This window comes from Anabrus simplex, chromosome 1 (assembly GCF_040414725.1).
Source record: "Anabrus simplex isolate iqAnaSimp1 chromosome 1, ASM4041472v1, whole genome shotgun sequence".
In the NCBI taxonomy this organism is placed as follows: domain Eukaryota; kingdom Metazoa; phylum Arthropoda; class Insecta; order Orthoptera; family Tettigoniidae; genus Anabrus; species Anabrus simplex.
This window is the reverse complement of record NC_090265.1, coordinates 725,657,552-725,729,640: the sequence shown is the minus strand read 5'-3', so window position 1 is coordinate 725,729,640 and position 72,089 is coordinate 725,657,552.

Sequence of the window (72,089 nt, the reverse complement as noted above, 5' to 3'; positions counted from 1 at the left end):
GACTATATCTCTTAACTTTTTCATCATGTTCAGATACCTAGAATTTCAGTACAGTCTTCAACCTGTTATTTTGTAAAGTAGTAGCGATGATGTGACCATTACGTTGGTCAGTAAATACAGCGTAGAGCCGAGTCATGGCCTGCTAAACAGAGGTGTGGCGGGAGCAGCAGCTGCTGCAGGCAGGCTTTGTCTTCTGGGTATGGGCTTGACAATGGGGGCAGATAATGTCGTGGAGGTTGTGTGGAGCGACTGCCTATCTCACAGGGCGATGTCGTTATTGGAACATCTCAAAGTATATAAATATATCAGTAATGTTGGCAGACATTCCTGCAGGTAAGTACACATCTCTCCCTGAGCGACCATGTTCACAGTAACTGTAATATTTTGCAGTTGTTGTCGATTTATTCCAACGGCTACGTAGGTGCAGAGTTCCAGGGGCAAAGACGGCCGGACGTAACCACTCTACCCCAACAAGTGCCGAGGTTAATAATGCCTTTCTGTACAAGGCACCGCTTAGGCTGTGCAGCCTTCTATTTTACCAAACCATATAATTATACACCCGAATAAGCAGAATATATTGGACACTGTAACTAATTAAAATTAAACATAAATTTAATGTAACTTGAGACCCGCGCTGCTCCCCGCCATTCGTCATCATTAGGTCAGATAAATTATCTTTGTTTGAAATTGTCTCTTGAGCTCTTCAGGTACTTTTTGAATGTCTATTTTTAGAATTTGTGTCACCAGTTAATATTTGAATTTTTGTACATTTCTTTATTGTGGTGTTGATTGATATTTTATGAATTAATTTGTAGTATTAGATTTATTGTTGAATATTTAATTAACATTTTTAGTCTTAGCTTGTACTTTTTCTCGTGAAGCTTTGTTCTTTTTGCAGCCCAGATTACCTGGGAAGTAGCTGATCCCTTCAAGACTATAAATATAAAATAGAGTTTTGTCAGTACATTGCTGAGAATTCAAAAAATAAACGCATTTCTGTATCGGTCGTGCCCAGAGTAACAAGGAAATGCCCTTTTAATTTTCCGTTATTTCTGTCTGTCAGTCTCCGGTATGTATGCATGCATGCACGTGCATCACGAGAAAATGCATGAAGATTGGCTATAAATAATTTTATTCACGCTGTGTAAAATGGTAGTTTCATTTCGAAATACGTGGTCGGATCTAAAAGTACTACACGACAGAAGTTATAGATAATATATTTTCCGATCATTTATGTCTTACAATACCGACTATGATAATATAATTAATCAATTTAGACTTTTGATGCTTAATCTATACCGAGCTCGATAGCTGCAGTCGCTTAAGTGCGGCCAGTATCCAGTAATCGGGAGATAGTGGGTTCGAGCCCCACTGTCGGCAGCCCTGAAGATGGTTTTCCGTGGTTTCCCATTTTCACACCAGGCAAATGCCGGGGCTGTACCTTAATTAAGGCCTCGGCCACTTCCTTACAATTCCTAGGCCTTTCCTATCCCATCCTCGCCGTAAGACATATCTGTCGATGCGACGCAAAGCAAATAGCTTAATCTATATCAACGCCGAGCATTGGAAATATTATTCAAGCGTGTTAATTGGCGACGGTCTTTGTCATGATTATCTGAAATGCAAAATCGCATGGTCATCGGTCCACATCGACAAGGAAAATTGTCTAGATGTTTATAAAAGAAAACAAATTCGTAAAGTAACGATCGCTTGAAGAATGGGAAAAGAGGGTGACTTGAAAGAAGGAAGGATTTCCTTTATATTAGATTCCCTAACATCACAGAGTCGGAAGAAAACGAAATGTGGAGGACTAAAATATCGGAAGCTCATATAGTATTACATTGACCATTGTTGTAATGTTTTTGTCTCTTCTGCTGCCATTCACCCTCGGTAGATAGGATTACTGCTGCTTCCCGAGTAAAGCAGTCTGCCTGAACATTGGTGGAAAGTAGCTGGGGAGTTAGGTATCTGTACATGCTGTATTATTGTCCCGTCGACGACGGCTACTACAGATAATAAATAATAAAGATAAGTGATAACTGCGTGTATTTACGCGTCGCCTATAAATCTAGGTCGTATTTAAATAGTTGTAGGGCATAATTTGTACTTCTTTTGGTCATAAACTTCCGAACTCTCATGGAGACTGTCAACAATCAGCCTAGGGAACACAAAAAGTGGGGGAGGGGGTTTCAACTGTAATCTCGACCATTTTTGGACATTTCCTTTTTCATCCCTTCTCACTCTCTCTGCCGATGGTGCCTGAACTTGGACTTAAATGTCACCCAGATTGTCACCAATCATCTCAACGACCCCGAAAAAAATATGGATTAAACACTAATATAGGTAGTTTTCGATAATTTGTAAATGTCACCCCCACCCTACTCCACCCCCAGGGGAGCTAAGCGTGTCTTACACCCACATATGTATATCCAGATAGTATTAAGTCATATGTGTACAAAGTTTGCTTGAAACTGCAACCTTGTATATAGTCGCCGTCATTTATTATTTTTTAACTAAACATATTGCTCCTTACCCGTATGCAACCGCTAAGTACAGAGTGTATTGCGGGCTAGTGTATGCCTGCACCTATTTAAATTTATGAATTTCATTTTTAAGTCCGTATTGAACCGAGAATAATAGATAAGTAAAGTTAAAAATCCACTTTTCAATACTAATATTAAACTAAATAAGTTATAACATTTACTTGAAACTAGCTTCGACGCTTGTGAGCGTCATCTTCAGCCAAATATGAGAACAGTCAATCGTAAATATCATCATTAAATCAATGCACATATAAACACTCTTAATATGGACTTATGATGCCCCTAAAAGTATCTGGAGAATAAAACTTCAAATAATCACAATTTCACAATCTTGAAGTCGCGATTAGAACGACACTTAACATAATATAATTCTTTTCACTCAAGTTAGAACTTTGAAAGTATTGAGTTCGACTTAGAACTATAAGATTCTCAAATAAATAAAAAGTCTTGTCATAAATGGAATGTTATACAAAGGCGGAACCACATATAGAGTTTCTCTGTAAATATGACAGTCACAATTAGAATGACACTTAATTATTTTACTCAAGATGGAATCTTGAAAGTACCGAGTTCTACTTAGAGTAGGAATATTCTCAATTTAAATAAAAGGTCTTGTCACAATTGATCAGAAGCAGTAATGATGAAACATGTATAAAGTTTCTTTATAAACATGGAAATTATTCTACGAATTGGAGTCGCCACTTAGTGACTTGATTTTTTGATTATTCAAGGATGACCAAACTTAAAAACCAATCAATGTCTCATGATTCACCGCAAGATAATTACGGAGAGAATAAAACACAAAAGAAGCAAACCGGTCCAGTAGAATGGACTGAACATAGCTGCTTTTAGTAAAACTTTGCAATAAATAGGTATAAAATTAACTTAAAATGCAATTTAATCGAAATGATTGTATGCATGTAAAATTTTACTATGCCTAGAAAAACAAATCTTGAAAAAATAAACTTTAATATTAATAATCGAACTTTTGAATTGTGGTGGTACAGAAGAATGCTGGAGGTGAGAGGGATAGATCAAATTACGAATGAAGAGATACTCAGTCGATTCGGCGAAAGGATATAGATTTGGCTAAATTTGACGAGAAGAAGAGAGAGAATGAGAGAACACATCTTAAAACACTCAGGACTTGTTCAGTTCATTTTTGAGGAAAGTTTAGGTGGTAAGAACGGTAGTAGTAAACTTCTTTTGCAAGTTGCTTTACGTCGCACCGACACAGATAGGTCTTATGGCGACAATGTGACAGGAAAGGGCTAGAAGTGAGAAGAAAGTGACCATGGCCTTATTAAGGTACAGCCCTAGCATTTGCCTGGTGTGGAAATGAGAAACCACGGAAAACCTTCTTCAGGGCTGCCGACAGTGGGGCTCGAACCCACTATCTTATAAATACTGGATACTGATATCAAGCCAGGCAAAACACCAGGTGTGGATGGTATTCACCCAGAATTTATCACTCATTGTGGCGATAGAGCTGGAGTATGGTTGTCCACCTTCTTCGCGAACATCCTACAGAGTGGGCAATTGCCAAGGCTATTAAAACAAAGATCATAGCCATCTTGATGAAAGGCAAAGCCAGCGATAAACCAGAGAGCTATAGACCTATTGCTCTGCTTAATATGAGATATAAATTACTAGAAAGGCTCCTTTTCAATAGAATTGGCCCAGAAATACTCGAGAAAATCCCAGTGGAGCAGGCAGGATTCAGACCGAACAGAAGCACTACAGACCAAATAATGTCTCTCATAACTTACATAGAAGCAGGCTATCAGAGAAAGCTTAAGACATCAGTGGCTTATATTGATCTGACAGCAGCCTATGATACAGTCTGGAAGGATGGCCTACTCTTCAAGTTTCTGAAGGTGATACCATGTAAGACGACTGCCCGGCTCTGGAATAATATGCTAAGCCAAAGACATTTCCAAGTACATATGGGAAATACTGTGAGCACCAAAAGATTACTAAATAATGGACTTCCTCAGGGTTCTATTCTTGCTCCAATCTTATCTAGTCTATATATCTCAGACATGCCTGCCACATTTTCAAGAAAATTTGGACATGCCGATGATTGGGCTGTTGCTACCAGAGATACAACATTCGAGAAATCCGAGATGACCTTAAAGGACGACATAAAAGTGTTGGTACAGTACTTTAAATTGTGGAGACTTACACTTAATGCCAATAAAACAGAAGTATGCTGCTTCCATCTAAACAGCAAGATGGCTAACAAACAATTGGAGGTGTACATTGGAAATCAGTTATTGAGACACAATAGATTCCCTAAATACCTAGGAGTTACCTTAGATAGAACACCCTCCTTTAGACAACACCTTCGTATCATCCAATCCAAAGTAAGAACTCGTAACAACATAATCCAAAAATTATGTGGTACAACTTTGGGTTCAACAGCAACTTTACTCCGACGCACCGCTTTGGGACTTGTGTTCTCGGCTGCTGAGTACTGCGCTCCTGTTTGGCTGGATAGTCCTCACACCAACCTCATAGATACGCAGCTCAACAACACGATGCACTGGCACAATAAGGTCTACACCCACATATTGTCTACCTATTCTCAGCCATATCTCCCCAGCAGATCTTCGACGTAAAAACGCTCTTCTCAGGGAATTTAGAAATTAATAAATAATCGCCAATTACCAATACATGACGACATCGCCGATATTCATCTGAATCGTCTAAGGTCCCGAAATCCACCAATAAGAACTACAGTAGAACTGAAGAATATCAACTTCAATATCACTAAAGAATGGCAGACAAGATACTAGGCTTGAGTCAACTTTGCCACATATAGGATCGTCACTGCCACCTGGATTTGAGCTTCCTCGGAAAACCTGGTATACTCTTAACATGATACGATCGGGCCATGGTAACTGCGCAGATTTCCACTACAAGTGGAAAAGAATTCCTACGCCTAACTGCGACTGTGGTGCCTCTAAGCAGACCATCCTGAACATTATCAGCGAATGTCCAAAAATAAAGTCCAGTGGCGATATCAGTGACGCGCTTCCAGAGACAGTTAGCTATATAAATAACCTGGATATAAATGTATAGTTTTGTTCTTCAAAATCATTGTGTGTTGTATCTTTAAAGCCATACGCTAAATAAAGAAATAAATAAATAAACTGGCCGCACTTAAGCGATTGCAGCTATCGAGCTCGGTTAGGAGTAGATCAAGGCATGAATATGACAAGCAGATTACGACAGATGTCGGAAGTAGTAGTTATGTAGAAATTAAAAGGTTAGTACAGGATAGGGTGGCATGGAGAGCTGCATTAATCCAGTCTATCGACTGCTGACCCAAACAACAACAAAGACGCAATATGCGTTGTGACGTCATTCCCGGGAATGATGAGAATTATATGCTGTTACCAACTGCCACAAAATAAGATGTGTAAAGGAAACAGTCAGGAATTCAATGTCAAGAGCGTAAGTCTCATTCACCTTCTAGCCCACATAGAATGCGCTGCTATCGCCCTAGGGGCCACTCACTCTCCCTTCTCCCTTCGAGGGCCTTTTATATATGACCGTGGAGCACACGGCGAGAAAGAAAAGGGCACCTTCTCACCTCTAGCTCACATACAATGAGCTGCTATCTTCCTAAGTTCGTTTTGATGACCTAAAGGGTACTGTACCCTAGAGGGGGGGGGGTTACTGCCTATTTGCAGTATTTTATGAAGGAAAACAACATGAGGTTACTGATAACGGTGGTGGTGATTATTGTTTTACGAGGAAGTACAACTGGGTAACCATCTTCTATTAACACTAATCAGAAGAAAAACAGAAGGGGTCCAACACCTCTTAAAGTGAGGTTATCGGGCAAAAGAGGCTTGAAAATAAAAGACTTCCTAGGCGTAGCAAATATAATACAGTCAGAGTGAAAAAAGAACAAGTTTTGACCAAGGGAGGTCGGATAGGATAGATGAAAGTGATGAGTCTGACACAACTACGTAGAAGCCATGCCAGGACTCAGCTATGGGCCATGTGGTCACCTAATTAAAAGGCTTTGGGGCTCCGTTTGGTCGCCTTTTACGACAGACAGGCGATACCATAGGTGTTCTTCTACCAGCCCCACCCACAGAACGATGACTACTCTTACTTTCTCTTAAAATAATAACTACCAACATCTTCTTTTCACCAAAATGAATAATACATGTGCAGTACGTGATTATATTTTAACCGTTCCATGTCTTACACATATTCCTATTTCCTTTAAACTCATCGTTGCGTAGCATGTTTACAGTAGAAAGCATTGTATTAATGTTTTATCACTGAGTGAATACTATAAACCACTGATATATTTGTTAGATTTTACCTTTTTCTTACTTGTAAATCGTAGCACACAGTTGAATCAATTACTGCACAATAGTTATGAGTTGCTAATGAGCTGCAACTTTACTGTGCTCGGTACACGGACTGTCTGCTAAATGTGCATGCATGTGTCTTTGATGACCTTTAGAATTGATTCAATGAGTAATGTGGCATTAATCTGCCACCGATTTGGAAATTGGTAATCAAAAGGCTACTAGCTAGCACTCAGATCGTGTGCTAATTCGTCCACCTGGCGGTACAGGGTACAGGACTCGGACCCGTAAATTTTAAGGGTCGTTCTGGAACTCAGTAATATTCCCTTGAATCTGACTATTCTTATTTCGACGCATGGGATATGGACGACGAACTTGGCCTTTTTCAATGTGTTAACACTGATTGCGCGTTCAGAAGTGTAAGCTAGATAATGATAAGGTAGGGGTCCCATATTTCGTACCCTTAGCAGGTTTGGACTTGTAGAAATTCAGGAATATAATGGACAAGGCTAGAAATTTATGTATATATATATATATATATATACCAGGTGGCTCACGGACGCCGTACTTTCTACTTATGAATGTCCCGCATGCACAAGTGATGTGCGGGGTGTCTACCAACTGATTTTAACAGGGGAACTACTGCCAGCGGGCAGGTTACGTCAGAATATGAAGAGATAAGAAACAGAGTCACACTCGCAGCATGTTACTTAGCGTTGCCGGTCGAATGCACCCCTTGCATTAGTAAACATCGTTTTCGACCGCATAGCTCTAGGCTGGTGTATGCTACAGCTGCACTGTATTTGCTGTCTGCATATCGGCAGTAGCTAGTGTGATCAGCAGCGGTGAACACACAGACATTATTTTAATCTGGACAATCTGGTCGGAATGCAACAGAAGCTCCACACAGACGTATGCCTTCTACATACGTACTTCACCGAACAGTATTTGTTTCATACATGCAACTCTTCCATCGAGTGGAATGTCTACACCTGTATAAATAAATAAGCTATTAGATTTCCTTTCTTACACCTTTGGCGTGTCTACAAACAGTAGCGGCGATTAGGAGGTGCGGCGAGGAGGGACAGTCGCCCTCTCCCACCCCCCCCCTCCACTTTGTGGAGTACACATTACATTTTCATTCCACTTTAGCCAGCTGGAACTGGGAATTATTTTAAAAAGCTGTTTGTACAAATTTTGTTATCTTATCTGCTAATTCCTTCGTTTATTTTCTTTAAGTATTAACATAATTATTGACGGAAAAAAGGACAAAATGCTGTTCGTGGCCGCTAACCAATTTGTATAGGACTACGGCAAGTATGATTAGCTGCCACCCACGGAGGTCCGGGTTCGATTCCCGGCTCTGCCACGAAATTTGAAAAGTGGTACGAGGGCTGGAACGGGGTCCACTCAGCCTCGGGAGATCAACTGAGTAGAGGTGGTTTCGATTCCCACCTCAGCCATCCTGGAAGTGGTTTCCCACTTCTCCTCCAGGCGAATGCCGCGATGGTACCTAACGTAAGGCCAAGGCCGATTCCTTCCCCTCTTCCTTGCCTATCCCTTCCAATCTTCCCATCCCTCCACAAGGCCCCTGTTCAGCATAGCATGTGAGGCCGCCTGGACGAGGTACTGGTCATTCTCCCCAGTTGTATCCCCCGATCAAGAGTCTCAAGCTCCGGGACACTGCCCTTGAGGCGGTAGAGGTGGGATCCCTCGCGGAGTCCGAGGGAAAAGCCGAACCTGGAGGGAAAACAGATGATGATGATGATGATGATGATGACTACGGCAAGTAATGGAGACTTTGCCTGTGCTGTGAGGAAGGGTAGTAGGGGTATATATTGTTTGCCGAGGTCGTGGCCACTGAGTTATAATTCACCCACTTGTCGCGCTCATTGATCAGTCTGGCAGTCTCTAGTGTCTGTTATTTTCTTAGTGAGTATTCAACATACATACATACATTATCATTATAGACTGTTATGCCTTTCAGCGTTCAGTCTGCAAGCCTCTGAGAATTTACTAAACGTCGCCACAATCCTCGATTTCCAACTAGTGTTGTGGCCTCATTTAGTTCTATACCTCTTATCTTTAAATCGTTAGAAACAGAGTCTAACCATCGTCGTCTTGGTCTCCCTCTACTTCTCTTACCCTCTATAACAGAGTCCATTATTCTCCTAGGTAACCTATCCTCCTCCATTCGCCTCACATGACCCCACCACCGAAGCCGGTTTATGCGTACAGCTTCATCCATCGAGTTCATTCCTAAATTAGCCTTTATCTCCTCATTCCGAGTTCCCTCCTACCATTGTTCCCACCTGTTTGTACCAGCAATCATTCTTGCTACTTTCATGTCTGTTACTTCTAACTTATGAATAAGATATCCCGAGTCCACCCAGCTTTCGCTCCCATAAAGCAAAGTTGGTCTGAAAACAGACCGATGTAAAGATAGTTTCGTCTGGGAGCTGACTTCCTTCTTACAGAATACTGCTGATCGCAACTGCGAGCTCACTGCATTAGCTTTACTACACCTTGATTCAATCTCACTTACTATATTACCGTCCTGGGAAAACACACAACCTAAATACTTGAAATTATCGACCTGTTCTAGCTTTGTATCACCAATCTGACATTCAATTCTATTGGATTTCTTACCTACTGACATCAATTTAGTCTTCGAGAGGCTCATTTTCATACCATACTCATTGCACCTATTTTCAAGTTCCAAGATGTTAGACTGCAGGCTTTCGGCACAGTCTGCCATTAAGACCAAATCGTCAGCATAGGCCAGGCTGCTTACTACATTTCCACCTAACTGAATCCCTCCCTGCCATTTTATACCTTTCAGCATATGATCCATGTAAACTACAAACAGCAAAGGTGAAAGATTACAGCCTTGTCTAACTCCTGTAAGTACCCTGAACCAAGAACTCATTCTACCATCAATTCTCACTGAAGCCCAATTGTCAACATAAATGCCTTTGATTGATTTTAATAATCTACCTTTAATTCCATAGTCCTCCAGTATGGCGAACATCTTTTCCCTCGGTACCCTGTCATATGCTTTCTCTAGATCTACGAAACATAAACACAACTGCCTATTCCTCTCGTAGCATTTTTCAATTACCTGGCGCATACTGAAAATCTGATCCTGACAGCCTCTCTGTGGTCTGAAACCACACTGGTTTTCATCCAACTTCCTCTCAACGACTGAACGCACCCTCCCTTCCAAGATGCCTGTGAATACTTTGCCTGGTATACTAATCAATGAGATACCTCGATAGTTGTTGCAATCCTTCCTGTTCCCTTGCTTATAGATAGGTGCAATTACTGCTTTTGTCCAATCTGAAGGTACCTTACCAACACTCCACGCTAATTTGACTAGTCTATGAAGCCATTTCATCCCTGCCTTCCCACTATACTTCACCATTTCAGGTCTAATTTCATCTATTCCTGCTGCCTTATGACAATGGAGTTTATTTACTATCCTTTCCACTTCCTCAAGCATAATTTCACCAACATCATTTTCCTCCTCCCCATGAGCTTGACTGTTTGCAACACCACCATGATGATTCCCTTTTACATTGAGAAGATGTTAAAAATATTCCCTCCACCTCTCCAGTGATTCCCTGGGATCTGTTATGAGTTCACCTGAATTACTCAAAACACTGTTCATTTCCTTTTTCGCTCCCTTCCTAAGATTCTTTATTACTGTCCAGAAAGGTTTCCCTGCTGCTTGACCTAGCCTTTCCAGGTTATTACCAAAATCTTCCCATGACTTCTTTTTGGATTCAACAACTATTTGTTTCGCTCTGTTTCTTTCATCCACGTACAAATCCCTGTCTGCCTCGGCCCTTGTTTGGAGCCATTTCTGATAAGCCTTCTTTTTACGTTTACAGGCTGCTCTCACTTCATCATTCCACCAAGATGTTCGCCTTTTCCCATCTTTACACACAGTTGTTCCTAGGCATTCCCTTGCTGTTTCTACTACAGCATTCCTGTATGCCACCCATTCACTTTCTATATCCTGAACCTGCTTACCGTCTACTGTTCGAAACTTCTCACTAATCATATCCATGTACTTCTGTCTAATTTCCTCGTCCTGGAGATTTTCTACCCTTATTCGTTTGCAGACAGATTTCACTTTCTCTACCCTAGGCCTAGAGATACTTAGTTCACTACAGATCAGATAATGGTCTGTATCATCGAAAAATCCCCGAAAAACTCGTACATTCCTAAAAGATTTCCTGAATTCAAAGTCTGTTAAGATATAGTCTATTATGGATCTGGTACCCCTAGCCTCCCATGTGTAGCGGTGAATAGCCTTATGCTTGAAGAATGTACTCGTAACAGCTGAACCCATACTAGCACAGAAGTCCAGCAAACGCTTCCCATTCCCATTAGCTTCCATATCTTCCCCACATTTACCAATCACCCTTTCGTATCCTTCAGTTCTATTCCCAACTCTCGCATTGAAATCGCCCATTAGCACTATTCTATCCTTGCTGTTGACCCTGACCACGATGTCACTCAATGCTTCATAAAACTTGTCAACTTCATCCTCATCTGCACCCTCGCATGGTGAATACACGGACACAATTCTTGTCCTAATTCCTCCCACTGACAAATCTACCCACATCATTCGCTCATTTACGTGCCTAACAGAAACTATGTTGCGTGCAATGGTATTCCTGATAAAGAGCCCTACCCCAGACTCTGCCCTTCCCTTTCTAACACCCGTCAAGTACACTTTATAATCTCCTATCTCTTCCTCCTTATCTCCCCTTACCCGAATATCACTTACTCCTAGCACATCCAGATGCATCCTCTTTGCTGACTCAGCAAGTTCTACCTTCTTTCTTCCATAAGCCCCATTAATATTGATAGCTCCCCATCGAATTCCATTTCGTTCGCCAAGTTGTTTCCAAGGAGTCCCTCGCCTGTCAAATGAGAGTGGGACTCCATTACTCCCATAGGTCCGAGGCTTGCTTAAAGTGTTCTGAGCTCGGTAAATTCATGAAGCAGGATGCTGCCCTACTTGCACATAGTCCAAGTGAGGATCTCTCCTCTAACGGGTTATGGACCACCGGTGAATTGTGTAGTCCTAGCCGCCTGAGCACAAGGAGGGCCACGACTCAGAATATGTCTGAGATGCCCACTCCCATTCCATAGCAACTGGTATCCCGACTCTCAGGACCACTTACTAGGCCACTCAGCCGTTGCCCATGGTTCACGAACTAGGACGTGACTACAGTAACCCACAAACCTGAACCAAGTATTCAAATACTAAATTATTTTTAATTGCATGATCATGCCGTACTTCTATGTAATTATACCGGGCGAGGTGACGGTGGGGTTACGGGCATGCAGCTCTGAGTTTGCACTCGGGAGATCCCACTGTCAGCAGCCCTGAAGATGGTTGTCCGTGGTTTCCCATTTTTACACCAGGCAAGTGCTGGGGCTAAACCTTATTTAAGGCCACGGTCGCTTCCTTTCCACGCGTAGCCTTTTTCTGTCTCATCGTCGCCATAAATCCTATCTATGTAGGTGCGACGTAAAGCCAAATGTAAAAAAATATTCAGTTGTAATCGTATTTCAACAGGAGCTAATACCAACGTTCCTAAGTTATTTCTTTGTGTTATGTTATTTATTAAGTAAATGCCCCGTGGTATGTTTGTGAGACCCGGTGAAAGTTTTATTATACAGCATTGAGTCAAAATCTCAAAAAACTATTGTTACGAATAGACCTAATCCACTGGGCTGATTAATTACATATAGGCTAAAAAAGCATAATACAAATGAAATAATTTAGTCCGGTGAAAGTTCGTTCGTTCGTAATCTGTTTACCCTCCAGGGTCGGTTTTTCCCTCGGACTCAGCAAGGGATCCCACAGCTACCGCCTCAAGGGCAGTGTCCTGGAGATGCAGACTTTGGGTCAGGGATACAACTGGGGAGAATGACCAGTACCTCGTCCAGGTGGCCTCGCCTGCTATGCTGAACAGGGGCCTTGTGGAGGGATGGGAATTTTGGATGGGACAGGCAAGGAAGAGGGAAGGAAGCGGCCGTGGCCTTAAGTTAGGTACCATCCCGGTATTTACCTGGAGGAGAAGTGAGAAACCACGGAAACCACTTCCAGGATGGCTGAGGTGGGAATCGAACCCACCTCTACTCAGTTGACCTCCCGAGGCTGAGTGGACTCCGTTCCAGCCCTCGTACCACTTTTCAAATTTCGTGGCAGAGCCGGGAATCGAACCCGGACCTCCGGGGGTGGCAGCTAATCACGCTAACCACTACACCACAGAGGCGGACCCGGTGAATGTAAAGTTGGTATTCTCTCGCGTTGAAATTACAATTACAATTAAATAGGCCTATATCTGTTTTTACAACTGACTTTATGTCGCACCGACACAGTTAGAACTTATCAATCAATCAATCAATCAATCAATCAATCAATCAATCAATCAATCAATCAATCAATCAATCAATCAATCAATCAATCAATCAATCAATCAATCAATCAATCAATCAATCAATCAATCAATCAATCAATCAATCAATCAATCAATCAATCAATCAATCAATCAATCAATCAATCAATCAATCAATCAATCAATCAATCAATCAATCAATCAATCAATCAATCAATCAATCAATCAATCAATCAATCAATCAATCAATCAATCAATCAATCAATCAATCAATCAATCAATCAATCAATCAATCAATCAATCAATCAATCAATCAATACTGATCTGCATTTAGGGCAGTCGCCCAGGTGGCAGATTCCCTATCTGTTGCTTTCCTAGCCTTTTCCGAAATGATTTCAAAGAAATTGGAAATTTATTGAACATCTCCCTTGGTAAGTTATTCCAATCCCTAACTCCCCTTCCTATAAATGAATATTTGCCCCAGTTTGTCCTCTTGAATTCCAACTTTATCTTCATATGTCATTCCACACCATCTCTCTGCTGACAGTTCGGAACATACCACTTAGTCGAGCAGCTCTTCTTCTTTCTCTCAATTCTTCCCAACCCAAACATTGCAACATTTTTGTAACGCTACTCTTTTGTCGGAAATCACCCAGAACAAATCGAGGTGCTTTTCTTTGGATTTTTTCCAGTTCTTGAATCAGGTAATCCTGGTGAGGGTCCCATACACTGGAACCATACTCTAGTTGGGGTCTTACCAGAGACTTATATGCACTCTCCTTTACATCCTTACTACAACCCCTAAACACCCTCATAACCATGTGCAGAGATCGGTACCCTTTATTTACAATCCCATTTATGTGATTACCCCAGTGAAGATCTTTCCTTATATTAACACCTAGGTACTTACAATGATCCCAAAAGGAACTTTCACCCCATCAACGCAGTAATTAAAACTGAGAGGACTTTTCCTATTTGTGTAACTTACAACCTGACTTTTAACCCCGTTTATCAACATACCATTGCCTGCTGTCCATCTCACAACATTTTCGAGGTCACGTTGCAGTTGCTCACAATCTTGTAACTTATTTATTACTCTATAGAGAATAACATAATCCGCAAAAAGCCTTACCTCCGATTCAACTCCTTTACTCATATCATTTATATATATATAAGAAAACATAAAGGTCCGATAATACTGCCTTGAGGAATTCCCCTCTTAATTATTACAGGGTCAGATAAAGCTTCACCTACTCTAATTCTCTGAGATCTATTTTCTAGAAATATAGCAACCCATTCAGTCATTCTTTTGTCTAGTCCAATTGCACTCATTTTTTCCGGTAGTCTCCCATGATCCACCCTATCAAATGCTTTAGACAAGTCAATCGCGATACAGTCCATTTGACCTCCAGAATCCAAGATATCTGCTATATCTTGCTGGAATCCTACAAGTTGAGCTTCAGTGGAATAACCTTTCCTAAAACTGAATTACCTTCTATCGAACCAGTTATTAATTTCACAAACATGTCTAATATAATCAGAAAGTATGCCTTCCCAAAGCGTACACACAATGCATGTCAAACTTACTGGTCTGTAATTTTCAGATTTATGTCTATCACCCTTTCCTTTATAAACAGGGGCTACTATAGCAACTCTCCATTCACCTGGTATAGCTCCTCCGACCAAACAATAATCAAATAAGTACTTCAGATATGGTACTATATCCCAACCCATTGTCTTTAGCATATCCCCTGAAATCTGATCAATTCCAGCCGCTTTCCTAGTTTTCAACTTTTGTATCTTATTTTTAATGTCATTGTTATCATATGTTAATTTTATTACTTCTTTGGCCTTAGTCTCCTCCTCTATCTCGACATCATACTTGTAACCAACAATCTTTAGATACTGCTGACTGGATACTTCTGCCTTTTGAAGATCCTCACATACACACTCCCCTTGTTCATTAATTATTCCTGGTATGTCCTTCTTGGAACCTGTTTCTGCCTTAAAATACCTATACATACCCTTCCATTTTTCACTAAAATTTGTATGACTGCCAATTATGCTTGCCATCATGTTATCCTTAGCTGCCTTCTTTGCTAGATTCAATTTTCTAGTAAGTTCCTTTAATTTCTCCTTACTTCCACAGCCATTTCTAAATCTATTTCTTTCCAGTCTGCACCTCCTTCTTAGTCTCTTTTATTCTCTATTATAATAAGGTGGGTCTTTACCATTCCTTACCACCCTTAAAGGTACAAACCTGTTTTCGCATTCCTCAACAATTTCTTTAAACCCATCCCAGAGTCTGTTTACATTTTTATTTACCGTTTTCCACCGATCATAGTTACATTTTAGAAACTGCCTCATGCCTGCTTTATCAGCCATATGGTACTGCCTAACAGTCCCACTTTTAAGACCTTCCTTTCTATCACATTTATTTTTAACTACCACAAAAACAGCTTCATGATCACTAATACCATCTATTACTTCAGTTTCCCTATAGAGCTCATCTGGTTTTATCATCACCACATCCAGGATATTTTTCCCTCTGGTTGGTTCCATCACTTTCTGAATCAGCTGTCCTTCCCATATTAACTTATTTGCCATTTGTTGGTCATGCTTCCTGTCGTTCGCATTTCCTTCCCAATTGACATCTGGCAAATTCAGATCTCCCGCTACAATCACATTTCCTTCCATGTCGTTTCCCACATAGCTAACTATCCTATCAAATAATTCCGAATCCGCGTCAGTGCTACACTTTCCCGATCTGTATACTCCAAATATATCAAGTTGCCTATTATCTTTAGAAATGAGCCTTACACCTAGAATTTCATGTGTCTTTTCTTTAACTTTTTCGTAGCTTACAAATTCTTCTTTCACCAGAATGAACACTCCCCCTCCAACCATTCCTATCCTATCTCTACGATACACACTCCAGTGTCGTGAGAAAATTTCTGCATCCATTATATCATTTCTCAGCCATGATTCAACTCCTGTTACAATATGTGGTAAATATATCTCTATTAAATTACTTATTTCTATTCCTTTATTTACAATACTTCTACAGTTCAACACTAACAATTTTATGTCATCCCTACTTGATTTCCAGTTCCCGGTTCCCTTATCACCGCTCCCTAGTCCATCCCGTTTCCTTGAATGTACCTCCCTATTACCCTTCCAAACAAATTTCCTAACTTATACGTACCACTGCGGTTTAAATGAAGGCCATCCGAGCGCAGATCCGTACCTCCTACCCACCCATTAGGATCTAGAAATTTCACTCCCAGTTTCCCACATACCCACTCCATAGTCTCATTTAAATCCCCAATCAACCTCCAGTCAGTATCCCTCCTACACAGTATTCCACTATTAACAATCCCCGCTTTCTTAAACTTCACCCGTGCTGCATTTACCAGATCCCACACATCTCCAACTATGTTGGTACTTATATCAGATTGCCTTACGTTGTTGGTACCAACGTGAAACACTACCACCTTCTCCTTCCCCTCCTCCCTCTCTTCTACTTTCCTCAACATCTGCCTCAACCTAATTACTGGATAACATTCTAGCCTGGTTCCCTTTCCTTCACACACTTTCCCCACGTGTCTAACGATGGAATCCCCCATGACCAGAGCCTCAACCCTACCCACCTCATTTGAGCCCCTCCCCTACTGGTCAGCCCTATCTTTCCTGATAGCTGCAGACGCTACTTGCTCCTCCCTTATTCCTTCCCATGACCCTGTTCCACCTGTATTTTCCTATCCTCTACTCTACATTTACCTTTCCTACCTTTTCTCTTCCTCCTACTTCCACACATCTCAGCAACAGTTCCCTGTCCCTCATCTTCCCTCTGTTGTTCTACCTGGAGTGACTCGTACCGATTTCGCACAGACACCTGTCCTGAATTCTGATCCTGAATAGAGCCCTTAGCCTGCAATCTCCTTCCCCTTAGAACATTAGACCACCTGTCTTCTACAACTCCTCCCTTTCCTTCCCCTCCCTCTTGTACACCTACTGTAACCTGTACATTGTTTGAGGGAGTCCTATCTTCCTTCCTGTCTTCTGAGAGAATCCTAATTATCTCCCTCAAACTTTCCAACTCCTCTCTCATACCCCTTAATGCCTCGCCACACCCACAGTAAGTATACTCGCGCTCCTTAGCCATTCTGTACGGGGAAAAAATGAAATTAAAAATAAAATAACTTATTTGCAAAAAATAAATGAACGGAGGGATATATTGTCTGGGATAGTACACAACAATAAGGTAATTAATATACGACTACACTACAATACTACTTAGTCATGCTCTATTTTTTTATCCTACAACCCCTAACAGGATAAAAACTGCTGTTAATTACTGAGTATCGAAAGTAATACACAAGAACTACACAATTCCAAACTGAAATTAAGCCTATCCTAATTACAACAACAGTATTTTAGTAAGAGTTTCTACGGATACCTCTACTACACCAGTACTACACAAATATTTTACAATAATAAAATAAGCACACTAAATTCTAATAGGATATTACTCTTATACTACTGTACAGTACACTACAGTAATTTCAAACTACTTTCAGACGTATCCTAATTACGATACCGGTACCGTACCGTATGTCACTACTAAGCACAACAGAAATGAAATTTGCAAGAACTACTGTACGAAGCTAAATGCTTAGACAAAATATTATTAGTATTACGGTCTAATAGATACACACGAAAGATAACACACGAATATAGCAGGAAAAATACGGCACTATCTAAAAGTACTGTATCTATACTACAATGTATCTACACTACACTACACTACACTACACTGCGTTTGGTTAAATGCTTAAGTATCGAAAGGATTGCCGTACACTGGCAAGATACTGTCTAATATATTATACCTTATCTATATAAATAAAATTGTTCGTGTCTGTTTGTTTGTCTGTTTGTTCCACCATCACGTCGAAACGGCTGGATAGACCTCAACCAAACTTCATATTTAGAGTATACTCATCCCGGGGAAGGTTTCGATATGCATATCATTTTAAAATCTTTGAATACACGGGGGGTTTATAGGAAAACCAGAATGGTTTTTCCACCATCACGTCGAAACGGCTCGATAGATCTCAACCAAACTTCATATTTAGAGTATACTCCTCCCGGGGAAGGTTTCGATATGCACATCATTTTAAAATCTTTGAATACACGGGGAGTTTATAGGGAAACCAGAATGGTTTTTCCACCATCACGTCGAAACGGCTGGATAGATCTCAACCGAACTTCATATTTAGAGTATACTCCTCCCGGGGAAGGTTTCGATATGCATATCGTTTTAAAATCTTTGAATACACGGGGTGTTTATAGGAAAACCAGAATGGTTTTTCCACCATCACGTCAAAACGGCTGGATAGATCTCAACCAAACTTCATATTTAGAGTATACTCATCCCGGGGAAGGTTTCGATATGCATATCATTTTAAAATCTTTGAATACACGGGGGGTTTATAGGAAAACCAGAATGGTTTTTCCACCATCACGTCGAAACGGCTGGATAGATCTCAACCAAATTTCATATTTAGAGTATACTCATCCCGGGGAAGGTTTCGATATGCATATCATTTTAAAATCTTTGAATAGACGGGGGTTTATAGGAAAACCAGAATGGTTTTTCCACCATCACGTCGAAACGGCTGGATAGATATCAACTAAACTTCATATTTAGAGTATACTCATCCCGGGGAAGGTTTCAATATGCATATCATTTTAAAATCTTTGAATAGACGGGGGGTTTATAGGAAAACCAGAATGGTTTTCCTCCATTTTCTCTTATACTATTGATTTTCTGTAAGCTTCGTTTACCGTACGTGAAACATCTCTTCATTATAAACAACTTTTGTTATGTTTATAATTTACCTTACTCTTTACATGACGGAGAAATTTACAATTTTCTGCTGGTACCGTGCTCTGCATTGAGTGACCGACAGACCGACAGACCGACAACGAACCTACAGGTTACCATGGCAACGTCTCTGACTGCATGCCAGCAGGGAAGTAACGTATTGCCATTTTCCTCATCATGGTTTTAAATTCGTGGTTGTTCCTTAGGTAGAAGGCAAGAGAGGCGTCAATCGGCCTATCTGCGGGATATTGCGGAATATCGTTGGATGTTATAACCGCCTTCGAATAGATTAAGTAATAACACCATTAGTCATCTTCTTATTATTTGTTTACCTAGGAATCAATGGACCTAAATTTCTCCTCTGTTACCGCTTTATTATATCCATAACTCACACTAGCATAATTTATTGAGGGGCATTTGATTTTCCAATACATTAACTTGGCATTTACATATTTGTCGTTATCCGGCTGTCCTCAGTTATAATCCATTTTCTATTACTTTCAACTCTCTTAACTGTATTATTTTCTTCCTTAATTACGCCGTATGTACGCGAGTGCTACAAACTACTGGATGTATTTCCACCAATACTCATATTTAGAATACACCTGTCCTTGATAGGTTTTAGGGCAAATATTGTTTCTAAATCCCTGAACTGACTGGGGGTTTATACGAAACCGAAACAGTGATTTTGCACTTCCACAAAATATACACAACCAACGTTAATTTAAATCTACCTGCCTTGGTAGAAATTAATTTCTAAACCTTTTTTCTCATGTGCATCATTTCGATACGAGGATTAATAAGGGAGATATCATTAACGGACCGTTTTTTTGTACAAGTCCCATCGGACTTAACTCACGAGCGGGTGCGTGTAAAGCGTATTCCTTACAACTTGAAAACTACTGAAGACATTCGAACCAAAATTCATATTTAGCATCCACCTGTCCAAAGGTAGGTTTTAAACGTAAATAACATTTCATGTTCCGGAATGGACTGGCGGTTTATAGGGAACCGAAATGGTGATTTTACTCTTCCACAATATATACAGAACAAGACCAACCTGACTGGAAATCGACCAAACGTGATGGAATTCCACCTCTAAACCTTTTTTTTCATGTGCATTTTTTCGTCAGGAGGATTAATAAGGGAGATATCATGAATGGTCAGTTTTGCAGGTTAAGTCCAGCGGACATTGCCAAAAAGGTGTTTTACATGGAGCAGATTCCTTATCTATATAAATCAAGTCGTAACGACTGTGTGCCTCTACACTGACTATTTTGGCGAAATTTTCGTACAGCTTTCCGTTTAAGGGGTAATAATGACCATCTGCATAATTTTTGGTTTAGTTTCCTGAAAGTCCTAATTTTTACCCGCCTCGCCCAAAATCCAGATTTCGGCATAATCTGCCAGAAGAAAAAGAATATAATTGAAATTTGACAAAATTATACGTTTTTGCCTGTAACGAACGGAAAATATCCAAGATCATTAAATTTTTCACTTTTTATCCCCGAAGAATATCGAAATATGCAGGCAATTTTAATGATGGTGCAGACCTTCGGAAATTCCTATCACATAACAGATTGCACAATCTCCGTTCAATTTGGAATGATCTACAACCTTGGTCTTATGACTTTTTGCCGTATCTGTATCCCTTTTACGTTTGATTTTTCTCTATTAATGGATGTTAAGTCAATTTGGAATTTTCACATGCATAATTCATACCTTCGATTACTTATATGAAATACAGAATCATCAAACTCTTCACGAAAATTGGCCCACCCAGTAGCCATATGCGAGCCAAATGCTAAGTATGTAGCTGTCACATAATTATCCGAGAAGTAATGTAATGTGAGATTATCTTACAAGAACGTTACCCTGTTCCACGTTTCTAACTCAGTCTGACCCAAGAATAGATGACATATCATAGGACCAGCCATTTAGGCCACTAAATCCGGCGTGTCTTATGGTATAATCCTTTGTCGATATGACGTACGTTTAGTAGCAGTTAATCTGTAAATGAAGGTCTTCAATATTGTAAACACGCATATACTTTCGTATGTCGATCTGTATATATTCACTGATGTCGATTTGTAGTGATCGAGAAAGGGTTGGTCTGCTATTGTAATCAGTACTCCCCACACCGACTTTGACTGGCAGTATGAAAGGGTTCCTTCTCCAACTCCTGTGTAACTGTCATTAGTAAGGAAGGTCTACAATTGTAATGAATAGTTCACTTCTCGATTTGACTTGCAGAAGGCAAGTGAGCATGCAGTTTTGTTTAAAACTCCCCTACCCGATTGTGTTTGGCAGTAGTCAAGGGTGCCCGCCATTATAAAGAAATGTCCTCATCTAAAATTGGCATTAGGCATAGTGGCCTGCTATTTTGATGGAAACTCACCAACTTGGTGTGACTGGCAGTAAGCTGGCTGGAAGTAGGAAAATAGGCCTGGCATTATAATGATAACTGCACAACTCAATTTCGAGTGATAGTAGGGTAATTGCCTGCCATTATAATAAAAACTGTAATCTGTCTGGAAGTAGGAAAGGGGGGCTGCCATTTTAACGAAAACTCCCCAAATCGATTCTGTCCGCATAGTAGACAATGGGGCCTGCAATTATAATGTAAACTTCCCAACTCGATTGTGAATGGCAGTATGCAAGCGAGCCTGCCGTTATATCACAAATCCATAACAAACACTTTACATTGGAAACAACGTACGGGGACCTCCCCATGCTCTTTCTCGGATAACGCTAAGAGACATGCAATTTTAAAACAATCTTATTGACTGCATGCACACTATTTACTTCGATATTCGAATACAATGTAGAATACCGTAGCGAAGCACGGGTACATTCGCTAGTCTTCACTACAATTCTACTGAAATGTGGTTATGTGATTATTACAGGTGGTGGATTACTATTATTTCCCCTACTCCACGGGACGGAGAATAAAAGTGTCCTTAATTAGGCCTACTGAAAAATACGAGGTTGTCTACAGTAATTTCTCAAATATTTCTATCAAAACTACTACTACTACTCCAGGGACTTGAACCGCAATTACTGGGATATATGAACTTTATTATTATTAGCTAACCGCTCATAAATACTGAAAGATCAAGGGAGCGAAATAAAAATTATGGATACTTTAACTACCTACTCAGAAGTACAAATGAATGGAATACAAGGTCAGCTGATTTTTATTTATATTTACTTGACTACACCACACCCTTTGTTCACGACTGTAGCCAACAATGCAATATTTGAATATAAGGAAGGAAGCAACCTTGGCTTTAATTAAGGTACAGCCTCAGCGTTTGCCTGGTATGAAAATGGGATACCACGATCTTCAGTGGTGGCGACAATGGGATTCGAAACCACTATCTCCCGAGTGCAACATCACAACTGCGCGCCCGTAACCCCACGGCCAGATCGCCCTGTACAATTACATAGATGTACGGCATGATTATGCAATTAATAATCATTTAGCATTTGAATACACACTAAGAAACTAACAGACAATAAAGAGACTGCCAGACTGACGAATGAGCGCGGCAAGCGGGTGAATTATAACTCAGTGGCCACGACCTCGGCAAAATATTTGTACCGAGGTCGATAGCTGAAGTCGCTTAAGTGCGGCCAGTATCCAGTATTCGGGAGATAGTAGGTTCGAACACCACTGTCGGCAGCCCTGCAAATCGTTTTCCGTGGTTTCCCATTTTCACACCAGGCAAATGCTGGGGCTGTACGTTAATTAAGGCCACGACCGCTTCCTTTCCACTCCTAGCCCTTCCCCGCCCCATCGTCGCCATAAGACCTATCGGTGTCGGTGCGACGTAAAGCAACAAGCAAACAAAAAAATTGTACCTCTACTACCCTTCCTCACAGCACTACTTGCCGTAGCGCTATACAATAAAGGAAAGATTTAGCATATAAGACAACAAGGCTTGTACAAATAGCTTTTTTTAAAAATAATTCCTACTTCCAGCTGGATAAAATGGAATAAATATCATATGTCGTATTTACTCTACAAAGTGCGGGTGGGAGCGACTGTCTCTCCTCACCCCACGCCCTAACGGCCGCTACTGTTTGTAGACACGCCAAAGATGCAGTAAATGAAATCTAATAACTTATTAATTTAGACACGTGTAGACATTCGACTCGATAAAAGAGATGATTGCATGGAACAAAAACGAATACTGTTCGCCTAAATATGTGTGTAGAAGTCGTACGTCTGTTTGGAGCTTCTGTTACATTCCGACCAGGTTGTCCAGTTTAAAATAATGTCACCGCTGCTGATCACACTAGCCATTGCCGATATGCAGATAGCAAATATAGTGCGGCTGTAGCATACACCAGCCTAGAACTATACGGTCGAAAACGATGTTTACGAATGCAACGGATGCATTCGACCTGCCGCGCTGAGTAACATGCCGCGAGTGTGACTCTGTTTCTTGTCTCTTTATATTCTGACGTAACCTGCCCGCTGGCAGTAGTTCCCCTGTTAAAATCAGTTGGTAGACACCCCACAAGTCACTTATGCATGCGGGACATTTATAAGTAGAAAGTACGGCGTCCGTGAGCCACCAGGTATATTACTGAATATATTCTTCACTTACGGGAAAATTACAATGAAACTGTAATAACGGAAGGTAGTCAATATCTGATATAAAAATAAAAAATACAAAAGCTCTACTTTCAAAAATGTGTTCGTAATTTCATCCCCCACCAAATTTATGAAAAGTAAATTTAATTTTAATATATTTTTTCCTTTATAACCTCACCAAACACTTTCCCTATAATGAATTACTTGAAGGCCATTTATGAAAAATGTTTTCTTGGTATTCTCTTTAACGTAGTTCTTCATCGTTGCTCGTGCAATGTTAAACGCTTTACTTGCATGTTTGTAACCTATGAACTCGTCCCTCACTGCGTTAATAACCTTTTTTATACTCTCCTTAGCCCACTGCTTGCATTTTCGCATCTGTGAGTAATAATACACTTCATAAATAATAATTAAAATGAAGGGGGAAGAAATTACGAACATTCCAAGATTTATTATAATGACAGCCACAGTAACTCATGCCAACAATCTCACTGTAGTGATAACACGCCAAGAACTACGCCACGCGACTGAAATGCTGTTCAGTATTTCGTACAGATAATAGTGCTCACTCTAGGAATAACAGGCTCTTAATTTGAATGCTGCACTAACTCAGCTCAGCGTGAAAAGTGAATCCTCCTTGTAGAAGGAAACTAAACGTGGTGCACACAACCAACTCTTACAACAAGAAATCGGGATGAATCTACGCGTGCGCGCGTGGCTAAACAGTACTCCAACTGTGCAAAGTGGAAATCCCTTTGGGACGAAATTAGGTGCGGGCAAGTTATTTCAGCTCTATCTTACTGGTCCTCCTCCGCAGTTGTATCCCCGCCCCTAGGTCTCACGATCCAGGGCACTGCCCTTGGAGCGGTAGACGTGTGTTCCTCACTGAGGTCGAGGGAAAACCAATATGGAGGATAAATGGATTAGTAACCTTTTTAATATATAGATATTATTCAATAATAATAATAATAATAATAATAATAATAATAATAATAATACAATATGTAGAAAAGCTCCATGAAACAGCAGCCAAAATAGGACTCCAAATTTCTTTCAACAATCAACAATCACCTAATTTGGAAATATCGCTCAAGTAGGCAAATTTAAGTATCTAGGTGAAATTATTGAACCAGCAGGGTTAAATCAGCAAGTTAACAAAGACAAAATTACAAAACTTCAAAGAGCATACGAAATTACTTGGGACAGATACAATAAGAAAACTATATCGAAAAAGGCAAAATTACGGCAGTATAACGCAGCATTTAAAACAGAAGTACTTTGTGCATCTGAAACTACTATAATTGGCGCCAAATATCGAATAAATATGATGAAAAAATAAGAAAGAAATATCCTCAGGAAAATCCTAGGATCAAAATGTGAAAATGGAATTTGGGTGAAAAAGAAATCATATGAAATCTATCAAGTTACAGAAAACATCACGGATACAATCAGGGAACGAAGATTACAATTTTATGGTCACTTATAGAATGGATAAAAGGCTTACAAATATTAAACTTAGCCTTATCAATGATAAATCATAATAATTTTCTGAAAGAAATCATTGAAGACCTAAATGAAACTGGCGTCAATGAAGTAACCATTCAAGATAGAATAAAATTCAGAACCTTAATTAACAAACACAAATTTTCTGTAAAGTCCACCCGACTAAATACGGAATGGACTGAACAACGTAAAAAGGAACACAGAGAGAGGATGAAGAGATGTTGGAAAGAGAAGAAGGAAAACAAAATATATTAATAAGTTAAAACCTTCTCCTTAGTTTAACACATAACGAATGAAGAAGAGGAAGAAAAAGAAGAATTCAGATAAAGAGGCTGAGAATTGGTCATCAGAAGATAGCAGTACAATGGACTCCTTGTCTAGTGTAGACAACGTTGTGATATTCAGTAAAGACGAACGGGTTGAAGAACTGTAGGGGCAGCGAGAGCGACCGGACTACAAGTCTCATATGAGAGGATGCAGTTCGTGACCAGCATCAAAGAGACGCCCAACATTGTAAGGCTGAGAATGGAAAGGATCAAGAGAGTAGATAGTTTCAAGTACTTGAGAGAAATAGAACAAGAGAATGGGCCGGAAGGAGGTACATTTCAAGACAGAATCTAAGCTATCTTTATTGAGGAAACACATCTAGCTATCTTATGGCACAGTCGTGAAACAAGAATGCTTGTACGCAGCAAAACATTGGGAATAATCGTGTGAAAGGTGGGCTGGAAGACATTAACAAGAGAGAATGAAGCTCAAGAAAATTTAGACAACAAGCAATAATAATAACAAAAGTGAGAGTTGATTTTGGGCATGTCTTTAGCATGGATGAAGATAGGTCAACAAAATGTATGAGAGACCCAATTACCTAGGTTCAGAGGTTTCCAGGAAACAGGCGACGAGCCAGTCAAGTAGAAAACATCCTACATTGAAAAGAAGACGGAAGCAGGAGAATGAATGAAATCATTCCCAACAGAAAGTGAGGGTAAGAATGGTGGAATATAAACTAAACACTATATACAACCTAAATGAAATAATAATAATATTAATAATAATAATAATAATAATAATAATAATAATAATAATAATAATAATAATAATAATAATAATAATAATATATACATACATACATTTTCATTATAGACTTAAATGCCTTTAGTCTGCAATTCTCTGTGAACGTGGTATACGGCTCCAAAGTCCTCTATTTGTATCTGCCTCTGCTGCTTCGTTTAGTTCTATACCTCTTACCTTTAAATCCTTAGAAACTGACTCTAACCATCGTGTTCATGGTCTCCCTATACTTCTCTTATCCACCATAACCGAGTACATTATACTCCTAGGTAACCTATCCTCCTCCATTAGCCTCACGTGCCCTTAGCATCGAAGCAGGTTTTTCCCTACAGCTTCGTCAACCGAGTTCATTCCAAACTTAGGCTTTATTCCTCATTCTGGGTACCCTGCTGCCATTGCTCCCACCCGTTCTCGCTACTTTCATGTCTGTTACTTGAAACTTATGAATAAGATATCCTGAATCCACCCAGCTTTCACTCCCGAAATACTTAAGTTGGTCTGAAAAGAGACCGGTGTAAAGGTAGTTTCGTCCGGATGCTGACTTCTTTGTTACAGAATACTGTTGATCGCAACTGCATAAATTTTACTGCACTTTGATTCACTCTCACTTACTATTCTACCATTCTGGGAGAATACACATCCTAAATACTTGAAATTATCTACCTGCTCCAGCTTGGTATCGCCAATCTGATATTGAATTCTCTTGGATTTCTTACCTACTGACATCATTTTTTTCTTGGAAATGTTAATGACACATTCCACCATCAATTCTCACTGCTGCCCATTTGTGAACATAAAATGCTTTTTATTTAGTTCATACTCCCTAAATACGGCTAGAATAATTTCCGACAGTATTTTGTCAAATGCCTTCTTTTGATCTACGAAACATGCACATAACTGTCCGTTCCACTCGTAGCAATTTTCAATCACCTAGTTCATACTTAAAATCTGATCCTGACAGCCTCTCTGTGGTCTAAAACCACACTGGTTTTCATCCAACTTCCTTTCAACCACTGATCGCACCCTCCGTTCTAAGATGCCAGTGAATACTTTGCCTGGTATACTGATTAATGAGATACCTCGATCGTTGTTGCAATCCCTCCTGTTCCCTTGCTTATAGATATGTATAATTACTGATCTTGTCCACTCAGAAGGTACCTTACTGACACTACATGCTAATCTTATTACTTTATGATGCCATTTTGTCCCTGCTTTCCCACGATATTTCACCAGTCCATATATTATAATTTCACCTATTCCTACTGCCTTATAACAACTGCGTTTATTTAACACCCTTTCCACTTCCTCAATGGTAATTTCACTAATATCAATGTTCTCCTCTCCATGATCTCGGTTGTTCTAGATAATAATAATAATAATAATAATAATAATAATAATAATAATAATAATAATAATAATAATAATAATAATAATAATAATAATGTTTGCTACAGCTATTTCCTTGGAGCAGAGAGTGGAAGAAGCGTGAAGTATAAATGGGTGGAAAAAGTAAACTTTAAGGCTGAAGAAAATGTATTAAGATTTGAGAAGTCTTAATCTTCTTTCTTTTCACAGTAAATAACAACAAACAACTAGAAAGAGCAAAAACTCAAGCAACAAGAAGTAGAGCCTTAGGCTCAGAAATATTACAAATATTGGGAAAATCAAACCACAAACGTGGCCTTGTCATTTCTTTAACAAGGAGAGCCTTGAAGCTCAGAGATCACTTACATGAAATATCTCAACGTCTCAGAAAAAATTACTTTCATGAACGCAAAAAGCTCACACAACTTACAGATTTTTACATGAAGAGTTTGACTTTACATGCCGTAAAATAAGTGATTAGGCTAACTTGTACAGTTTTAGAAAAGATCCATTCAGGAAAGAAGTCGTAGCTTCTGATACAGTTCTGAAGGTAGGTCTCGAGCCCAGGAGTTACATTTACAAAATATTACAAGGGTCTTAAATCCAGGGATTCATTTTACACGAACTTACAAATGGGATAGATGGTTACTTTATAAAAAGTTAACAACACTTTTGTAGAGAAAATATAAGTACAATCGTTGTTTACAGGACAGAGGAAAACACAAGACATAGGATTTAACGATCCATAGTTAACAGGTGTAGAAGGCCCACGGTACACGACCGCAAAAATGGAGAAGGAAGACAAAGAAAGTTTAAATATTACTAACGGACCCAAAACGAAATGATTCGGGGCAAAATGCAAGCACTTAGTAGAATATTCAGGTATTACCTAATTGAGCATATAGCCCGACGAAGCAGAGTCTAATCCATATTACACTGTGACTAACTTATGGAAAAATGTTAAAAGCCGAAAGGAATAAGTTAAATTTAACTTTTGGAAAACATTAGGATAAATCATTCGTGCTTCCTTATATTTCTCAAAATCCTATCATTCAAACTTCAAAGTCCGAAGATGGAGAACGAAGGCCTACATTGAATTTAACGTTTACCAGAGGAAAGAACTCTATATTTAACATGTAATAAGATCTGAAATTGAAAATTACATTCTTAAAAGGGATAGTGGAAATCTTCCATAAGTCCACACGCAGATAACAATAACAGTACATGATGAACGTCTGTTTATGTGCTGATGGTGTTTCAATAGATTCGCAATGGCGGAATTTTACCTTAAAGGAGGAGTTGACTTCAACAGAACCTAGATTGGTTGATTGATTGGTTGTTTGATTGTTTTATTGCTTGCTTGCTTGCTTGCTTGATTGATTGATTGATTGATTGATTGATTGATTGATTGATTCAGAAGTTTACATTCTAATTTCATTCAGATATGGTTACATAGCACGGTCATCCACAATACAGATGCACATTTGTTAGAAATGTGGAGAATGTCGTCGTGAGGAGAGACTATTATTTTTTATTCTTTTTATATATTTGTTCTTGGTGTCGATCTATGAAGATCTTTTGACACTACTTTCACCATTTAAGAGAAACCTGCGTGTGAGTGGAATTGCAGAAGTGTAGAGTGTCGAATGTGAGGCAAAGAACGTTAAGGACGACACAAACACCCAGTCCCTAGGCCAGGGATATTAATAAATTACAATTAAAAAACCCTGACCTACCCGGGAATCGAACCCGGTAAGAAGATATGGTATAGTCTTTTGTTCGTTATTGAAGGTGCCCGCAGTTACATTAGCAATAAATCGGCCCTCAGAATCAGTGGTTTCATCAATAGACAACCACACAAACTGATCCGCCAATTCAATTTGTAAGTTTGAAAGTACGTTATTGTAACAACGCCCTACGTACGTCTTACGCAATGTACTTACTTCAGGCACATGTTGTCGAGTGTATTTGGCAAGAAAATGTTTCAATGTGGGGTTATTAATTTTATGCAAGGGAATATCAGCTGATAAACATGCTTGGCACAAGTCGTAATAGTTGCTTTTGAACACGTTTTTTTTATTTGCGAGTTTGCTAGTTAAATTCTCCTAATGTTTTGTTGTGTTTATGTTTTGAACTATTTGAAATCTTTTGTCACTCCCTATAGTTTTCTCATACGCTCCACAGAACAGTACCCTATTATCTGTAGATATTAAGTCACCTGAAAACTCCTTCTAGTTAATCTACAATTCGAAGTTGCTCTTATTTTCGGCACTTAAAGAACTTTTTTAACGGACACTTTTTACACGAAACATAGTTTGGTCACAACCAGTTCACGACACCGTTACACGACTCAATGGACAGCTAGTCGACAGCTAAGCACAAAACGTGAGGGTAGATGATGAAACAGGGAATTCACTCCGTGACATCATAACTCCTCACCACATGACAAGTTGCATCATCATGCGAAAAATTACTGCCAACATAAACCAGGTGAAAAAAGCTGATTAAAAAGTACTGTAAAAACCATTAAACATCAAAATATGCCATGCAGGCGCTAAAATTTAAAAATATGATGCATTTATCAAAATCGAAAAATATGCAGTATACTGTATGTGTCATAAAAGCATGTTCAAATGACTGAAAATTCCATAATTCGTGCACATTATGTATAAACACACATTTTAACCCCTAAAAACAATGCAAATGCATGAACTTCCGAGCCCTAGTGATCATTAAGGAAGGATTCTTGGATCCGTCATTAAGGGGTGAAAAGGGTAGGGGTGAATTTTAAGGTGAGTTTATCTATATCTCAAAAACGTAACAGGCTAACAATGTGAAAATACGTATGTAGAATCACTTTAAGAAAGGAAGGAAAAATTAATTGTTTTGAAAGATCCACTTAATGGGGTAAAAAGAAGTGAAAAATGAGTTGAATCCATTTTATAAGAATACCTATATCTCAAAAACTGAAGATGTTACAGGCGTTAAAATTGGTACATGGAATCTCCTTTACAAGTAAAAGAACATGTACTTTTTTTACGGAAAATCCACTTAGGTGAGAGGAGGGGGAATGACTGAGAAATGGGTTGAATTCTTTTTATGTGTATACTTATATTTGAGAAACAGAAGATGTCAAATCCGTCGAAATAGGTATTTGGAATCTTCTTTAAAAATAAAGAAACACGTATTATTTTTCGCCTTGAGAGAGGACTGTTCTCAATCGAGTTGGGATGTTTACATTATAATTGCAGGCCCCATTGCCTACTGCGCGGTCACAATCCATTTGGGGAGTTTTCGTTACAATGGCAGGCCCTCCTTCCTACTTCCAGACAGATTACAGTTGAGTTGTTTTTATTATAATGGCAGGCAACTACCCTACCACCAGTTAAAATTTAGTTGTGCAGTTATCATTATAATGGCAGGTACTTTTTCCTTGTGCCAGCCACCTTACTGCCAGTCACACAGAGTTGGTGAGTTTCCATTAAAATAACAGGCCACTATGCCTAATGCTAGTCACATTTTAGATGGGTGCATTTGTTTATAATGGCGGACACCCTGGCCAAACACAATCGGGTAGGGTAGTTTCAACAAAATTCCATGCTCCCCTTCCTTCTGCAAGTCAAATCGAGAAGTGAATTATTCGTTACAATGGTGGGCCCTCCTTACTAATGCCAGGTACACAGGAGTTCGAGAAGGACCCCATTCCTACCGCCAGTCAAATTCGGTGTCGGGAATACTGATTACAATAGCAGACACAAACTTTCTCGATCGCTACAAATCGACATCAATGAATATATATACATAGAGATCGAAATACGAAAGTATATGCATGTTTACAATATTGGAGACATTCATTTACAGATCAACTGCTGCTAAACGGTACGTCATATCGACAAAACATTGTACCATAAGACGCAATATTTAGCGGCCTAAATGGCTGGTCCTATGATATTTTCTTGCATCTCATCTTTTCATGTTCAGATTGAGTTAGAAACGTTGAATAGGGCGAAATTAGTAAAAGATTATCTCACATTGCATTACTTTTCGGATAATTATGTGACATAGCATTTGGCTCACATATGGGTACTGTGTGAGCCAATGTTTGTGTAGAGTTTGATGATTCCTGTCAGTGATTGAAAGTATGAATTATGCATGTAAATGTCCAAATTTACTTAAAATCGAGAAATAGAGACAAAACTAACGTATAAGGGTTACAGATACCATAAAAAGTCATAAGACCAAGGTTGAGGGTCACTCGAAATTGAACGGAGATTGTGCCATCCGTTATGTGATAGGACTTCCCCTTTATCCCACGAAATACCCCGAAACGAAGGTCTGCACCATCATTAAAATTGCCTCCATATTTCGACATTCTAAGAGGATAATGTGTTTAAATTTAAAGACCTTGGAAGTTTTCCGTCCGTTACAGGCTAAAACGTATAATTTTGCCAAATTTCAATTTTCTTGCTTGTCTGGCAGATCATGCCGCAATCTGGATTTTGGGTGAGAGGGGTGAAATGTAGGACTTTCAGGAAACTACACCAAACATATTCAGAGGGTCATTATTACTCCTCAAACGGGTAGCTGTACGAAAATTTCACCAAAATAGTCATGGTACAGGCACACACAGTCGTTACGATTTTATTTATATACGTACACCTTTTGGGCTGTAAGAGAAATTGATAGCGAAAATCAGCTGTATACAATTGTAAAGTTATTTAACAGAAAATGGATGCACTCGGTCAGGATTGCAAAATTACTTAACATGTTTAGGGTAATGTGGAGTAGGAAACTGGTGGAAGGAAAAGAAGTGATGCATGTCAGTCAGGAACAGAACTGTGCCTAAGGCAACCTAGACAATATAACTCCGTTGAAGTCACTACTTTGTCGTAGTAGTTCTTTGGCCTGCATGCATTTTTTATCAATAGTCTGAAAAGACAATATTAATATTCATTGATGTTTTCTTTTGCTTTGAAAGCTTCATTTATTAACACAATTCCAACATTCATTCCAGGATATTATTTCTCTGTTCGATTTCGAAATCATCTATGTTTTCCAAATACTGTTTTATTTAGATTTATTTATGTTTTACAAGTACGCTGAAGGATATTCACTTTTGTATACTGTATGTATCACAAATTAAGAAAGATTACAATAAAGTATACTCTCTCCGTAATCTATGGTTTCCGAGATTATGGGAGAAGGGTTTTAATTAATTAATGGCCGAGTGCAGGTCTTTCGAGTTGACGCCGTACGGGCGACCTGCGTGTCTATGAGAATGGGGCCCTACCTGTGATGATTTCTAATGCTGAAGACGTCAGAGACACTCAGCCCCCGAGCCATCAAAATTAAGCAATGAAGCTTGAAATCCCCGATCCGTGCGGGAATCGACCCCGGAACCCTCTGCACCAAAGGCCCGCACGCTGACCATTTAGCTACGGAGCAGGACATGGGAGACAAGTATTATCTTATCACTAGATCGAGCGACCCAATTATTAACTATTTTCTTAGCATTGTAAATACAGCACGTTCATAAACAAATTCATACATAGCTTAAATAATTAAAATCCCTTAATACTACAATTTACATTCAATCAAAATATGACAAGATCACATAGAAGTTTACATACTATTTACAGAATGCTGCAGTCTATTCTTGAAGCATGTTACATTTTTTGGAAAAGGCTCTAAGACAGTTGCAAGTAATGCATTTCAGTCATCAATTCGCTGATTTGCTAACGAATATTTACCATAGTTTTCTGCGATCTGCCTTTTACTTTATTCGGATGATCTGTCCTACTGATCCACTCTACCCAAGTCCAGCTCCATAGCTAAATGGTTAGCGTGCTGGCCTTTGGTCACAGGGGTCTCGGGTTCGATTCCCGGCAGGGTCGGGAATTTTAACCATCATTGGTTAATTTCACTGGCACTGGGGCTGGGTGTATGTGTCGTCTTCATCATCATTTCATCCTCATCACGACGCGCAGGTCACCTACGGGAGTCAAATCGAAAGACCTGCATCTGGCGAGCCGAACATGTCCTCGGACACTCCCGGCACTAAAAGCCATACGCCAGTTCATTTCATTACTCTACCCAAGCTGGCTTACTCGGGTAGGCATTACACATGGCACATGACCGTGGTGGTTTACTTCTTGTCTCGAGTTTTGTTATCATACTTCTAGGATTGAAATCATTAAGCACGAATTTTGCAGCGTTTCGCTGTACCATCTCAAGTTCCTTAATGAGTCCTGCTCGGAATGGATCGCATACGGCTGCTCCATATTCCAGGACTGGACTAATGAGTTATTTATAGCTTTGGGCCTTCGCCTGGGAACTGCTGCCCTTTAGCGGCTTTTAAACTTAATACCTCATCGAATTCCACATTCAAATTCACTTCCTTGTCGGTTTTGGAGGCGGCAAAAAATATACATTTGCACACACATACTATGTCTGGTCATCGTGATCTGCTACCTAGTAACAAACGAAACCTGACGGCTCCAGGCTTCTCTTCCGTTCAGAAGAAATAACATATTTCAAGAAATATCTTAAAAAAAGAACCTTGCTGTCTTTAAGAACTGAAGCATGGTTTTTGTGATGTATTCTTAATACGAAATGCTAAATGATGTTTTGAGGCATTGCAGTGCGCATAGACTTCCTGTGCGTCACTTAGTTACATGGTGGGAGAATCCCGCAGCTCCAAGGCAATATAAAACCCTTTCTGACCTACATCTTCATCATTTCTTGAGGCTTTAAGATGAAGCATTCCTTCAGACACTAATATGCTCATGTCTCGCATGCATGGCATGGCACTGCGTTTGTCTGTCTCTGTCCATATTTAATTGATGAATGGCTGTTCCTCTGTAATAGAGCGAGTACGAGGGTGTACCAACATACCAACAATATTTTGCAAAACAAATCTATTCCAGTCATTACTAAATTTAGTAAAACATTGGATTTATTCATAAAAAGAAGCGTACGTTACTAAGGACAGTAATGTTTTTTTAAAGGGTTTTTGATATTTGCTTTACCTCGCACCGACACAGATAGGTCTTACTGCGACGATAGGCCAGGAAAGGCCTAGAAATGGGAAGGAAGCAGCCATGGCCTTAATTAAGATACAGCCTTGTGTGAAAATGAGAAACCACGGTAAACCATCTTCAGGGCTGCCGACAGTGGTGTTCGAACCCACTATCTCCCGGATGCGAGCTCAGAGATGCACGGCCCTAACCGCACGGCCAACTCGCCAGGTTTTTTAAGTTTTAATGTTGAAAACATTTCTTAGCAGACAAAGTAGGGGTCCCCATACTATGCCTTTCAGCGTTCAGTCTGCAAGCATCTGAGAATTTATTAAACGTCGCCACAATCCTCGATTTGCAGCTAGTGTTGTGGCCTCATTTAGTTCTATACCTCTTATCTTTAAATCGTTAGAAACCGAGTCTAACCATCGTCGTCTTGGTCTACCTCTACTCCTCTTACCCTCCATAACAGAGTCCATTATTTTCCTACGTAACCTATCGTCCTCCATTCGCCTCACATGACCCCACCACCGAAGCCGGTTTATGCGTACAGCTTCATCGAGTTCATTCCTAAATTAGCCTTTATCTCCTCATTTCGAGTACCCTTCTGCCATTGTTTCCACCTGTTTGTACCAGCAATCATTCTTGCTACCTTCATGTCTGTTACTTCTAACTTATGAATATGATATCCTGAGTCCACCCAGCTTTCGCTCCCGTAAAGCAAAGTTGGTCTGAAAACAGACCGATGTAAAGATAGTTTCGTCTGGGAGCTGACTTCCTTCTTACAGAATACTGTTGATCGCAACTGCGAGCTCACTGCATTAGCTTTACTACAGCTTGATTCAATCTCACATACTATATTACCATCCTGCGAGAACACACAACCTAAATACTTGAAATTATCGACATATTCTAGCTTTGTATCATCAATCTGAAATTCAATTCTGTTTAATTTCTTACCTACTGACATCAATTTAGTCTTCGAGAGGCTAATTTTCATACCATACTCATTGCACCTATTTTCAAGTTCCAAGATATTACACTGCAGACTTTCGGCACAATCTGCCATTAAGACCAAGTCGACAGCATAGGCCAGACTGCTTACTAGATTTCCACCTAACTAGCTCTATCAAACTAAAAAAAATAGAAAATCACTTCCGGCCTAAATGCAGTTCCGGAGGATCAGCTTAAAATAACTTGATTATTTTTAATTCATATCCTGGCCAAATTATTCGTGTAATTCTTTCTGTAATGTGTTCCTTGGTTAAATACCCTCAGGCATTTTGGATTTTTTTTAAATGTTGCACCAAATTTAGTTATAAGGGCTTAACTGAAACTCTGCAATGACTCACACTAGCGCTCGTAGTGGTACAAGAAGTCAAACTGGTATTCTAATCGACCTGATACTGATGATCAAGAAAAGGGTTGTTATTTTTAGGAATAAATAATATGTTTTCATACTTTATTACACTGTATTTTATTCACCTGAAATTTGTAGCACTCTGTCTTAAATGATTTCAAAACTACACGCAAATCAACCTTAAATGTGAGCATGTTACTGGCTGAGAAAGTGTCCTTTCACTTGTGAAAACGTGCACCAGGACGAGAAGAATGTTAATCTGCAATAATAAAATAATCTAGAACTTGACATGTGTCTTTCCAATGAGCGATTGTATTAGAGGTGTGAGGAAGAACAAAACTAGAACCATGTCCTCACAAGACTGGAAGCAATACACCCCAACCCTCGCGCTAGATATTTAAATCTTCCTAGCAGAGATAACATGAGCTATCAGCTATCTCACGTCCCACTCTCTCTAAAAGAACGTCATCTGAACAAGAGTCTCCGTTGGCGTCTTAAGCCGATGTCACGCAGTAAGTAGCCTCCATTTGTCAAGACAAGTGGCACTCGATTAACGGTGCCTCTAAGTTTCACTCGCTGTTTTAGTATTATTTTCGCAGTCGTAGCTCTCAAGTTATTAAGTAATAAGTCTTGTTCCCGTTCCAGGAGAGTGCTAGCAGCTGTGCGGTCGCACGGTGAACTGCAAGTAGAATCGCGCGAGCACATTGCTTTGTAACTTAGAGAAGCTTCGGGGCTGCATGTCTCGACGTAGTAAACGTGGTAGGTATTATGAACATTGCCTTTTAGAGAGGTTACCTCCAATTACAAACGGCAGTACATAGGACGTACATAGACCATTCAAAATATAGAACAAGGGGGTTGAAAAATAAAGAGAGAACAGAACGAAACAGCATATAAGGTAAATCCCGGACAGATGTCGCCCCGATAGAGATGCCGCATACACTGTAGCTAAAGGTTCCCATTGTTATAGCTAGATGGCAATATGTGTGGTTTTTTAGTTTCTAAGGAAGAACTACTGTCTGCGAGTGTGACGAAATTTGTTCGTATATTACGCCAATTATAGCCGATATCATGAGGCGAGTACATGTTTCCTCCTGACAAAGTTTTTGCGTGTGTTAATTTATTGTATATTAAGTTGGCTTCAGATGCTTAAATCAGACGTTTTTAGTACAGTAGACGTCAGAAACATAACTGTAGTTGAGAGTAAGCTAATTTTGGGCCATGATAGCCTTGAGGTATGAAAACAGGAGGGTGCGGCGTCTCTCCCCGATAGTTGGGAGAGTTGCCGCACAACAATCCGGCTGAGATGCCTCATTGCTATCAGATTCTACAAGCGATCTGGAAACATTCAATACTATTCAGAGTGTGACGGTATTTTATTCGAATATTTTATAGTCTCACGATTCTTGATATACATAATCTATTTTTATTAATTTCATTGGTAACATTATTTTATTATATAAAATTATATTATTTTCAGCAATAAAAATTTGCGACATGCCTGCTCAGTATAAAGGTAAGGGCACTGTTAAAAGACCTCAATGGACACAGGAAAATTTAAGAGAGGCTGTTAAAAGACTGAAAGCCAAGGAAATACTGATCAGGGAGGCAGAATGATACTACAGAATTCCGGAACGAACACTGAAACTTAGAATGCAGTCACGAAATCTGGAAGAGGGCTCTCTGGGTCCAGCAGGTATAGCTACTTCAATAATCACCGAAGTCAAAATGATATCCAAAAAAGGATTACTGTATCGACAACAACGCATCGCTAACCTCAGTACTGCCATCTTGACGGGCCTAAACCTCAGTAGTGCCAACTTAACCTAACTAGCGCGAGGTAAACAAAGCCACGTGCTTTTTGACAGCCACATGCTTTTTGACAGATTTGTAAACAAAGCCACGTGCTTTTTGACAGCTCTCATCAACAACAAAGCATCGCAAACCTCAGTACTACCATCTTGACGGGCCTAAACCTTAGTGGTACCAACTTAACCTAACTAGCATGAGGTAAACAAAGCCACGTGTTTTTTTGACAGCCACGTGCTTTTTGACAGATTTGTAAACAAAGCCACGTGCTTTTTGACAGACAACAACGCATCGCTAACCTCAGTACTACCATCTTGACGGGCCTAAACCTCAGTAGTACCAACTTAACCTAACTAGCGCGAGATAAACAAAGCCACGTGCTTTTTGACAGCCACGTGCTTTTTTGACAGCTGTCATCCACCTTCTTTAAACTACAGAGCACCGTGCTGCCCTCTTTCGTCACCTGTCATCGGCAGTGCTGCCATCTTGACGGGCCTAAACCTTAGTGCTACCAACTTAACCTCACTAGCTCGAGATAAACAAATCCACGTGCTTTTTGACAGCTACGTGCTTTTTTGATAGCTGTCATCCGCCATCTTTAATCTATAGAGCACAGTGCTGCCCTCTTTAGCTACTTACCTTTGAAATGTGGTGGCGGATAATTTGAAAAATGCTTTTCGACAAGCAGCCATCTTTAATCCAGAGAGAACAGTGCTGCCCTCTATGTGGTGGCGGCAAATTGAAAAATTCTACGTGCTCTTGTTTGAAAACAAACTCACGTGCTTTTTTGACAGCTGTCATCTGCCATCTTTAATCTATAGAGCACAGTGCTGCCCTCTTTAGTTTGAAATGTGGTGGTGGTAAATTCCACGTGCTCTTGTTTGGAAACAAAGCCACGTGCAGCTGTCATCCGCCATCTTTAATCAACAGAGCACTGTGCTACTATCATGCGGGCAATTTCATCACCTGTCATCCGCCATCTTTAATCCACAGAACACCGTGCTGCCCTCTTTATGGCTACTACCTTAAGCACGTAGTAGCGGACAATTTGAAAAGTTCTGTTAGCTATCATCCGTCATCTTTAATCAAGAGAGCACCGTGCTGCCATCTTTAGCTAGATACCTTTGAAATGTGGTGGCGGCAAATTGAAAAATTCCACGTGCTCTTGTTTGGAAACAAACTCACGTGCTTTTTCAACAGCTACCATCCGCCATCTTTAATCAACAGAGCATAGTGCTGCCCTCTTTAGTTTGAAATGTGATGGCGGCAAATTCCACGTGCTCTTGTTTGGTAAACATAGCCATGTGCTTTTTTGACAGCTGTCATCCGCTATCTTTAATACAGAGAGCACCGTGCTGCCCTCTTTATCGTAGTAGATGTAAATTCGTCACCTGTCATCCGCGGTGCTGCCATCTTTAGCTAGATACCTTTGAAAAGTGGTGGCGGATAATTTAAAAAGAAAAATTCTACAGCAGCCCTCTCTCGACGCTAATTGCATAAGATGGTGGCTATACATGACTCCTTAAGGGTGCTTACGCAAGATGGCTGCTATACACAGGTTCTTATGAGACGCCCTTGGGATGCTTGCGCAAGATGGCAGTTATACATGGCTCCTTATGAGATACCCTAGGGATGCTTGCGCAAGATAGCGGCTGATCTTATGGGATGGCTTAAGGGTCCTTGCACAAGATGGCTTGAGACGCCCTAAGGATGCTTGCGCAAGATGGCGGACACAAGATGGCAGCTATACATAACTCCTTATGAGACGCTTTAAGGGTGCTTGCGCAAGATAGTTGCTACTCTTAGCTTAGAGGCTAACGTGTCGTGATAGTTCGATTCATTAAATTTAGGGCTTAAATGCAAAATGTTAAATATATCGAAAACGGTGCACCGTAGAGCAAAACGGACAAAATTTTTCTGCCTAATACCCAGGTTCGCAGTATGAGGAACAAGAAAATCATAGTCTAATGATGAGATCAACGGTTCGGTTCCTACTTAGGCCCTTTGGCATTTGCTCTGTTTTAGCTTGTATTGAAGCGAGTCTTCGTAACATGATCAGGTCTAGCTATGGTAGAGAGTATAACGTACCGTGCAGGTTCGATTCATTAAATTTGGAGACTTAAATGCAAAATGTTAAATATCTCGAAAACGATGCATCGTAGAGCAAAACGGACAAAATTTTTCCGCCTAATACGTAGGTTCGTAGTATCAGGAACAAGAAAAAACATAGTCTAATGATGAGATCAACGGTTCGATTCCTACTTAAGCCCTTTGGCATTCGCAGCTATCTATTTCTACAAGATGGTGGCTGCTCTTATGAGAAACAAGATGCCTTGAGACGTCCTAGGGATGCTTACGCAAGATGGCAGACACAAAATGGTGACTATACATAGCTCCTTATGAGACGGCCTAGGGGTGCTCGCACAAGATGGCGGCTACTCTTATGAAGAAAGCTAGCTTAGAGGCTACTGCGCAAGATAACAGCTGCTGTTATGCATGTGGTGGAGTGCAATTTGAAATTCTATGTGCTTAATCAACAGAGCACCCTGCTGCCCTCTTTAGCTGAAATGTGGTGGTGGATAATTTGAAAAATTCTTTTGACAGCTATCATCTTTAAAAACAATGGCGACTATACATAGGCTGTTAAGGTCTTATCATTCTCCTCCTCCTCCTCCTCCTCCTCCTCCCCCTCCTCCTTCTCTACCTCCTCCTCCGCCTCTTATGTCAAGGCATAGCTTTATATCGAACAAGTTTAAACCTGCATCGCGAAGGCAAGCGTGTGCAGCGATTATTATGCATGTTTAGACTTTCGAAACATAAGAAGAGTAGAATCAAACGCTGTACTCGATACGACATGTGATCAGAACATTGATTGATGCGTTCAGAAAAACAAAATAAGTGATCAAGACTAGAATCGAACAATGTACTCAATACATCATGTGTTTAGAATATGTCAGGGGATACGCTTGTTCTAAGAAGATCAGATTGAAACATAACAAGACTAGAATAGAACACTGTAATCGATGTTGTTAACTTCAACATGTGATCAGAACATTGATTGATGTGTTCAGAACACAAAATAAGTGATCATGACTAGAATCGAACACTGTACTCGATACAACATGTGATCAGAACATTGATCGATGTGTTCAGAACACGAAATAAGTGATCAAGACTAGAATCGAACACTGTACTCAATACAACATGTGTTTAGAACATGTTAGGGGGTACCCTTGTTCTAAGAAGATCAGAATGAAACATAACAAGACTAGAATCGAACACTGTAATCGATGTTGTTAACCTCAACATATGATCAGAACATTGTTTGATGTGTTCAGAGCAAAAGTACAATTTTGATGATTTGCTTAGTGTAAAATCAAAAACTATGGAAACACACTGTGCACATATCGCGTAGCTAACTCGCTCAGTAAGCAATATTGCAAAACTACAACTTCAATGATTTGCATAGTGTAAAAATAAAAAACACACTGTACCCATACTGCGCAGCTAACTCGCTCGGTAAACGATATAGCCAAAGTATAACTTCAAATTATTTACCTTCCATCATTCGTCTTGTGTGTAAAAATCAGTCGAACAAGTTATCGCATAAACATGGCTGAAAAAAAATCGTGATAGGGTATGGAACCCAGGGGTTACATCTTATCAGAAGGGCAAAAAGGATGAAAGGACTCTTCCTCCTCCTTACCGCACATTCCTTGAAGGGCTAATTGGCTGAAGGGCTAATGGGCTAAAGGGCTAAAGGGCTAATGGGCTAAAGGGCTAATGGGCTAAAGGCCTAAAGGAGCAACAACCTCGTCGATCGCTATCAGCAAGAACGCTTGTACTTTGTTAAGTGTAGAAAATTAATCTTTATTTGTAAATGGTTTCATGTTCAGAACAAGGAATGGAAAATCCCCGAGGTGCGATGAGTTACGTTTTTCGAACTAGTGTTTGGAACACTGAACTTTTCAAGATGATAGCAGAGAGTTTAGCAATGTTCTGTTGTTGGATTTTAAATTCCGCGCTACAACATGCATAAGGTGGTAGCCTTGAGGTTTACCGCCGTAAAGATGGCAAGAGTGAGGTTAACAATGTTCTGTTGTTGGATTTTAAATTCCGCGCTACAACATGCATAAGGTGGCAGCCTTGAGGTTTACCGCCGTAAAGATGGCAAGAGTGAGGTTAACAATGTTCTGCTGTTGGATTTTAAATTCCGCGCTATAACATGCATAAGGTGGCAGCCTTGAGGTTTACCGCCGTAAAGATGGCAGCAGTGAGGTTAGCGACGCTCTATTGTCCTTCAAAGTGAGGTTAGGGTTCGTCAAGAAGACAGCTGTCAAAAAGCACGTGGCTATGTTTACCAAACAAGAGCACGTGGTCGTGACGTCACGGTCACGTAATCAATCCTTAGCTCGACGTCGTTAAGAGCAGTATTAGGGTTAGCTATGCTTAAAAGTCTTGGGAACAGAGCAGCAGTATGAATTGCTATGTTTCAAAGCGTGTACACATGACCTATCGATTTTACATGCATCGACCATCGAACTAAACTTCATCCGCTAGATCGTGCTGCTATCTTAGCATAACCTATACCCATAAAATTAAAGTACAATGCATAGCCATGTTTCAATGCGTGTACACATTACCTATCGATTTTGCACACATCGACTCTCGTACTAAACTTCTTCCGCTAGATTGTGCTGCTATCTTAGCATAACCTATACGCGTGACCTTAAGGTACAAAGAATAGCCATGTTTCAAAGCGTGTACACATTACCTATCGACTTTGCATGCAACAAATATCGTACTAAACTTCTTCCGCTAGGTTGTGCTGCTATCTTAGCATAACTTATACACATGAACTTAAAGTACAAAGAATAGCCATGTTTCAAAGCGTGTACACATTACTTATTGATTTTACATGCATCAAATATCGTACTAAATTTCTTCCGCTAGATTGTGCTGCTATCTTAGCATAACCTATACCCATGAACTTAAAGTATAATGAATAGTCATGTTTCAAAGCGTGTACACATCAACTATCGAATTTGCATGTATCGACTCTCGTACTAAACTTCTGCAGGTAGATTGTGCTGCTATCTTAGCATGACTAAGATGCATGAACTTAAAGTACAAAGAATAGCTATGTCTCAAAGCATGTACACATTACCTATCGATTTTGCAAGCATCGACTCTCGTACTAAACTTCTTCCGCTAGATTGTGCTGCTATCTTAGCGTAACCTATACGCATGACCTTAAGGTACAAAGAATAGCCATGTTTCAAAGCGTGTACACATTACCTATCGACTTTGCATGCAACAAATATCGTACTAAACTTCTTCCGCTAGATTGTGCTGGCATTTTAGCATAACTTATACACATGAACTTAAAAGTACAAAGAATAGTCATGTTTCAAAGCATGTACACATTACCTATGGATTTTGAATGCATTGACTCTCGTACTAATCTCCTCCCGCTAGATTGTGCTGCTATCCTAGCATAACCTATACGCATGACCTTAAAGTAAAAAGAATAGCCATGTTTCAAAGTGTGTACACATCACCTATCGATTTGCATGCAACAAATATCGTAGTAAACTTCTTCCGCTATGTTGTGCTGCTATCTTAGCATAACTAAGATGCATGAACTGAAAGTACGAAGAATAGCCATGTTTCAAAGTGTGTACACATCACCTATCGATTTTGCATGCATCGAATCTCGTACTAAATTTCTTCCGCTAGATTGTGCTGCTATCTTAGTCTAACCTATACCCATGAACTTAAAGTACAATGAATAGTCATGTTTTAAAGCGTGTACGCATCAACTATCGATTTTGCATGTATCGACTCTCGTGCAGAACTTCTTCAGGTAGATTGTGCTGCTATCTTAGCATAACTAGGACGCATGAACTTAAAGTACAAAGAATAGCCTTGTTTCAAAGCGTGTACACATTACCTAATGATTTTGCAAGCATCGACTCTCGTACTAAACTTCTTCCACTAGATTGTGCTAAAATCGTGTAAGTGTGCTGCTATCTTAGCATAACCTATCGATTTTACATGCATCGACTATCGCAAGCATAACTAAGACGCATGAACTTAAAGTACAAAGAATAGCCTTGTTTCAAAGCGTGTACAGATCACCCTGAACTTCTTCCGCCAGATTGTGCTGCTATCTTAGCATAACCTATACGTATGACTTTAAGGTACAATGCATAGCCATGTTTCAATGCGTGTACACATTACCTATCGACTTTGCATGTATCGACTCTCGTACAAAACTTCTTCCGCTAGGTTGTACTGCTATCTTAGCATAACTCATACACATGAACTTAAAGTACAAAGAATAGCCTTGTTTCAAAGCGTGTACACATTACCTAATGATTTTGCACGAAACGACTCTCGTACTAAACTTCTTCCACTAGATTGTGCTAAAATCGTGTAAGTGTGCTGCTATCTTAGCATAACCTATACGTATGACTTTAAGGTACAAAGAATAGCCATGTTTCAAAGCGTGTACACATTACCTATCGACTTTGCATGTATCGACTCTCGTACAAAAATTCTTCCGCTAGGTTGTGCTGCTATCTTAGCATAACTCATACACATGAACTTAAAGTACAAAGAATAGCCTTGTTTCAAAGCGTTTACACATTACCTAATGATTTTGCACGAAACGACTATCATACTAAACTTTTTCCACTAGATTGTGCTAAAATCATGTAAGTGTGCTGCTATCTTAGCATAACCTATCGATTTTACATGCATCGACTATCGTACTAGACTTCTTCCGCTAGAGCATGTAGCAATCGCTTTTGTGTATCCCAAACCCCTGTGCATGAACTTAAAGCATAAAGATGAGCTATGTTCTAAAGCGTGTACACATCACCTATCGATAATGTATGTATCGAATATCGTACTAAACTTCTCCTGCTAGAGCGTACGAGTATCGCTTTTGCGTGCACGAACTTAAAGCATAAAGAATAGCAATGTATAAAAATCTTGTAAACAAAGCAGCAGCATTACGTATAGTCAAGATTAAATGCGTGCACACATCATGTATCCATGATGCACACAGTACTAAACTTATTCCATTAGAATGTACAAAGTTCGCATGTGTTTGTACTGCTATCTTAGCATAGCCTATGTGCATGAACTTAAAGCATAAAGAATAGTTATGTGTAAAAAATCTTGTGAACATAGCAGAGTGTTAACTACGTAGGTGTAGACATTGAACTTTACATGCTGAGGCAACATACTACGTGACCGTGACGTCACGACCACGTGCTCTTGTTTGGTAAACATAGCCACGTGCTTTTTTGACAGCTGTCTTCTTGACGAACCCTAACCTCACTTTGAAGGACAATAGAGCGTCGCTAACCTCACTGCTGCCATCTTTACGGCGGTAAACCTCAAGGCTGCCACCTTATGCATGTTATAGCGCGGAATTTAAAATCCAACAGCAGAACATTGTTAACCTCACTCTTGCCATCTTTACGGCGGTAAACCTCAAGGCTGCCACCTTATGCATGTTGTAGCGCGGAATTTAAAATCCAACAACAGAACATTGTTAACCTCACTCTTGCCATCTTTACGGCGGTAAACCTCAAGGCTACCACCTTATGCATGTTGTAGCGCGGAATTTAAAATCCAACAACAGAACATTGCTAAACTCTCTGCTATCATCTTGAAAAGTTCAGTGTTCCAAACACTAGTTCGAAAAACGTAACTCATCGCACCTCGGGGATTTTCCATTCCTTGTTCTGAACATGAAACCATTTACAAATAAAGATTAATTTTCTACACTTAACAAAGTACAAGCGTTCTTGCTGATAGCGATCGACGAGGTTGTTGCTCCTTTAGCCCTTTAGCCCATTAGCCCTTTAGCCCTTTAGCCCATTAGCCCTTCAGCCAATTAGCCCTTCAAGGAATGTGCGGTAAGGAGGAGGAAGAGTCCTTTCATCCTTTTTGCCCTTCTGATAAGATGTAACCCCTGGGTTCCATACCCTATCACGATTTTTTTTCAGCCATGTTTATGCGATAACTTGTTCGACTGATTTTTACACACAAGACGAATGATGGAAGGTAAATAATTTGAAGTTATACTTTGGCTATATCGTTTACCGAGCGAGTTAGCTGCGCAGTATGGGTACAGTGTGTTTTTGATTTTTACACTATGCAAATCATTGAAGTTGTAGTTTTGCAATATTGCTTACTGAGCGAGTTAGCTACGCGATATGTGCACAGTGTGTTTCCATAGTTTTTGATTTTACACTAAGCAAATCATCAAAATTGTACTTTTGCTCTGAACACATCAAACAATGTTCTGATCATATGTTGAGGTTAACAACATCGATTACAGTGTTCGATTCTAGTCTTGTTATGTTTCATTCTGATCTTCTTAGAACAAGGGTACCCCCTAACATGTTCTAAACACATGTTGTATTGAGTACAGTGTTCGATTCTAGTCTTGATCACTTATTTCGTGTTCTGAACACATCGATCAATGTTCTGATCACATGTTGTATCGAGTACAGTGTTCGATTCTAGTCATGATCACTTATTTTGTGTTCTGAACACATCAATCAATGTTCTGATCACATGTTGAAGTTAACAACATCGATTACAGTGTTCTATTCTAGTCTTGTTATGTTTCAATCTGATCTTCTTAGAACAAGCGTATCCCCTGACATATTCTAAACACATGATGTATTGAGTACATTGTTCGATTCTAGTCTTGATCACTTATTTTGTTTTTCTGAACGCATCAATCAATGTTCTGATCACATGTCGTATCGAGTACAGCGTTTGATTCTACTCTTCTTATGTTTCGAAAGTCTAAACATGCATAATAATCGCTGCACACGCTTGCCTTCGCGATGCAGGTTTAAACTTGTTCGATATAAAGCTATGCCTTGACATAAGAGGCGGAGGAGGAGGTAGAGAAGGAGGAGGGGGAGGAGGAGGAGGAGGAGGAGGAGGAGAATGATAAGACCTTAACAGCCTATGTATAGTCGCCATTGTTTTTAAAGATGATAGCTGTCAAAAGAATTTTTCAAATTATCCACCACCACATTTCAGCTAAAGAGGGCAGCAGGGTGCTCTGTTGATTAAGCACATAGAATTTCAAATTGCACTCCACCACATGCATAACAGCAGCTGTTATCTTGCGCAGTAGCCTCTAAGCTAGCTTTCTTCATAAGAGTAGCCGCCATCTTGTGCGAGCACCCCTAGGCCGTCTCATAAGGAGCTATGTATAGTCACCATTTTGTGTCTGCCATCTTGCGTAAGCATCCCTAGGACGTCTCAAGGCATCTTGTTTCTCATAAGAGCAGCCACCATCTTGTAGAAATAGATAGCTGCGAATGCCAAAGGGCTTAAGTAGGAATCGAACCGTTGATCTCATCATTAGACTATGTTTTTCTTGTTCCTGATACTACGAACCTACGTATTAGGCGGAAAAATGTTGTCCGTTTTGCTCTACGATGCATCGTTTTCGAGATATTTAACATTTTGCATTTAAGTCTCCAAATTTAATGAATCGAACCTGCACGGTACGTTATACTCTCTACCATAGCTAGACCTGATCATGTTACGAAGACTCGCTTCAATACAAGCTAAAACAGAGCAAATGCCAAAGGGCCTAAGTAGGAACCGAACCGTTGATCTCATCATTAGACTATGATTTTCTTGTTCCTCATACTGCGAACCTGGGTATTAGGCAGAAAAATTTTGTCCGTTTTGCTCTACGGTGCACCGTTTTCGATATATTTAACATTTTGCATTTAAGCCCTAAATTTAATGAATCGAACTATCACGACACGTTAGCCTCTAAGCTAAGAGTAGCAACTATCTTGTGCAAGCACCCTTAAAGCGTCTCATAAGGAGTTATGTATAGCTGCCATCTTGTGTCCGCCATCTTGCGCAAGCATCCTTAGGGCGTCTCAAGCCATCTTGTGCAAGGACCCTTAAGCCATCCCATAAGATCAGCCGCTATCTTGCGCAAGCATCCCTAGGGTATCTCATAAGGAGCCATGTATAACTGCCATCTTGCGCAAGCATCCCAAGGGCGTCTCATAAGAACCTGTGTATAGCAGCCATCTTGCGTAAGCACCCTTAAGGAGTCATGTATAGCCACCATCTTATGCAATTAGCGTCGAGAGAGGGCTGCTGTAGAATTTTTCTTTTTAAATTATCCGCCACCACTTTTCAAAGGTATCTAGCTAAAGATGGCAGCACCGCGGATGACAGGTGACGAATTTACATCTACTACGATAAAGAGGGCAGCACGGTGCTCTCTGTATTAAAGATAGCGGATGACAGCTGTCAAAAAAGCACATGGCTATGTTTACCAAACAAGAGCACGTGGAATTTGCCGCCATCACATTTCAAACTAAAGAGGGCAGCACTATGCTCTGTTGATTAAAGATGGCGGATGGTAGCTGTTGAAAAAGCACGTGAGTTTGTTTCCAAACAAGAGCACGTGGAATTTTTCAATTTGCCGCCACCACATTTCAAAGGTATCTAGCTAAAGATGGCAGCACGGTGCTCTCTTGATTAAAGATGACGGATGATAGCTAACAGAACTTTTCAAATTGTCCGCTACTACGTGCTTAAGGTAGTAGCCATAAAGAGGGCAGCACGGTGTTCTGTGGATTAAAGATGGCGGATGACAGGTGATGAAATTGCCCGCATGATAGTAGCACAGTGCTCTGTTGATTAAAGATGGCGGATGACAGCTGCACGTGGCTTTGTTTCCAAACAAGAGCACGTGGAATTTACCACCACCACATTTCAAACTAAAGAGGGCAGCACTGTGCTCTATAGATTAAAGATGGCAGATGACAGCTGTCAAAAAAGCACGTGAGTTTGTTTTCAAACAAGAGCACGTAGAATTTTTCAATTTGCCGCCACCACATAGAGGGCAGCACTGTTCTCTCTGGATTAAAGATGGCTGCTTGTCGAAAAGCATTTTTCAAATTATCCGCCACCACATTTCAAAGGTAAGTAGCTAAAGAGGGCAGCACTGTGCTCTATAGATTAAAGATGGCGGATGACAGCTATCAAAAAAGCACGTAGCTGTCAAAAAGCACGTGGATTTGTTTATCTCGAGCTAGTGAGGTTAAGTTGGTAGCACTAAGGTTTAGGCCCGTCAAGATGGCAGCACTGCCGATGACAGGTGACGAAAGAGGGCAGCACGGTGCTCTGTAGTTTAAAGAAGGTGGATGACAGCTGTCAAAAAAGCACGTGGCTGTCAAAAAGCACGTGGCTTTGTTTATCTCGCGCTAGTTAGGTTAAGTTGGTACTACTGAGGTTTAGGCCCGTCAAGATGGTAGTACTGAGGTTAGCGATGCGTTGTTGTCTGTCAAAAAGCACGTGGCTTTGTTTACAAATCTGTCAAAAAGCACGTGGCTGTCAAAAAAACACGTGGCTTTGTTTACCTCATGCTAGTTAGGTTAAGTTGGTACCACTAAGGTTTAGGCCCGTCAAGATGGTAGTACTGAGGTTTGCGATGCTTTGTTGTTGATGAGAGCTGTCAAAAAGCACGTGGCTTTGTTTACAAATCTGTCAAAAAGCACGTGGCTGTCAAAAAGCACGTGGCTTTGTTTACCTCGCGCTAGTTAGGTTAAGGTGGCACTACTGAGGTTTAGGCCCGTCAAGATGGCAGTACTGAGGTTAGCGATGCGTTGTTGTCGATGACAGCTGTCGAAAAGCACGTGGCTTTGTTTACAAATTCAAATTTCCCGCGGGAGGTGGAGGAGACCTCTGGGAGGCCTCTGGCTGAGGTGGAGGTGGAGGAGGCATCTGGGAGGCCTCTGGCTGAGGTGGAGGTGGAGGTGGCCACTGGGAGGCCTCTGGCTGAGGTGGAGGTGGAGGTGGCCACTGGGAGCCTGAGGTGGAGGTGGCGGCAGAATCCCTGTATTATACTACTTAAGAGGATAAACATCAGTTTTTGATTCAAGAATCCCGCCTTAGACATGTTTCCAAATTACTGTGTCAGGACAGAATTATATTCATTATGATTTTGATGTTTCCATTATATAACACGAGGGTGCCGTGGTGTCGGGATAGCGTGCCTGCCTCTCGCCCGGAGGCTCCGGGTTCGATTCCCGGCCAGGTCAGGGGTTTTTCTCTCGACCTGAGGGCTGGTTCGAGGTCCACTCAGCCTACTTGATTGGAATTGAGAATCTATCTGACGGTGACATGGCGGCCCCGGTCTCGGAAGCCCAGAATAACGGCCGGGAGGATGCGTCGTGCTGACCACACGGCTCCTCATAATCTGCAGGCATTCGGGCTGAGCAGCGGTCGCTGTGCAGGCCAGAGCCCTTTCAAGGGTGTTAAGTGCCGTGGGGTTTTATATAACACAGTGAAGAATCCATTGCACATGCACATTTATAGTAAATCGAAATTAAAATACGATTAATTTAATGTTGTAAATTATCAGATAGATTTTTTTCCATTGAATGATTATATTATGTGGATATAATTGTCTTGTAGTACGTTCTAGTGTTCGGTTATATTAAAGTTGAAGAAATTGCCTTAAATTTGATTTTGTCATTAATTATTTTACTTGCGGCATCTCTCCCGAGCAAAGTCGGCATCTATACCGGGATCCAGGGAGAGACGCCGCAGATGCAACAATTCCTTTGTTCCCTCCTTTCTCCCATTTACTTTCAATTGCCAGTATTTTGTTCATCCCTGATCAAATTTACATGTTTTCGAATTATGCTCGATGAATTTGCAACAATTTTTAAAGTAAATATACCGAGATATAACAAAAGACATAAAAAGTGCGGCAACTCTCCCGGAATTACCCTATACATCATTATTATAGACCGTTATTAATTTCAGCGTTCAGTCTGCCAGCCTCTGTGAATTTACTAAATGTCGTCACTAGGGTTGCAACTAGTGCTTTGGCCTGATTTAGTTCTATACCTCTTATCTTTAAATCGTTAGAAACTGAGTCTAACCATCGTCGTCTTGGTCTCCCTCTACATCTCTTACCCCTCCATAACAGAGTCCATTATTCTCGTAGAAAACCTATCCTCCTAATTCGTCTCACATGGCCTCACCAGCAAAATAGGTTTATGGGTAAGGCTTCATCAATCGAATTCGTTCCTAACTTGTCCCTTATCTCCTCATTTGGAGTACCCTCCTGCCATTGTTTCCACCTGTTTGTACCATCAATCATTCTTGCTACTTTCGTGTCTTATGAATAAGATATCCTGAGTACACTAAGCTTTCACTCATGTAAAGCAAAGTTGGTCTGAAAACAGACCGACGTAAGGATAGTTTCGTCTGGGAGCTGACTTCCGTCTTACGGAACACTGTTGACACCAACTGCGAGCTCACTGCACTATCTTTACTACACCTTGATTCAATCTCACTTACTATATTACCATCCTGGGAGAACACACATCCTAAATACTTGAAATTATCGACCTGTTCTAGCTTTGTATCACCAATCTGACATTCAGTTCTGTTGAATTTCTTACCTACTGACATCAATTTAGTCTTCGAGAGGCTAATTTTCATACCATACTCATTGCACCTATTTTCAAGTTCCAAGATGTTAGACTGCAGGCTTTCGGCACAGTCTGCCATTAAGACCAAGTCGTCAGCATAGGCCAAACTGCTTACTACATTTCAACCTAACTGAATCCCTCCCTGTCACTTGATACCTTTCAGCAGATCATCCATGTAAACTACGAACAGCAAAGGTGGAAGATAGCAGCCTTGTTTAACCCCTGTAATTACTCTGAACAAAGAACTCATTCTACCATCAATTCTCACTAAAGCCCAATTGTCAACATAAATGCCTTTGGTTGATTTTAATAATCTACCTTTAATTCCATAGTCCCCCAGTATAGTGAACATCTTTTCCCTCGGTACCCTGCCGTATACTTTCTCTAGATCTACGAAACATAAACACAACTGCCTATTCCTCTCGTAGCATTTTTCAATTACCTGGCGCATACTGAAAATATGAACCTGACAGACTTTCTGTGGTCTGAAACCACACTGGTTTTCATCCAACTTCCTCTCAACGACTGATCGCACACTCCCTTCCAAGATGCCAGTGAATACTTTGCCTGGTATACTAATCAATGAGATACCTCGATAGTTGTTGCAATCCTTCCTGTTCCCTTGCTTACAGATAGGTAAAATTACTGTTTTTGTCCATTACGAAGGTACCTTACCAACACCCCATGCTAATCTACTACTCTGTGAAGCCATTTCATTCCTACCTTCCTGCTATACTTCCCCATTTCTGGTCTGTTTTCATCTATTCCTACAGCTTTATGACAATGGAGTTTATGTACCATCCATTCCATTTCCTCAACTATAATTTCACCAACATCATATTCCTCCTCCTCATGAGCTCGGTTGTTCGGAACACCACCAGGATGATTTCTTTTTAAGTTGAGAAATTGTCCAAAATATTCCTCTCACCTGTCCAGTGATTACCTGGGATCTATTATGAGTTCACCTGAAGTAACCAAAACAATATTCATTTCCTTTTTCCCTCCCTTCCTAATATTATTTATTACTGTCCCGAAAGACTTCCCTGCTGCTTGATCTAGCCTTTCCAGGTTATTAGCAAAATTCTCCCACGACTTCTTTTTGGATTCAACAACTGTCGGTTTCGCTCTGTTATTTTCATCTACGTACAATTGCCGGTCTGCATCAGACCTTGTTTGGGGCCATTTCTGATAATGCTTCTTTTTAGGTTTAAAGCTGCTCTCACAGTGAACTGAGTTGAGATAGTGCACCAAAAATATTTTTGTTATTCAACAGAGAAAAGTATTGAAGAAGGATATTATCAAGTTCTTTCTTTCTTCTTAATAAGTATACCGTCAAGGGTTGGGTTTCCCTTGGGCTCAGCAATCCCACGTCCACCGTCTCAAGGGCAGTGTCATAGAGAGAGAGACTTTGGTCGGGGATATAACTGGGCAGGAAGAGCAGTACCTCGTCCGAGCGGCCTCAACTGCAAGGCTGAACAGGAGCCTTGTGGAAGGGATGGGAAAACTGGAACGGATAGGCAAGTAAGAGGGAAGGAAGCGGCTGTGGTCTTAAGTTAGGTACCATGCGGGCATTTGCCTGAAGGAGAAGTGGACCGAGCTCGATAGCTGTAGTCGCTTAAGTGCGACCAGTATCCAGTATTCGGGAGATAGTGGGTTCGAATGCAACTGTCGGCAGCCCTGAAGATGGTTTTTCATGGTTTCCCATTTTCAAGCCAGGCAAAATGCTGTGGCTGTACCTTAAATAAGGACACTGACGCTTCCTTCCCATTCCTGTCTTTCATATCCCATCGTCGCCATAAGACCTATATGTGTCGGTGCGACGTAAAGCAAATAGCGAAGGAGAAGTGGGAAACCACGGAAAACCTCTTCAAGAATGACTGAGGTGGGAATTGAACGCCCTCTACTCAGTTGAACACCCGAGGGTGAGGGCACTCCATTCCAGCCCACGTAACACTTTTCACATTTCGTGGAAGAGCCGGGAATCGAACCAAGGCTTTCCGGGGTGGCAGCTAATTACAAAACCACTACACCACGGAGGCGCACATCATACTATAACTTCAGAGATCAAGATACCAATTTCATGCGGGGAAAATCTGATACAAATTCGTTGCATGTTTCCAGAGGCAATCATTATTTTGACGATCGATGACGAAAGCTCGTTTCAGGGGTTAGTGCCCCTTAATTTTGTCATCTTTGCACACCGTTAAGAAATCCTTGACAGTAGTAGAAGGTATAATACCTTCCATTGTCAGTTATTTACAAAATTGCTTTCGAAATTAAATTTGTGGTACGAAAGAATTCACAACTTGTATAATATAAAGAAGAAAGGACCCATGTAGGTTATTGATTACGCGCTTTGTAAGTAGAGGTCCAGATCACGAGGTGTCTCGCTGTTCGCCCTGGACGGTGAGGATATATGGGCCACTGTAATGGCCGTTTTCAATTTTATAGCTGGTTATTTCTTTATCACCGTTGAGAAATAAGAAAAGGGAAGTCGAGAACTTAAAGTTATATCACCGTATTTGTCATAGAACCAATGTCTTTGTTCAAACTGTTTGATGGGGAACAATCAAATGCTGAAATCTAGCCGGTCAACATTAGACGCTGAGTTAGTTTATTAATATTACGTAGTAAGGAGGCACTAACGTTAGTATAGGTGAAAAAATTAATACAATTCACTACATGCCACCTATTTACAGAAATTCAGATTTTAATTTTCCGTGATAAAATATGAAATTCCTTGTGAGTATTTTGCAGAATTGTTTCGATAGCCATTTCGCTTTGTTTGCATTTTAATGGAAATATGGTATATTATTCTCAAAAATACTGGATCAATTGACTTGGAATTGTTAGATTGTATTTATAGGTTGTTGTGCGTTAATACGATGGACAATAATAGCTGTAACGTTCATCGACCTGAAACAAAAATTGTAAAACAATCTTCATTAGAAGTTAAAAAAGGCAATTTGAAATATTATACCAAGAATTTTTCATTGGGTTTTAATAGGTGCATTATTTACTCTGATTGTCCAATTTGAAATCTTTTTCTTCCCAATAAAATACCATTAAATGTACGGAAATAACAAGTTCAAAGTCCTGCAGTACCCATATTTGATTACTGTGCTGCTATTGTTCTACTGTAAATATGTTAGCTCAGTACAATATGCGGCTGGAATGGTTCAGTACCTCAGAACAATTATGGTGTCCCTCAGGGATGAACCATCTGCCCACTGCTCTTCATACTTTACATGAACGCCATCATGGATGACATCCAGACAAGATATATGTGGACGTTATTATATTCTGATGATGTTATGATAAAAAGCGAAGTACGCAAGGCCTCGAATACGGAAGGTCGTTCGGGATCTCTGGGGATGATGTTTGAAGGGTAATTAGCTTATGAAAAGCCAAGTCTCCACCAAGGATCATGCTCAGTTGGAAAGTCAGCATTTCCAGCTATATCACGACAAGGTAATTTCTATTGCAACCGACATTTTCGCACCACCTTATAGGCTGTAATGTGTTTTGGAACTGATATGTTTGCCATAAAACATTGGTAGAAATCTTGTGTCCGTAAACATTATAATATATGTGTTATTCTGTGGTTGGTCTTAAGGCCCAATTTAATTGTCCTATTATTTAATACTACTGTGTTTTAAATTCTGTATGGCTGTGTTATTAGTTCACATAATTTACGCTGAGCGCTAAACGATAGAGGTTGTTCACCGTTCACCGTACTTTAGCACCATCTAGCGGTTAGTCACGCTACCACCAGAACTGCCATCTAACGAGTTAAAGCTAGCTGTTGACGATGGAGTGATTTTTCGGTTGTTCTTCTTCTGTGAGTAGAGAGAAGCGTCACGTTTTCTGGCGAACTCCAAGTTTATTTAATTTGATGAAGAAAAAGTGTGAGATGGAAGTTTTGTGTATCCCGGGTAATAAAATCTCCCAAGAGCAAAATACATTGAAGACTTTTAAAAAGACTTTTTAAATTTCCTGTAATCTTTGATTTAAAATAACCATAGGGCAGTATGCCTTGAAGATTTTAAAAGTTTTTTAAATTCCTGTAATCTTTTATTTGTAATTATTATCGTTCAGTGTTTTGCCTTGTAGCTGGACGGATAAATTCAGCTAGGCTGAACATCTTATTCTACCTGGAATTTTTGTGAGTGCGATTTTATTGTACACGAAAAACATGAAATCCCTAGATTATTCTGGACCTATATAACCTTCGTAAACACGAAGTAATGGTGGGCTGAAAACCGTATAAATTTATTTAGAATTGATCGGGACTTTTGGAATTTTTCTCTTGTCGTTAAAAATTCAATATGGGCTTCACTTAATTGAAATTTAGGTAGTAATATTTTTTGGTAACAATGTATAACATTCCTTCGGAGGATGTATTTATGTAATCGTAATGAAAATATAGTTTATTGACTCGAATTATGCTTCAAACTCAACATCTCGGACTTATCCAGTAAATTTAAAGTTCGAAATTATTATTATTATCTGTACTGCAGATTCTGGTTATGTGAGGTTGTTTTAAGACATTATATGGGTCGTTCGTTATTACTAATTCTAATTACCTTAGCAAGTTTATTTTCTTATTGCATTGGTTAGATGGTGGTTTAACATAACTTACTTATTTTTTTCCTCACTTTTTATTTTTTAAATACCACCAATGATTACTTTTAAAAGAACGAGTTGAAAATAGTTTATTGTATCTAGCTTCAGTTATGATATAGGACGCCATGCTTCTTTTCTTCTATGTTACGTGGTCGGGTTCCCATGGCTGCTATGATTTGCATTTGGGGGCGTATCCTATTGTTTTGTTGTGTTGACATATGAGATTCGACGGTTGGGTCTTGATTCGTCTGTTATGATTCTAAATTAATTGCATTTGTGGATGTCGGGATCTGGGAATGGGCTACTTAATATTTCGTCGGCTTACTTCTAAAAGCTCGTATGTTTCAATGGTCTTCCTACCCATTATATTCCGTAAGACTGGTCACTCCTCCCAGCCATATATTTATATGGAATCCCATCAAAACCTTTTTCGTAGTGTTCATTTTCCTATGCTGACGTGTAAAGGAAAATGGACCTTACCACACCGTATTGTAGGGATGTTGTTTTCATGGCGAATTTAAGCACTCCAACAGTTTAGTATATTTAAGGTTCATTTTCCTATACACACTACCATAAGGAAATGAACACAACGAAAATTATTCTGATGGACTGTACATCCACATGTGGCTCGGAGACGTGACCAGTCTTAAGGAAGAAAATGGATAGGAAGTGCATTGGGAGATGCGAGCTTTTAGAAGTAAGCCATCGAGTTGTTCAATTGTCCGTTTTGAATTACATTAATAATTGGAGCATTCCTTACTACATTTGATCGTCGGTTTAATTTCCACATTTTGAATCCTACTCATGTGCTGCATGTTCTGATCTGCTCAACCTAATTCTAGACATTTTCGTACTTGATGGCATAAGTTTATCCATTTTATTTTCAATATCTTGAAGCGGGTCATACAGAGGCCGTTTACAACTCAAGTAATTCTTTTCGACCAATTAAAGGGTTGTGCCTGCAATATATATATATATATTAGTGGTTTCAATAGTTGATTTTAAACATCAGGTTGAAAATTTTTAAATTACATCCATTTCATTTGATAATTACTGAAGGAATTGTCTGACGTACATCTAATTCTTTTCAACAAATTAAAGTTTGTTTTACATTTTTTCTTAAACTAGTGTTCTCATTTCAGTCAGTAATTTGGATTCCTAATTTTAATTACCTGATCCGTCTGACCTTCTTGGGCCTAGTTTGTGGTCTTGTTATATTTCTCGACATTTTTATTCGGATTGACTGACTTAAGATAAGTGAGCTTCCATTTCTCGTAATTGTTGTGAATGTTTGTTTATTTTATGTCCCGTGTCGTGTAACATATCGCGTTTTGATACCCTGAAGGTACGCGACAAAGCTTTCCAGAGATCATTGACAGTGAGTGGACGTCTATTTCCTATGGCCTTTTCTTAGGAATCGAATTGCACATAAGTCCATGGGTGATCCATCAGGTGCCTTCAGCGGAATGCCAGTAAAATGTTTCCATCTCCATTCCATCTGCGAACAGACCAGTCGAACGAGAGAGGTGTGGCTGGAAGCTTCATCTTGATATACTCATGGAATATCTGTGTTGTAAATGGGTTTTAAAAACTCTCGCTGATAGTATGTAGAGTTCACCTTCACATTATTAGCGACAAGGCGATTGGTTAACTTGGCATTGTAGCAGTATCCAGCGATGATCACGAAACCCTTTGGAAAACTTTGCTGGCATTCTTTATACAAATTTTGATAAAAAAATGTTTTAAGGGCTGGGGTACATCGAGAGGGATATTTTACAGTCACTAAGGTAGACATATGCTTCGTCGAATGTCACCACATTTTTCCATCTGTCCCCTGCCCTCGTACAGCTTTCTTGCGTTAGTGCGACGTTCCAAACTGTACCGAAGCAACAGCCTGTGAACTCGGCGCTTATGCCGCTTTTCTAACTGCAGGTATATGCTGATTATGTTGTGAACTTACGTGCGATAGTCCTTTGGGGGGGGGGGAGGTTACAACCTGAGAAAAAGGTTTTGACTTTCCTCGCCACTTCTGGTGTAGGACTGGTGGCTGGTCGTGGATTTGCCCGTGTTTTTCCTCTGGAATTAAGACCAGTCGGCCTCTACCTGTTTTGTTCAATACAGCACACATTCTCTTCTTTGATATCAATAAATCTCGCTTCTTGCACATACCTTGGATTGGGGAATAGCTACATCGGAAAGGGCTGTTATTTAGCCCTTCCCAGTAAGGGTCAATCCGATTCGACATTGTTGCATCTAATGTCACGAAACTCTACACACACATTCTCAGACTGGCGTGAATCATCACTCCCCGTTTTGACGTGCTCAAGTTGATAATAGCGCCACCTTCGGTCTTCATACTCGTCACCACAGTTCTCGAACGGCCTTCAGTATCCGGAAAAAAGTTGTAAGATTTGAGAAGGATTTGAAATGAAATGAAAACTAAAAAAGATGATGCGCCAGATATAACAGGTGAAAATTGGTGATTGAAGGATTAAACTTAGTAAAGTTACCCATTTCAAATGCTGTACTTGTTTTCATCTCTGACTGATCTACCATTGCCGCTTTCAGCATACTAGTCAGTGCCGTATGGTTTAAGTGGTGCTACTTTACTGAGAGCTGTGGAAGGGAATCTTACGATTTGTCAAAAGTGTGATTCACAGCAGTCAGATTATGGCCTACAACATCAGAACATTAACGGGAGTTTTCCGGAATGGAAATGCAGCGATTGTTCATTGACGGAATACGAATAGGGAAGGCGAGGGAGTATGATGGATGTGCCGTTGGAAATCAAACAGAAACTGGACGCAGAGGGATGCCTTCATCGAAGGTGACCGCGGGCACAGTATGAGAGACCAAAATAAATCATCCATTAGAATGCTACGAATCACCTGAAGTGTAGGAACAGACACAAGATTGCAGATCGAAGATAAGGAAGATGATGCATTGTTGTAGTAGTAATACTTGTTGTTGTTGGGTAGTTATGTTTTAAGTTTACCTTATTATCATTGTAATGTTAAGCTAGCAGTAAGTTCAACCTGTACTATTGTAAGCCGTAGTGTTAAGCACTGAAAATACTTAAGCTGTGCGAATTTGTATATTGTGATGCTGGATTTAGAATGTTAAACTAGTAGTAATTCTTGTAATATTTTCTTTCCATGGAATTGCTTATTGTACTCTTGTTGTAGTACTACTGCAGTTCTTGTTGTTTTTGGGTACTTTATTATCACATTACTGTAAGTGACAATTGTCACCGAGATATTTCCCAATTACGACGTATTTGTTAATAATAATAATAATAATAATAATAATAATAATAATAATAATAATAATAATAATAATAATAATAATAATAATTCAGAAAACCTGAAAAATGCAGCAATACAAGCCAATCTCCTGGACGAAATAGCCAACAGAACAGTTTTAACAATTTCAGTAGAAAAAACCAAATTTACGACAAGTATAACAAATGATCCACAATTTCCAATAACCGAAATTAGTTAAATAAAGGAGATAAAGAGATTCGAATATTTGAGAGATACAATTCAAGAACATGGCTAGGAAAAATACGCTGTAGAAGAAAGGATACACATAATGGAAAGAGCTTTCGGTATAACTAGGAATATCTACAACACAAAGTGCTTATTTAATATCCTCAAAATAAAACACTACAACACAGCAGTCAAACCCGAATGCCTATACGCGAGTGAATGCCAACTACTGAATTAAAAGCTGAATAAATTAGATGTACTGGGAAAAAATATGCAGAAAATACTCGGTCCGCTAACTATTATAGAACTGTGGAAATCAAGGAGTAACGATGAAGTATACCGGAGCATAGAAAACACAACAGAAACAATGCAGAAGAGGCGATTGATAATTTTTGGACATTTATTCAGAAAGGATGACAACAGGTTAACCAAAGATTTCTTCAAATATCTTTGAAACAAGTAGTAAACAACAACCAGGATACATGAAGTCAAGAAAGATTTGGAAACAAACGACATAAGGGAACAAGAATCAACAGAGAGAGAGAGATTTTAGAAAGAAAATGTTAAAAATGCAAGGTTTCGAAGGTCGAGAGGGAAATAAAACAGGCTCAAAATGGTTTGAGGAGAGGATAAGGAGGCATAGTGAGCAGATGAACGAGTATTGAAGGGGGAAGAAGAAGGAATAACAAAGGATGAAGCTTTGAAATTGTCTCGTGGTCCCTAGAAGACCCTAACGGAGAAAGAGTAATAATAATAATTCTACTGAAGAGTCACCAACTTCGGATCATTACCACAACGAGTGGAAGATTGTATAAAAGACGAAGGTCGTATTTAGTTGAAGACAACCTTGATTCTAGGTCCATTGGAAATGCCTTTAGCCTTCTTAGGGCAACAGTGCTTCTGAGCTTGTTCCGCTCAGTTGCGGCACTGAGATACATGGAGCTGAGATGTAAATATGTAAGTAAATTGAAGCCAACGATAAATTAGTCAGAATGTAAGAAATTCAAGAGAAATGAAAGGAAACTACCATTTCAAACTCCTGTAAGGCCCATCTTTGATTGCTATGCTACCATTTAAGGGCTAATCCCAGAAAACTAGTAGATTTTTAAAAAATATGTGTTAAACTATTTACATGTTTTTAAATTCTGGTTTCAAAACCACAACCAATAATTGTGCTCCAATGAACAGTGCGACCATCAGCTCCGTGTACTTTGTAAATGTGAGGTGTGGCGGTGGCTTTTATTATTTTATGACGAAGTACAAGTAGGGAGCAGTTCTGAGCTGCCCCGGACAGATCCCTACAGATAGGGCGAGTGCAAGAGGGTTAATTATAATTAAGAGATCTCCAGCTCATAACTAAAACAGGATTAGCTCTTAAACGATCCTAGGACATGATCTCAACACACAAAAAGGTAGTCACCCCTGGAGAAATCCTTACAAGCATCATTTAATACCGTGTTTCTCCGCCTTTGGACTTGATAACCGCCTGGATTCGGTCACGAACTGAGTCCACAAGGCTGAGCAGGTACTTCGCGTCCACATTAAGACGATATTTTCATCGCAGAATTCCACCAAATTGCGGGGTTGTTGACGTCGGCGTTTTACCCGCTGTTCCAACATGTCCCATAGATTTTCAATGCGGCTCAAGTCAGGTGAGTTTGCAGGCCAGTCGAGATGTTATAGGGTGAGGGAGTGTTCATAAAAACCATTCACATATGAGTCCTGCCCCATGAACTTTGATGTTGTCATCTTTAAAAATGGGAGTATCAGTAGCATACTCAACATGCAGATGTTGACCGAAAGGCAACACCTGATCATCTAGAATGTTTAAATGAACATGGTAGGCTCATGGTAGTGATCATCTCAGCAAGCGGGCCCAATCCATAATAGGAAAACACCCCCAAAATATCACAGACCCACCTTCGCTTCAACCTGAACTTGAACACATCCAGGACGAAATGCTCCATTTGGCCTTCGGTGCACTCGATGAGGTCCGTCATTCGAACACAGATAAAAACGAGATTCATCAGACCACATTAAGTTCCGCTAGTCAGCTACTGTCTACGTCCGATGATTTCTAGCCCATTTAAGACGCTCAGCTCTATGTGCCTGTGTAAGCAATGACATCTTGCGAGGTGACCGACACCACATGTTCATGTTCCAGTTCCCGTTGCTATGTTCTCTCGCTAACAGTTTAGGGTGGGCCATCATTCATTGACTTCAGAAATACCTGTCGACTTTGGAAACAATTTTCAATCAGAAGCTGTGAAACGCGTTCCCGGACCCTCTCATTCAGGATCTTCCTCCGATGTCCAACTAACGTCGTGTTTCATGGCCATATGTAGTACATCATTGCTTGTAGACATGTTGACAGTCCACTGGGAAACACCAACAAGTCCACCAACTTCACGCACTGTACGGCCAAACACGATTGCCCATTTCTGCCACACTGTTGCATCCTTACATCTATACATGTCGACGTACATTGTCCGCTTGAAACATCAGTGTCTCACTGATCGCTACTACCTTAAGCTCACGTAGAGGCAGTGCGCAGGCGGTTGAGCACGGGACTAGTTCGCTGCGCCACCTGTACGGGCTTAACGATCCATCTGTGCGTGCCCACTACGGTGACCTTTTTAAACATATTGTTTTGCAATTTACTTTACGTCACACCGACACAGATAGGTCTTATAGGGACGATGGGATAGGAAAGGCTAGGAATGGGAAGGAAGCGACTGTAGGCTTAATTAAAGTACAGCCTTTTGTGAAGATGGGAAACCACGGAAAAAAATCTTCCCCACTATCTCACGGATGCAAGCACACAGTTGTGCACCTCTACCCGCACGACCAACTCACCGGTACAAGGGTGACCTTTTTTTGTCCGGTGAGCTTATCTTCATAGTGTCTTGTGTTTTCCATCTCCTGATTACGTCCCACTTGTTTCGGAACACTCTGTATTGTGTTCTTGGAGCACGTGATGTTGGTGGGAGTTCCTCTCACGAGTGTGTGCTCGTCAAGGAAGAAAGCTCTGATATTCAATTACCAGTCGCGAGACAGAGCCATCTATCTACTGCAGTGTCGCTCCTGTTGGCATGTCCTAAGCCCCAGACTTACGAGTCGAACGCTGAATCCACCCTCTGTTAACGTCAGAGGGGTTTTAGGAAGATTCACAACAGACTGGCACAGCGCACCTGCCTTAGAGTCACTTTATTAAACCATGAACACAACTGTGCTTCACTTAACAGCTCCGTATGAGCTGCGGTGATTATTGTTTTAAGATGAAGTACAACTGTGTAGGAACTCTGGATGTATGGCAGACAGAGGAAAAATCACCACGGAGACAGTTGGCCGCGCGGTTAGGGATAGAGATGGGAGTTACATATCGTAACATAATGAATATCCTATTCAATGAGAGTAAGCTGTTCCAGAAATATCTTCCACCGTAGACCCAATACAAAAGTAACTGCCCGAGCGAAACCAAGGGTAGGGTAGGGACTTTCTGATTGGCTAACGGAAAGTAGTTTTCGGGACCACAGCTTCCATAGCTGAGTCTATCTTTATCTTTATTTACTTGCGCGACGCTGAAATTTAATTTACAAACTCTTCAGTCTCTGGCACAAGTAGTATAATAAGCGGGTTCAGGCGCCTCCTCCCGCGGGAAATTTGAATTCTGGCGGGAAATTTGAATTTTGGCGCGAGATTTGAATTTGTAAACAAAGCCACGTGCTTTTTGACAGCTGTCATCGACAACAACGCATCGCTAACCTCACTGCTGCCATCTTGACGGGCCTAAACTTCAGTAGTACCAACTTAACCTAACTAGCGTGTGGTAAACAAAGCCACGTGATTTTTGACAGCCACGTGCTTTTTTGACAGCTGTCATCCGCCATCTTTAAACTACAGAGCACTGTGCTGCCCTCTTTATCGTAGTAGATGTAAAATTCGTCACCTGTCATCGGCAGTGCTGCCATCTTGGCGGGGCTAAAACCTTAGTGCTACCTACTTAACCTCACTAGCTCGAGATAAACAAATCCACGTGCTTTTCTGACAGCTGTCATCCGCCATCTTTAATCTATAGAGCACAGTGCTGCCCTCTTTAGCTACTTACCTTTGAAATGTGGTGGCGGATAATTTGAAAAATGCTTTTTGACAGCAGCCATCTTGCATCGCAAACCTCAGTGCTGCCCTCTTTAGCTAGATACCTGTGGTGGCAGACAATTCCACGTGACAGCAGCCATCTTTGAGCACAGTGCTGCCCCTCTTTGTGGCGGCGGGAAATTCCACGTGCTCTTGTTTGGAAACAAATTCACGTGCTATTTTCTGACAGCTGTTATCCGCCATCTTGCATCACAAACCTCAGTGCTACACTCTTTAGCTAGATACCTTTGAAATGTGGTGGCGGCAAATTCTACATGCTCTTGTTTGGAAACAAACCTATGTGCTTTTCTGACAGCTATCATCCGCCATTTTTAATCCAGAGAGAACCGTGCCGCCCTCTTTAGCTACTTACCTCTGAAATGTGGTGCCGGCAAATTCCACGTCCTCTTGTTTGGAAACAAACCCATGTGCTTTTTTGACAGCTATCATCCGCCATCTTTAAGCAGAGAGAACAGTGCTGCACTCTTTAGTTGAAATGTGGTGGCGGCAAATTCCACGTGCTCTTGTTTGGAAACAAACCTATGCGCTTTTTTGACAGCTATCATCCGCCATCTTTAATCCAGAGAGCACCGTGCTGCCCTCTTTAGCTACTTACCTATGAAATGTGGTGGCGGCAAATTCTACGTGCTCTTGTTTGGAAACAAATTCTACTCGCTCTTCAGCTGTCATCCACCATCTGTAATCCAGAGAGAACAGTGCTGCACTCTTTAGTTGAAATGTGGTGGCGGCAAATTCCACGTGCTCTTGTTTGGAAACAAACCCATGTGCTTTTCTGACAGCTGTCATCCACCATCTTTAATCCAGAGAGAACAGTGCTGCACTCTTTAGTTGAAATGTGGTGGTGGCAAATTCCACGTGCTCTTGTTTGGAAACAAACCTATGCGCTTTTCTGACAGCTGTCATCCGCCATCTTTAATCCAGAGAGAACAGTGCCGCACTCTTTAGTTGAAATGGGGTGACGGCAAATTCCACGTGCTCTTGTTTGGAAACAAATTCTACTCGCTCTTCAGCTGTCATCCACCATCTTTAATCAAGAGAGCACCGTGCTGCCCTCTTTGTGGTGGCGGATAATTTGAAAAATTCTTTTCGACAAGCAGCCATCTTTAATCCAGAGAGAACAGTGCTGCCCTCTTTAGCTACTTACCTTTGAGGCGGTTAATTTGAAAAATTATTTTCGACAAGCAGCCATCTTTAATCCAGAGAGAACAGTGCTGCCCTCTTTAGCTACTTACCTTTGAGGCGGTTAATTTGAAAAATTCTATTTAACAAGCTGCCATCTTTAATGAAAAGAGCATCGTGGTGCTATCTTGCGAGTAAATTTTACGTCACAGCTGTCATCCACCATCTTGCATTGCTAACCTTAGTGCTGCCCTCTTTAGCTACTTACCTTTGAAAAAAAAATCTATTTGACAAGCTGTCACCCGCCATCTTGCATCGCAAACCTCAGTGCTGCACTCTATGTGGTGGCGGATAATTTGAAAAAATCTTTTTGACAAGCAGCCATCTTTAATCAACAGAGCACCGTGCTGCCATCTTTAGCTACCGCCATCTTACATCGCTTACCTCGCTGCTGCGCTCTTTAGTTGAAATGTGGTGGCGGTAAATTTGAACAAGTTTAATCACGCATCGGGAAAGCCAGAATAAGCACGTGCTGCAGTGATGACGTCATCATGCATGTTTAGACTTGTCCGTTTTCTTAAGAGTAAGTCGGTGTAAGGAATGCAATAAGTATGCATCATAAAAACAAGAGTTTGCATGTGCTGCAGTGATGACGTTGTTGTGCATGTTTAAACCCGTTCGTTGACTAAAAGCTTTAGTCTTCGAGAAACAGTGATAGAGAGTGGAGTGCAAACATGACGAAAACATTAATAGTTGACGTGCAAGGCTTTAAAGTAAACGGAAACAAATTTGTGTTTAAAGAGGTGGCTGTGTTAGATTGCAGTGTGTTGTGGGCACCAAAACTTGTTAGTTTAGTATTTAGTCCACCGTTCCCTTACTATTTGCAAACAGATGAAGATAAAAAGCAGACTCAGTGGATTGAAAACAATTTAGGTTTGAAGAGGGAAGAAAAAGGAATACCTTATCGTTTTCTACCTTTAATGATGAATGCACATTTGTCAAGGGCAGATCTTGTTCTTTTAAATGGTTGTGAAAAGAAAGAATGGTTGCGTGATTTTCTACCATCATCATGTGAAGTTATCGACATGCATGAATTGGGGTGCCCATCATTTAAAACTCTTCCGAAAGAGCTTAGTAGAGAAACAACTAAACAGTCTTTACAAAATGTAGGTATGCTCTTTGATTGGTTGTGTCGCAGTGCATGCCGGGAAGTGAACAACATATGTAAACTGCAGTGTCGAAATTACCTTAGTGTAAAAGAAACATTTGTAGAGTAAAGACATCATGTCATTTCTAACAGATAGTAAGTGTAACGCAGTTGAAAAGGCGATCGTAAAGTTTTATGCATGCAAAAAGAAACTAAACACTTTTACTGAAGAAGAGTTAAATGCATTACCAAAGGCATTTTTGGTTAATGTAGCCGCGAATGCTGTAAAGAAGATTTGGGAAAAGGTGCCCCGTGAGTGGACTCAAGATCCTGTTTTGTCAGAGCTTCAAACGTGTAGTTTACATCATGAACACGTGAGTTTAGCTAGAAGACCTTCTGTGAGACAGTGCCGTACATGTCAACTAATTAAACTGTTTCACGGACCTAAAACTAACGAGTTGTCTTCGCTTATAAACACTTATCATGGCTGTGGAGAGAGTAAACAAGGAAAGGGTGAAGAAACGTGCTGGGAGAAAGATGAGGAAGCATGTTGGGCGTGGACTCATCAATAGAGTGATTGATCTTCTTTTCTTCGTGCTTCATCTCCCCTGCAGCCCTAGAACACGTTCGCCTGACACGTAGTTACATGCTGCCTGCATAGAGTATGTCGTGTAGCTGTTAAAATCTGCTTCGTAAAGTTATGCTGTGTGTGTATGTGTTATTACCTAGTGCTTTAGCTGCTTAGAAGAATATAGCAGCACTTGTCGTTGTTGGTGTAATAAAACGAAAACTGAGTGTCTAAGACCGTAAAATAAACCAAGGATAAAAATGTATATATATATTCTAAAATAAATATGAATTGTCAAAACATATTACAGGTGTTGTTTAATCCTACAGCATGTCCTAGTGACTTAGAAGAAAGGAAACGTAGAGGATTAAAAGAAAACACACATAAGATTTAAAGTACATCCTCTTTATTAATCCATGAATTAAAGCTGTTATTAAAACCAAGCCATTTAACATACAGTTTATTGCGACGACGTCGAATAACACGTTCAACTAAATAGTGATCATGATATTTTGTTTTCTGCAGTTCTTCGATGTAGAATCCTCCTTCAATAGGCTGTCCTCTGAGATCGCGAAGTAAATACGTAACTGGATTAGTAAGCTTAACACTTCTGATTTGAAAAATTTCAGTGCTCCAGTTAGGTGTGTATCCTTTTGCAAAGATAGACTTGTGTTTGCTGATGCGAACAAAATCACCTTCTTTAAAGCGATGGCGACGTGGATCAGCTGTTTTAATTACAAGATGAATACCATTTATACGAGGTGTATTCTTTGTAACAAGACGTGGCTTTGTTCCGATAGTGCGATGAGGTGTATCGTTGTAGGTAGATAAAAGTCCAGGTAGCAGATCAATCCAACGATATGAACCTTGCGCTGTAAATTCTCGCCACATCATTGTTTTGAGTGTACGATTAAAGCGTTCTACAACACTTGCCTTGAGATTGCTGAACGTAGAGTAGTGTTGAATGCCAAGTAACTTGAGGTAAGAAGAAAAATCCTTCTTGTAAAATTCTTTACCTTGATCAGTTTGAAGAAGCCTTGGGCAGCGTTTCGATTCTTCAACAATATGTTTAAATGCTTCTTTAACTTGAGCTGCTGTTTTAGAACGCACGGGTTGTGCAAAAGCAAACTTCGAGTACACATCGATAACAGTAAGTAGATACTTATACCCCTTATTACTAGAGGCATATGGAATCATTTCTACTAAGTCTGCTTGCCAGAGATCATCTTTTCCTCGTGTAATAACGCGTCTGCGACAGTAGGTGCGACGTGCTGGTTTATGTAACTCATGTGCGATGTTTACCTTTACAGGTGAGATCTTCTCTTGACGAGCCATTACAAAATAATACCGGCATAACGTAGTTCTCTTTCTATTTCTAGAATTTCTGATCCGTGACCAGTGTGACCAGCCTCTTGCGATGCTCTTAAAAGTTGTAATCGTTCAACGAGTAACTTTGGGTCATTCCAGTATCTTACATCCACATACGGCAACAAAGGCTTGTAGATAACATCAAGACTACGTGCAGTCGGAAACAGCTTAGAAATAAACTCATGATACTTGTAACTCTTATTCGCATTTACAGCTTCTGTTCTCTTGTAATTACGTCGTGTTGCATCAGTAGCAAAAAGTATTGCTTTATATTTTTTAAGATCATCTGGTAAAATTATATCCTTGTCAGGTATTCGTGAGAAAATAAGTTCTAAGAGTCCTTTCGTAGGTTTATATGTAACACCTTTTACAATGAGTTTGTTGTTATTAATCTTAACATTTGAATTTCCTATCCGGAAACAGTCATCTTCGTAGCGAATACCGTAGGTAGTGTCAGTTTGTCCTGTAAAACGTTTTTCTATATAAGGTGCAAAGAGAGATCCATAGGTATCTTGAATAAAAGTTCTAAACTCATTGCGATACTCTGGTGTAATCATAACCTCAGACAAAGATGGTAGATTTTACGTCGATGTAGTAGTTGTTTCAGCAATAACATCTGTAGTTAAAAACTCAACACGCTTAGATGGTGATGTATCATTAAGTTCTTCTTCTTCTTCTTCCTTATCTTCCTCTTCTTGATCTACATCCTGCTTCTTCTCTTCCTTATCTTGTTTATGCTTTTCTTCTTCATGTTTCTCTTTATGATATGATGTTTGCATAGAAGCAAAACTCGAAGTAGACTGCGGTAATGAAGTAGAATTATAAATTTCCTTGAGTGGTGTACTTAGTTGTGTTTTTAAAAATAAATCCGTGTCTGCTTTAATACGTTTAAGCTCCTTAAATTTCCGTCGAATATTGTTTCGAGCTTGGATGATATGTTTTGTGATCTCCTTGCTAGATGTTAACATGATGATGGTTTTTAATCAAGTAGTTACTGTAATTCTGTGTTAATGCATATAAAATGATCGAAACCCATGCGATATCGTCCATGCTGTACATCACTTTCTTTATCAATAACTAAAAATCTGTAACGGTGTAATGACCAACATTTAGCACACATACGTTTAAAGTCATCGAATGTCATATCAGTGTTAACATGATCGTTATACACATGTCGCATGTTGCGCTCATCTTGCCGAAAAAGCACAATAACATTTGCGTTGTCGTGTATCAACTGCTTAGGCACACGAGAATAGGTTTGGCACAAATAGATGCAATCAACATATTTATGCCGACCCATACTAAAGAATGCACGAATAACGTTTTGCTGTTCTGTTGCGACATCATCAAAGATCATAAGAGAATTAGGAAGCACATCGTCTGGTGATGGTACTTGCTCCTGCGAATTAAATTTAAAATATCTTATTCCATCTTTAACTAGATCGTGCATTACAGTTTGTAGAATAGTATATAGCGGCTGATAGAGTGACTTTGCGAAAACGTAAATATTCTCGAAGCGTACACCATTTACAGATGTAATAAGTGTGAGTAAAAGATTTGTTTTACCGCTTCCCGACGGACCTGATATAATACATCGAACAGTAAAAGGAAACAACGTTCCATGACGTTTTCCTGTAGTTGTACTAGAACTAGGTAAGAGATGTGGTACAATGTCGGTAACAGGTAGCGTGTCTTGCTGCTTTATAATCTTCATGATAACTGAATCATAAAGTACGTAATAGTAATATATATATTAAACGAAACAAGAGGCAACGGTTAGTTTATGATTTGCTCTTGACTAGTAAAGTCGTGTCCAGCATGGTGAAACGACGATATCCAAACGACATGAAGAAGAAGAAGAAAGTAAAAACTGTTGGATGGAAAGATGTTATAAAGGCTGCGCAAAAAGGTATTCGAGGGGAATACAATCCTTGTGTAGCTATTACTAAGGCGTTACGCGCAGCAAGAGCGAGAATTTCTCCAAAGTGCAGAGCAATATTTAGTAAACGTGCACGAATTATTCCTGTACCAAAACGAGGAGGATTTCTTCCTGCGCTGCTTGCTGGCTTAGCAGCTTTAGGGTAATTGCTAGGTGGTGCTAGTGCTGTAGCGAGAACTGTCAAAGCTGTAGAAGAAGCGAAACAACAGTTGAAAGAGAGTGAACGTCATAACAAGACGATGGAGGCAATTGCGTTACGAGGCAAAGGTGTGAACATGAAGCTAGCGCCATACAAGAAAGGGCTTGGCATCTACATTTCTCCAAAAAACGTCTACTGAATGCACTGCCATATCGAGCTCTAACGCATGATGAAGTTTTTACGTTTGCTAAACAACTAGGAATTCATTATTTTCGAGGAGTGTATATGCGCGATCAACTACCAGTGCGCCCACGTGAACGTGAAAGTGCCGTAATTAACTTGGACGACAGTCGTGGACCTGGAACTCATTACGTTGCTTATGTAAAACGTAAATCTAAAGTATGGTATTTTGATATCTATGGAGATTTACCTTCTCCTTTTGAGCTCATACGTTATTTCGGAAGCAGTGCAGACATTGTTTACAATAAAAACCGTGTGCTAAACTTTAATACACGCATGTGCGGACGATTATGTCTTATGTTCTTATATCAAACCCAGACAGTAGAGAAAGTGCATTAGTGTCTACGTGATGACGAACAGTGAAAGAACGTTTGCTGTACGTGGAGAAGGACCTGAAACAACCGTCTATTTTAATGCACCAATCGAACTTGGTTATCAGCCGCATAGTCTGGACTAGTATCGTTTGAAAGCTACAATAAAATCTATAATGTGCGTGATGGTTTAAACAAGTTCTATTACGATGAGTATGTGCTAACACTACCCTCAGGTAGTTATACAGTAGACGATATTCACGACTATATTGAAAGTACGTTAATTGATCAGTTTGGGGAAGATAGTTTTAGTAATCATAATTACAAGTTCTCAATCACTATAAGCAACATTACACATAAATGTGTTATTGAATCATCATTTCAGATTGACTTCAAATCACAACCTGATTCGATTGGACTACTGCTTGGATTTTCATCGAGAGAGCTCCTACCGAACGTACGTTACGAGTCTGGTCAGCCTATAAAACTCTTCGATGATTATAATGTGAACATTACTTGTAATATTATTACAGACTTGAATAGTAATCTACAACCTTCGCACGTCCTGCACGAGTTTATTGTTACAGAGGAACGTGGATATACTATTTGTGAGAAACCAGCAGTAGTTCTTTATCATCCTGTGTCTGTAAAACACATTATCAATATTACTCTTAGACTTGTAAATAAACATAATCAGCTTATTCATTTAGATCAGCACGCGTACGTAGCTTACAAACTACATCTTAAACCAGTATGAAAACCATCTATAAAACACGGTGTACATTCCGAAGACATACTACATGTGTGCAGAGACTCATCGAGTTAACAGATACCCATAAGCAGATACTCCAAGATTTAGGATATACACTACTACAACAGAATGGAAGAAATGCTAGACATTACGAATACAGTAGAAAGTCGTGAAGGTGTAGTACGAAGTGAGCTTCATTCCTATCAACCTTTTACATTTGGATTAAATAACAATGATGAAATTCATTTTATTATTAATCAGCAAGATGTTTACACCTTACCACACGAAAGCTACCTCTATATTGAAGGACGACTAGAAAAGTCTGATGGAAGTGGACCAAGCACTTCACAACTAAACAACCATGCTCTAGCTTTTCTCTTTCCTGAAGCGCGATATGAAGTAAATAATGTTGAAATAGATCGAACGAAGAATGTTGGTATTACAAGTGCAATGAAACTCTACCCTTCTTTCTGTGATGAAGAAAGTAATCATTTACGGATGGCTTGATGGTGTCCAAAAGCTACTAACAACTGGATGATTAATGAGGATGGTACTTTTACGGGTATGTTATCACTGAAACATATTTTTGGATTCGCAGAAGACTTTACACGTATTATAATCAACGCAAAACAAGAGCTTATTCTAATCCGTGATCGAAGTGATTACAATTCTCTTAAAGCAGTCGAAACACCTGTAGAATCGAAAATAACACTGCATCGTATACTGTGGCGGATTCCACATGTAACCTTATCTGATCGTGAAAAACTTCGATTGCTCAAGATTGTAGAAAATGATACAC